Genomic DNA, 58769 nt, shown 5'->3' on the forward strand with positions numbered 1-58769 from the left:
TGTTAAAAGATAAAACTAGTTATTCTGTCCGCTTTTCTGAGTCATACGAATCTGCGCGTAGGCGTCAGACAATTTCTGCAAGCACCTTAGCACACTTCCTGAATCTATTTTAGTTTTTATTTGCATGATGTAGCTCGGAATTTTCTTAACGCCCTAAAACGACGCTACCTCAAAATATTTGCTCGTTTCAGTTCTTGGCAAGTGGCAACATTTCGTCGCCAGTTTATTTTCGCACTGACAGTCGTTTGCATCACAGTTTTCCTTTTGTTTGATGTCTGTTTCGGACAAACGAGGCGTTCCTCGGCGCAAATACACGACACGCTTGGCGCTACAAACACGGACGCTATTCCTCGGAGCCGCGCGCGCCTAGCGGACACGGGACACATTGAAAGGCACCGGAGCGCGACGTCGTCCCGGCGCGGCGGCCAGCGGCCAGCGGCACTCTGAGAGCAGCACCGGCACTTGCTTACCATCCCCGCTGAATGTTTATTCCAGTGAAAACAGCGGCACCCTGTGACACTGCACGGCTGGGGCAGCTGGTCGGGCTGCCGGACGGTGGAGGCGCTGGGGAGGAGGTGTTACATCCTACTCATCCGGTGACTTTGTGAAGTGGTGAAGCAAGATTGCTTGTTAGCGCTCGAATGATATCTATACTCGGCAGAAAATGGCTGCTTTGAGAAAGATCGTCGCTTTGAATTTCGATACATTACGGGAAAATGGCATTTGAAGTTCAGTACTTGAAGTAGAAGAATTTAACTGGTTTCAGTTTGATACCAATCTTCATAGGAAACCAATAAAAGCTGCCGATTCAATTGTGGTCGAGTTGGCACGATAAAGGGCGCCATAAAGCGACAAATGTGCGGTGCTTCCAGAGACGAGCCGAAACTCTCGAAACGAGCCCGGGACCTTTTATTTCAGTTGACCAGCCTAGACCACAGTACCAGCGCCAAATGACCTGCTCTTCGCAACAACATCTCATGAAAGCCCTTCAAATGACGCTCGAGTCTATTGGACACAACACCACACGACAACGTTCAACGTAGCCATCTGATCTCTCTGAATGTTGGCTTTTGATATCACAATCTACTACTAAACGGCCCTGTCCATGGTGATTATCGAAGTGCTCCAGCACACAGAGTGGAAGCCTGTGAGCCGTGACCGGTCAATTTACACCCGACCCCTGCCGTGTGATACAAGGGCGATAGAATGACACCATTAGCTTGGCAGGGGAACGGCGCTGGAAGCCAAGAGGCTCATTGAAATGCACATGTCTGAGAGCGCGGTGGGCAACGCTTTGAGCGGCTGTTATCTGGGGGAAGGCTGATAGGGCTGAGGTTAGGCTCTAACCATAATAATGATCGCTTTGGCCAGCGGGATGGAAACGGGAAGGCGGACGGTGGATATCGGGTTGCCACCCGGCAGAATGATCGAAGCTGTTATGCTAATTAGAAATTAAATTTTTCCCGTGGATACCAGATGTTTGTGTAAAATCAATAGAGCCCATTCGCAATATTTTACATCTAATAGCCGTCAACCTTTTGGCATCGTATGTTGCATGCAAATGTCTAGGTAGCATTGTATAAGCTATCTTGGATTGAAAAGTGTATGCTTATGCGTCAAACATCTGACAGAGCCATCCCGACAGCCTGACAGCGTTCCCGAAACCATTTTCATGCGTTTTCCACACGGGTGCCATTGCCGCTAACCCAACCCACAAGCTTCCAAAACGCGAAACACGCCAGCCCTGAGGCAAATACCATCTGACAGCGTCGGACTCGTTTTCCTCTCACTGGATATTCCTCCTGTACCCGTTCTCTGGTATACTCTGTTATCCCTCTCACACCCATCCTGTACGGCCGACAGGCCATCCGCGAGCAGCTGTCTCAACAGACCCCAATTTCCGAAAACGACACTGAAAAACAGTCCGCTCGGAGCTGGCGGAGGAAGGAAGGGCACAGTCGCGCTGCCGGCTGCCGAGCCACCCCCGTTCCGGAGAGACGGCTGAATCCGGATACATTACCAGCCAAGCGGCAGCCATCACGGTGCGTGGCAGCCATCAGCGCACTGCGGCCGCTACAGGACGTGGAACGGTGCACCATTGTCGGCATTGTCCGGCTGTCGGGCTGCGACGAGCCCGGATGTTGATGACTGGCGTTCTGCAGCCACCGTGACGTTATCACTGCCGTTAGTGGCATCACAGCTACGACCGAAATTAGTTAAGTGGTGAGCGGTTAATTGTTGGCCCTCTCAAAATTGTTTGGTATTCCTCGAGCTTGAGTTTTAGGCTAAATTCACCCGTTGGCATTCGCAAAGGAAGGTCGCAAGTCAACAGATTAGATTCACTATCATGATTCACCGTTTTCTTTTGCCAACGTCTATAGATTAGCCGGCATTCATGGTGCTCGGGCCGTCGACAGCCGTGTTGGATGAAGACGAGCTCACGCGCTTCTCGGTCCATTTGATAATGCTAATGACGGCTAAATGTGGGCGGCGGCGGCGGCGGCGGCGGTGGCGGTGATCCGTCTTGGGCGGCGGCTGGGCCGAGCCATCAGAAGTGGCCGGTCGGTCCGCCGGCCCGGCCACACCACGACCGAACCACCCACCATCGATCTGTGATGAGGTCGCCGCAGACACACGGAGTCGCTCCCCGAGTGCCGGCTACCCTCGGGACTCAGAACAGCACCCGGTGGGGCCAGGAGAGCCCTCACGAACGGATCAACAAGCGGTGGCCAATGGTCGCGTACGCACGCAGACACAGTCGTAACCGGCGGTTCTCTTGGGAACAGCGGGCACGGAGAGATCATTAGATTGACGGACCGTAAACCTGCACGATTGTTCGCCGTACGAAAGTGAATGCGAGTAACCCATCATCTGGGCAATAATTAGAGTTTTTAGTTATGACTAATAGCTCCGTGTATGTTCTCTATGTCCATGAATGTGTGAGATATCTGTGTCCATGAACAGGCTTGTCAACAAAAGATCTCCTTGAGATTAATAACATTGAAATAATAATTTTTAACAAGACAAAAAAGCAAACGTATCGAACAAAAATGAACGAAATTATTATCTCTCAACTAAGCTAGTTCATTCCTTAGTTCTCACATTGCCTTTTGTTTTTGTTCCGCAAAAATCCTTTCTCGTGCCCCAGCAATGGCGGACTTACCTCTCAATCCGTTTGGCAAGCCCCGGATGATATTGGACCTCTGTTGATCTCCCAGTTTCGTGGGATTAAATAAACCGACCAAGACGTGCCACAGCGGCTACGCGATATAGCGACACCACCGCCGGTGGAGACCAGCAATCGTGTTAATGATGATACTTGGGCGCCTCTTCCATTTTCCAGGCGTGGCTGATGTCTTGTTTTGCTCATCGCTGACTCGAGGCATTTGTGAGACTTGCGCTATGATGAGAAAACGTCGACATAGGACTTTCAGCTTGAACGCAAGGAATGAAGGGGATGTGGTCTAACGCCTCTCCTTATGTGCACTGAAAGTTCGGTTCCACTCACTGTGTTTTTGGCGGAAGTTAAGTAATCTCAGATGTTTTATGGCAACAATATGCTAAGCCAGACACTTTGTGCGTAGCCGCCCCGCTTCCACATAAACGATTGCGGTTTCAACCAGACAAACGCAAAACATATCTGCCTCCTCAGTTTAACCAATTGGCTGCCGACTGCATAGTCAACATTGTCGGAAAAATGTAACTTTGCCGAACAAACACACAATACGTAAGTAAGTTCGTCTATATTCAGAGTGCGGCCTGCTTCAACATCCAACAATCAATTTCAGGGAACACTCAGCACACTCACGCACATTGGAACGAAGCGAAAACGCAGCATTCATGTGGTACTCTGGTAGTTGAGACTTATTCTAGATAGTGACTATAGTCAGTATACTGCCGATCAGTATAATAACGTTGAAAGCGCTCTAACTGAGCTAACACAACATGCCATTCCTACATGTCATTCCAGTGTACAACTCATTGAGTCCCTCCGAGTGCTTCATATGCAACCGTGTCTCTACGATTGACGTTAGCTCGCTCATGCGTCACAATCCGCTAATGAGAGTTGACCCGCTAGATATCAATTCCAATCGTACTCGTGCCATGTCAACTGTCCCGTGAGTCATTTTGTGCCAAAAGACGCACACACGCTACGTGCACACCACTTTGCGAAGATCACCACACGAGCAGGCCCGCGACCAGGCACGTGCCGCCCCGTGCCGCTGGGCGTCGCGCGCGGGGAGTCGGGAGTCATTGCGAGTCATGAGTCAACATGTGGCCGATGGCTCTCCTGCGGGACATTAGCGCCGACAGCGGAGCAGTCATCAATAACGAGCCGGACGGCCATCAATAACGGAACTGCTCCGGCGGCCCAGGAGCAGCTTGAGCGAGTGACAACCCCTGCCGGCGGGGCACGGTTCGGCAAGAGTAGCCGCAAGCGAGCGAGAGAGACGGACGAGCTGGGAGGGAACGACACGAGCGGGAAAGAGAGGAGAGAGGATGGCGAAAGAACAGCGGGGGCGGCAAAGGGGTGACACTGGCAGTGAGGACACACTTGATGTGCTTGCCAAATTAATCGGCTCAAATTACGACACGCATCTGCAGCCAGCGGCTGCCGGAGCAGGCATTGCAGGTGCACACATTGTGGTGACTCTCTCCTCACCATCCTCTCGGGTGTGATTTAGAGAGCTGTGACACATGAAGGTAATATACACACATGCATTATGCAAAGTGATCTCGATCGGCTCTCATTTTAACTTCCTCACACCGAACTTTCTCGCCACTTAACTTTCCCACCGGCCACCACACGAGTTCACCACGACTTGGAGATCGAGCTTTTCTCGCTAGCGTAAAGTTAGCCGTCTTTTCTGCATTCGGATATCGTCACTCCCAGTCCAATTCCAGCCAACTTGCGCGTTCAGAGCTCCAGCTTTGCGTGATTTCCACTCTGCTAATCCTCACAAAGGAACAAACTACGTCGACCTCGATGGCGTTTGTTGTGTAGTTCTCTACATGGCGTGACGGCGGCTTAACCAAGGGTCGGGAGGTCACCTCCCGACCCTTGGTTTCTACCAATTGAACACTACTTCGGGTGTTTTTTTTTTCGACGAGGGCTGACCACATGTGAATGAAGTTTTTCAGTACTAGTCGCTAATTGAGTTCAGAGATAGGGCGAGCTGATAGGGTCTGCTTAGGGCCGAAAACTGGGCGGTATTTACCCTTTGTTTTAATGACGGACCCTCTCTAAGAGTTGAATTTCGACCTTCTCAGTTTTATGCCTACTGCTCGGTGTAGTTATGATCAAAAATGGTTTAAGCATGCAAGAAAATAATTTTATGGATGTACCTTGCACGTGTTAAAATTGGAAGTGATTCGGACTCTTACTTCTCGAGATATTTAAGTTTTAAATCATGACCTTACTTTTGGGACACCCTGTATGTGACCGACCTGGACAGACAATCTAAATACCTGCGTTCTTGATGACATGTACGTTAGTGTATTTGAATGTGGCTGTGAACATCTCGAACAACCATCCCACTTTATGTTACATTCAACGTGCAGCCTGCAATGTAATTGTTAGCAATTATTATTATCATTTTTCGTTATGTTGATTAAGGCTGCGGCATTTGTGTTGTGCTCACTATGTATGATGTGATGATGCCACTGTTTTTCGCTGTTACCGATCCTTTTGGAACTGTAATAGCCCCAAGTCGATTGGGGAAAGTTCCGAAACAATGTGAATACAATGTGAATAATGCATTTTTTCGACATACATTCAGGATGGACTTGGTCTTTAGCAGTTTTATATTGCTGGTTTCTGAGTGGCATGCCTTTCTGTTTTTTTTCCTTCTTAGCAAAGAATGCAGACCGGGAATCGGCCAGGTTTCGGCCCTTGTCACGCAATATTTTTTAGTGCATTGTTGTTGTCAGTAACTACGAAAGTCTTGTTCTGTTCGCTCCTTTCCGCAAGCACCACAATCTTGCCGTTTCTGTAATAGCATTTCCGATCTCTTCTCAGGCGCCTAGCAATCCGGAATTCCCAGTGCCTACATTCCATCCCACTTTTCCACCTACCTACCGCACCAGTCGGCCTCACTGAGGCTTCTCTTACTCCAAGACCTCACCGACACCCACCACTCAGTCAGTTTGTCAGTTTGTGCCCTATTTTTTCCGGCGGGGTCACACATTGCTCTCGTATATAACGATCTGCACGACGGGCGGCGGCGGCCTCAGAGCGTCCAGCTCAGCGTCGTCCCAGCCAAGGCCGTCGCGGATGCGCGCGCTGGCCATCGTTTTCCGCAGCTCCTTGAGCTCGCGCACCAGGTCTCCGTCGACCGTGACGCCGTGTCCGTGCTCGCCGAGCTTCTTCAGGTGCTCGGCCAGAGGCCCGGAGAGGCTCTGAAACGGCGGCAGGCGGGGAGGATGTTAGTGCGGGCAGTTAATGGCTCTCTGATGAATGCTATTACCAAAGTTACCGATCCAAGGCGATTTGAGGCCGACAAAAACCAAAGAGGGTAAATGAGACTGCGTATCAAGTTGGGGTCTATTTCAGGCATCATCATGCATAAAATGCCTAAGCAAAAGTGGGAAAGTACGACTGTGTACAACTACCGAGACATTACAAAGACGGTCATAAAAATAAAGTCAATGCTCAACGCCATTTGAGCACTGCCAATATCTCATCTCTAGACGTTGAAACTCGAAACACAAGTCTTGTCCGATCACAACAGCTACATCAATTGAGCATCAAACAATTTACCGCAGTGAACATCACTATGTCTGCATACGGTGTCCGTCGGGGAAGCGATACCATCAGCGTCTATTTTGGGTGGCGGGCAGGGCCCAGCTGCCGCCGATGTATATCCAAGAATGGTGCCAATCATTCATCCGACAGGAAACATGGAGAGCATGCATAAGGACATCTCTCCGCTGGGGAAATGGCAATAAGCATTGGCGCACGACGGAACCGGGGGAGCCGCAGAAAAGTCGGTTCTGAGCTGCCGATAGGAATGGGAACAGGCTGGCTATTGTGGCCAGTTCGATTTCCTGCGACAATATCCGTGGGAGGACGTGCTATTACGGACGGTCGGATTGCGCGAGATAATGCCATGCTTCTGGAAACGCGTGAGGTCTGTCGCTGCGGCTGCGACACAATGGAACGGAATTCGGTTATGCAATAGAAAAGTGGGCGTCGCTCGTGTTTACATCTGCCTCTCTCTTTCTCTTTCTCTCTCTCTCTCTCTCTCTCTCTCTCTCTCTCTCTCTCTCTCTCTCTCTCTCTCTCTCTCTCTCTCCCTCCCTCTCTCTCTCTCTCTCTTTCTCTCTTTCTCTCTTTCTCTCACCTGTATTCGGGACGTTAGCATTTTCATCTGTCTCCAAGATTGTGCGTACTGGCGGCGTACAATTTCTATGATGGTTGTAGTCAACGCTAAGCCCACCAGAATGTACAGAGTACACACCAGCATGTACTCCGAGTTCTCTGTAGCAGAAAGGTGAGGTCCCGGCTAAATGCATACACGAAAATTCAGAATTTCGAGCTGGTTGCAATCGGTAGTGGAGGAGGTTTCTGTTAGGGCCTTGCCGTTTCTGTTGCATAGTGGGAGGAACATTTAGGGTGCGATTCACTCGACCTTTACACCACTTGGTGAGGATCTTGCCGACATAGAGACACGTTTCTAAAGCCCACGTTACTGAAACGATCTTTCCATAAAAAATGACATCATGTTCCACTATGTAAAATTGTAGTGGAAGATTGTCTCACATTGCCTCTTCAGGACCCATATCATCAGAAATGCACTATTATTTACAGCCCACCATGCTCACCTGGCACAAAGTCGCCAAAGCCAATGGTCGTCATGGTAACGAAGCAGAAGTAAAACGACTCGAAGAACGGCCAGTCCTCGAGCAGCAGAAACAGGCCGCCGCCGACGGCGATGTACAGCACCAGCGACCCCAGGGCCACCAGCAGGGTGAGCGCTCTCTCCTGCCGCTCTGTCAGCTGGGCGACCGACCTCGAGTCGCCGCCCGTCGCCGTCGCCGTGGCCGTCGCCTGGGCGCGCTTCGCCAGCCGGGCGTACAGCGTCGAGACCGATGTGGCGAAGAGCGCGCCGAGATCGGCGATGACCGAGAGCGTCAGAGGGATGCCGATCAGGGCGAACAGCATGCAGAACAGGCGGCCGGGCGTAGTGCGCGGCGCCATGTTACCGTAACCTGGCGGGACGCAGGGAGTGATGGGGTCAGATGGGTGAGGGAAAATGCGGGGGTGAGTTGCATAAGTATGTACCTACGAGTGACAACGCAACCCCAGTGACGCGATGATGGTGCTGTGTCAATGACACGCAACAGTCCCTTTTAAGATTACTTTGAAGGTAGTTTGAGCTTCAGGGAAGACGTTCACTTGTGTGAAAATGATACACTTTGACATAATCTCAAAGGCATCTCGACTGACGCGCAAGATGATGTCTGGCGCGAAGTGTTATGCGACCATTATAGCCATAAGGCGAATGTCGCTCAGTAAAATCACTCAGGCTAAGACACGGACGCTGCAATTTTTATTTGACAATGTCCCTTAACCCTATTAGTGGCAGGCTCTTGGCTACCCCATATTAGTGGCAGGGGGGGGGGGCTGTTTACGACCCCCCCCCTTGATATCTCGAGATCCAACCGGCCGATTTTCAAAATTCAAACGGCATTCGATCTGGCACAACGAGATCTACATTTCTAAAAAAATATAAAATGTCAATAGGGGGGGGGGGGTAGAGGGGGGTAAAAACGGGCAAATTGCAGATACATTTTATACTGTTTATCACGGCCAGGTTTCTGAACCAATCTTAACGCAACTTTTGCCGATCGATAGAGAATGAACCAGGAATTCACATGGATCCTAAAAATATGCATTTTCAAAAATCATAGGCGGATACAGATCATTGAGATTGGGGGTACACAAAAAGTATAGTAAATAAGGTTTTTGTTGGTACTGTTTCTAAAAAGGGTGGCAATGGTCTTGTTATGTTACAATTTTCTTATGAGAGAACGACTAAAATTGTATTGGTCATGCATAGGCGGTGTCAGGGCACCTATGTTGGGAGGTAAAAAATAACCCCCCTTTTTGGACGCCTGGATCCGCCTATTATAGCAAAAACGTGTCAAAAGAGGATGCACAATAACTTTGTATATGTCATCACATGATACCTTTCATTCACTGTTCGTAAAACTGGTGCAGCATCGTGATCTTCGCCCAAATGACTCGCTTCACGAATAGGACCCCCCAATTCCCAGTGCTCTGGAGCCGCCCCTGGTAAAGTTATGAACTTGAAATTTTCAGGGAATGTGCCCAATTTAGTTTTAGGAAAAGTCAGAAACTTTCAGCATCGTAGCTTCAGCGGTTTCGGAGATATTCCCGAAAAACCTGAGGGGTGGATAAAAACAACCCCCCCCCTATAAGCTTCCATGACAAAATATCGAAACGCAAAATATCGAAGCGCAAAATATCGAACGCAAATTATCGAAAGCAAAATATCGAAGTCGCAAATTATCGAATTTGCAAAATATCGAAATCGCAAAACATCGAATTGCAAAATATCGAAATCGCAAAATATCGAAATCGCAAAATATCGAATCGCAAAATATCGAATTGCAAAATATCGAAATCGCAAAATATCGAATAGCATAATATCGAAAGCAAAATATCGAAACGCAAACTATCGAAACGCAAAATATCGAAACGCAACATATCGAAAGACAAAATATCGAAAGACAAAATATCGAAAGACAAAATATTGAAAGACAAAATATCGAAAGACAAAATATCGAAAGACAAAACATTGAAAGACAAAATATAGAAAGACAAAATATCGAAAAGGCAAAATATCGAACGCAGAATATCGAACGCAAAATATCGAACGCAAAATATCGAAAAGGCAGAATATCGAACGCAGAATATCGAAAAGGCAAAATATCGAACGCAAAATATCGAACAGACAAAATATCGAACGCAGAATATCGAAAAGGCAAAATATCGAACGCAAATATCGAAAAGGCAAAATATCGAACGCAAAATATCGGAAAGACAAAATAACGAACGCAGTGTCGAAAAGGTAAAATATCGACTTGAAATGGCCCTCTGCGGACTCCTTAGAGCTCTGTCGAACTCATCGGGCCCTCTGTTATCTGTAGGCCTCAAAGAGCAATCAGCGGGTCCATGACAGACTTGGAAAACTCTGATATTTTTTGTAGAACTCAGCAGTGGCGGCGGAATGTAATTTCGGATGGGGTGCAAAGTTTTCTCAAGGGGCCCCTCTGGAAGTTTTGCCCCCCCCCCCCGATATTTTTCAGAGTGATTATTATTGCTTTATGAAAAACGAAGATTTTGGAAAACTATCCCCAAACCACACAAGTTCTGCAAAATATTTGAAATTACAGTGTACGTACCTATCTCAAATAAAGCATAACGAAGCAAATGCAGCTAGTTTTTATCATCTTATCTTGTTTTAGTCTAGCCACCACCCTCAGCATCTCAACCCACTTTTCTGGATCCGCAGTGGACCATTAAGGGCCCTACGAGACCGTTCTTAGAAGACCGTGTTTAAAAAACCCTTGGAAACCGACCCCTTAGAGGCTCCTCCAGAGACCTACATGACTCCCCAGACCGAATGAGCCCTCCGACCAGGGTCGGTCCCTCAGAAGTTGCTGAAGGGTTTCAGAAAGCAGTATACTCGTAGGCTCGAAAGGCTTTTGATGGCTCTCAGAGACTGGCATCGGACCCAAAAAAGCCTGTATGGAGACCCTCCAAAGCTGGGATGGGCACCAGGAGCCGATGTTTAGCCGAAAGAGCCAGTATGGAGGACTGAATAGAGGAAAGGAGTCTCAGTGGGGCCTTCAGGAGCAAGCGTTTGGACCCCAAAAGTATGTGTGGGGTTGTAGTATCGGATACGGCAGTGATTTAGTGACTGCGTTATCCGCGGCCTTGGAAGAGACGATTCAGTTTGTTGTGCGCCACAGTTGTGTTGTCCTCTATAGTGGTGACTGCGTGACGGGTTTTGCGGACGTGGACAGAGGGCATAAAAGGGACTGCTTGAGAAGGTGAATACAGTCTTCGGTGAAGGGACACGAGGCTCTGGTTGGGCAGGCGGTGCGGCACGAGAAGGAGATAGCGACGTCGGTCACTACATTATGGCGGGGCGGTGCGGCACGAGAAGGAGATAGCGACGTCGGTCACTACAGGGGTCTTAGAGGCAGGTAGGCCCCTGGAGCGTATATTTCATAACACAACTGACTGGGGGGGGGGCTATTTGGAGCCCCCCCTCCTATCTCCGAAGCTACTGGACCGATTTTCAAAACTCAAACGGTGTTTGATACTTGATAGCCCCGGAAGATCTGTCGAGCGAAACCGTTAATTTTGACAGAGTTCGATAGAGCTCTAAGGAGTCCGCAGAGGGCCATTTCAAGTCGATATTTTACCTTTTCGACGCTTTGGGTTCGTTATTTTGTCATTTCGATATTTTGCGTTCGATATTTTGCCTTTTCGATATTCTGCGTTCGATATTCTGCCTTTCCGATATTTTGCGTTCGATATTTTGTCTGTTCGATATTTTGCGTTCGATATTTTGTCTTTTCGGTATTCTGCGTTCGATATTTTGTCTTTTCGATATTCTGCGTTCCATATTTTGCCTTCTCGATATTTTGTCTTTCGATATTTTGTCTGTTCGATATTTTGCGTTCGATATTTTGTCTTTTCGATATTCTGCGTACGATATTTTGCCTTTTCGATATTTTGTCTTTCGATATTTTGTCTTTCGATGTTTTGTCTTTCGATATTTTGTCTTTCAATATTTTGTCTTTCGATATTTCACGTTTCGATATTTTGCTTTCGATATTATGCTATTCGATATTTTGCGAGTTCGATATTTTGCAATTCGATATTATGCAATTCGATATTTTGCGATGTCGATATTTTGCGATGTCGATATTTTGCGGTTCGATATTTTGCGATTTCGATATTTTGCGCATTCGATATTTTGCTTTCGATATTCTGCCACTTCGATAATTTGTCTTCGATATTTTGCTATTCGATATTTTGCTTTTCGATATTTTGTCCGGAACCCGCCACTAACAGGGTTAAATACTGATGATATTTAAACGATCTTAAAAAGTGCTGATTTTTCTGCTCATGCTAACGTGTCGATGAGCATGCTCATTCATACCTGCCCCAATAAAAGCATTGTATGTACAATTTTCGGACACCGGCATGCATTTATCGATATTTCATCTATGAATAAGGTATTCTGTAAACATTATTTTCATGTCCGTCTATCCGTTTCTTCCAGTTGGTACATGCTAACAAACACATGCAACACATTTGCACTTAGCTTTCATTGGACCACAAACAGATTAGTCCTTGGAGTCAGTCTGGTCATCGCTTGTCGGGTGCTGGTCATCGCCTCCTTTGCCTGCTGAGTCCAACCCCCCCCCCCCTCCATCCCCGTCGACAGTTGAGCCATGGGCGACAGACGTGGTCGCCAATAACAACAGTGATGTCGATCATGAGGACTGTTTTAGGGATTTGTCCGCGACGGCGGTAGAGTTTCGCGGCACTTCCAACTCTAAAGTATTGTGAGTTGTTAGTCGTGACACGTCTACTCGTGAACCGTGAATGGAGATCGTGACTTACGGACAACTGACGTGAGATGTGCTTGACGTGGTTTGCAACCGACAAGAGCCCAGCGCTTCCAAATATTCGCGTAGGCATACGTGTTTTCAGTAAAACTGAATTCAATAGACATAGAATTAATAGCTCTTGTATAGGTATAGTTACTTGCTAATGCTATCTCACAAGAAAGGATGTGTAACTGAAGACATTCGTATCAATCTCTAAGCAACCGTTCACAAATATCGCAAAATTGCCTCGTATATCCTTCACAGCAGCTTCAAAGTAAAGACATGCGATTTATCATCTGTTAAAGAAGCAGTGATTTATCACTGCAATTACCACAGTTTGTGCGGCCTGTGCTGTCATTCCATAGTTCCACCAGTTCCCACATGGCCACAATATGAAACAGTCGTCCTGACCCCATAACCGGCACCATCGCAAGACGTGCGGTACGAGCCCAATCGATAGCATGTATGCAAACAACGCTATATAAACACTCACCAAATCAGATAGCATGTATCGTCTGTTATTCCGGAATGGCCAGCGTGCTGGCTCTTCCCTGCATGAAATTGGCGCGTGGCTGTCCTGTCCATCGATAGCCAAAGGCGCCCTTGTCTCGCTGTCCATGGCTGCCCATGACGGCCGCGGGCCTGTTGGGATCGATGACTTGGCGGACGGATATTAATAGGTTCATTATCACCCCGTGGCGACCGGTGGCGCAGCTACAGGCGTGTTCACCGGCACATTGTTTTGGTTGGGACGCGTCATTGACAACGGGCACTGGGGGCTAAACAAGTGACACCCTCACGCGCGCAGCGTATCAGTCATCAATTGATGGAACAGCTTCCATTGAGCGTCACGTGTGACGTATTAGGCTTATCGACATCCTCATTATTCGCTAATTTTCCACCTACTTGCATAGACTATTGTTAGCGTCATTGTGTTGATTAGTGTGTCCGTTATGCAACTACCTATGTACATATGTAGGTATATACCTACTGCGATTATTTGCCACGTTGCAACGCAAGTGCCTTGCTCGTGGTTCATGAAAACTCGATTTCTCTCTAGCATTACATAGGTATCAAGGAAGTGAGTCATTTCAGAGCACCCTTCCATGTCTCCTTAGACAATGCTGTAAAAACAACGGCGGCATTGGTGTCTGTGCATTGTCCTGTGAGACAACGACCCAACAGACGACCGCCGGTAAATATTGACGCGTCGCTTAACCACCGACGGCGCCCTGAATGCTAACTAGACTGTTTGCTTTGCGTGAAAACAGCGCTCCTTGAAAGCTAGCCGCCAGCCTTGCCCATGATTTCAGAAATGGCCGTCCTCGCTCTTATGAAGCATACCACACTCATGACTATGAAATCCAGAATAAAAGCTGCGACTTTGTACCAAAATAATTTGATTTTATTGCTGTTTTGAGCAGTACCAAGGGCAGCAGTTGTAACGTCTATGTTCAGTCTCATCACCCGACTGGCGACATTGTCAAAGTGACGCAGCCTGGGTACCACATGAAATATGTAAGTACGTTGATGTGTTGTTTGTGCGTGTGCGTCATTACAGCAACAAGTCCGCCAATCGCCTCCTCAGCCCATGCTGACTGACAGTGCGTGTCGTCACGCACGCACAGAGTATACCGCATATTCTCCTACCGTATAGGCATCCACCCCACCGTCCGGTACCGCGGTCTGCAGCGTGGGGATCGACCACATCCCGGCAGGTGCCGTCGGGGGCGACCCACAAAGCCAGTGGCCGCCAGAACCAGCAAGCAGAGCCAGTGGCCACGGGGGCCATCCCGCAGAGTCGCTGCCGCGCCGTGTTTCCAGCCCACCGCGGGAGCCATCAACACATACGGCGCCGTTGTCTAACACGTGTCATTCTCATTTACAATGACTCGACGGACACAGCCGTCGCGGGGCAGCGGGATAGAACGGCGGTCGGCGCGACCGGCCCGCCGCCTGCCAACGCCAACGCGGCCAGAGCCAGCGCGGTGCGGAGCTCCATGTGTAAAGGAAAGGGGTTGTAAGTAACCTGTCAGAGACAGGTGCCCTGAACGCCCTGTGGATAAATCATTAGATTAAATTGTTTCGAAATTAGTCGCTTCAGCCTTCGTCGATGTTTGTAATTTAGTCGCACTGAGGTGTTTTGTTGACGTGCTTTGTCTAGGAATACAAAGCAAACTGCTTTCCTTTAGTTTATTTTAACGCGTTTCAAAGCAAATAAGGTTGATGATCTGTCACGGTTAAGTGAGCTAAGATAGTGGTAGACCTGTTGCCAAATGCTCATTAGGGCAGATACCACACCCAATGGGTTCCCGACCAAACCATGGTGGAATCCATCACTAGTACCCTAATAGCTCTAGTTAGCCTCCACTAACAAAGGGCTAAAAACGCTAACCAGATTGGAGTCTGACGCGCATTAGCCGAATTGGGTGCCGGTCGTCAAAGCTGCAGCTAATGGGAATGTTTCGCGGCGCCGGCCATCAGCCAAATACCGCCGGGTACGGGCAACCTCCATCATTACACGGCGCTGACGGGGAAAGGCGGATGGAGACACGAGTGCTATAGATAAACACATTTGAACTTGATAGTGCATCGCGCGCAACTGCAACAGTAACAGCAAGCCATCATGTGGGTAAGTACCTACTGCCCCTTCAAGTGGGCTGTGGGCGGGCTGTTAGATGGCAGATTAAATTCCTGGAAATATATCTACTTATCAATATTTTTAGTTTTGAACATAAAAAATAGTAAGCTTACTGAGCTTGTATAGGTATGAGAGAGCAGCTCAGTAAGTAATGTACTAAGTAACTAGTGCTGTGATGACTAATGAGTCAAGCAAGGGCCCCGCGCAGAACACTCGGCAATGTCATAAAGTTAACCACAAGCGCGGAAAATACAGTCAATGGATGGATGTCGGATATGAGCCTTCCTGCCACCGAGTGGGTGACGTTGGCTCCTATGACGTCGGTCCGTCCCGCTCTATATCCCCTGACCGATATCCGCGCTGCGATATCAGTCCGCGGGGGTCTCGGGGGAGAGTTCGGGGAGGGTGAAGGGCACGGGCCTCCGCTGACGGATGGCCGGTCGGACGGGGCGGGCCGGCGAGACGGCCCACTGCACGCGGTCAGATCGGCAGTTACCGCAGACACCACGCTAGATCGGCCGTTACCGCGGATACCACGCTTACCGCGGCCAGGGCATTTGCTGCGGACTACCTCGGTCAGATCAGCAGTTACCGCGGACACTAGGCTACCGCGGTCAGGAGAAAAGTCCGGCCCGAAACAAAGAGAGTGGTTGATTCACAGCCATCTCAACCCGATCAAAAACGTTTTGGAAAGCTCCCTTGCACGTGCACAAAGTGGTAGCGCAAACGCAAGACAACTGGCATAGTGGATATTTTCAATTTCAAGCGCATAGCACGATACCTAAAAACATATCTCGCTTGTGTGGGACAATCATACTGGGATTAAATTACACCCAAAGCATCGATAAGATAAACTTAATCGGCGGGCTTCGTACGATCTGTGAAAGCGTTGTTTATCCTGGATGTTTTTGTCTGATAAACTTGAAGCAGGTCAGATAGATAGTTCTATCAATGCCTGAATGTTGAATGTGGATTTCTCTCTAAAACGCATTTCTTTGGACGTATGAGCAATATATAATACTGAACGAGGCCGGTGTAAATAAATTTTCAAGACCGAGGTCCTTACTGGATTTTTGAACGAGGCCGAAGGCCGAGTTCAAAAATCAGTAAGGACTGAGGTCTTGAAAATTTATCACCGGCCGAGTTTGGTATGTATTTTACTGTATGCCAACGATAAATTTATTTTCTGGACCGAAGCTCTTAGCCGACTTAGGAACGAGACCATCCCAAAATGTTGGCTTAAGTGCATTCTGGTAATGCATTTTTGACCGTGGTCAATTTGCTTACACCAGTTATTACCACACCCCTCTGGCTAATGTATTTGAATAGGCCAGGCATACAGTAAAGTGAATTACTGCATAGACCAAGGGACTTTTGATAGGCCACTCAATAGCTGCACGTTTTGAATCTCCAAATACAATGTGAAATTATTATAATAAGCATTCTTTTATTCTTTACACTGTCAGCCACTTGGCTCATCCTTTGGATGAGCACTGTTCTTCGCACAACATGGAAGCTGCATTCTAGAGTGTGTTATCCCTTCTCTAAACATAACCAATGTCTGAGAAGGTTGGCCTGCTGGATATTAGGAGAGAAAACATCACTCCTCCCATACAAACGAGTGCACCACATGCTGCAAAACTTCCTCATATGCCCCAATAACGCATGGACTCTGGCGACGACTGTCGTCTGATTGCTGAATTCAGCTTTCAGAGGTTATTTATATTTTTGGCACTTGAGTTTGAAGAATAGATATTGCATTGAATATTTTGTAAACATATGATTAGAATATCCAAGCGACTAAACTTACATAACGAACTGATAGAAGAGCACCGCTCGCTCCCTCATATCCAGCTATTCCGTGCACTTGAGCAATGTTCCGCAGGGAAGCCAGCGATGGACAAGTATCGTCCATAGTCGCCCTCCCCCGGTCTGTGTTGATCTCAGCCCTGACTGGGTTTATCAATAGCCGAGCGTCCCGGTGGGGGCGGACCGGGGGGCTCTCGACGGACTGGACGGGCGGCTCTCCACGGGACGGGTCGGAGGGGTCGCGGTGGGACGGTCCGATGGGTCCCGGTGGAGTCAGGTCTCGTCGGAGGCGGGAGGAGGCGGGATTAGGCGGGTTTCGTCGGAGGCGGGCGGAACTAGGCGAAGGCGGGTCTCGGAGGCGGACGGAGGCGGTCTCGGGCGGGCCGCCTGTCACAGTCGGATGATAGCTGACGGAGCTCAGCGCTGCACGGACAATCTCTGGCTTGGCATAGCGCCATTGCCTGTGTGACGATAGTGGTGTGGTCTTTGGTCGAATTGCTGAAACATTCGCTGAAGAGCTTCGGGCACCCGTACAGAGCGCAATATGCCGCAGCTGCACGCAGAAAGTAAAAAATAAGTGGTTTCGCAAAGGATAACAAAGTGTAACGTGCGAACTGCGAGCCCATGCGTTCAGAATCACGTAACTTTTAATTTACTGCCAGTAATAATGAGAAGGTGACATTTTCGCATGGTGAGCATTGGGCCAGTGGGCATGATCACGGGACGACTGAACAGTGAAACAAAATCTTTAGACGCTTGTTCGCCAATGCTCAATTGAATCGATCATCCTAGCTGATCACGCAGTTTTGTATGGCCCTCGGCAAATCATTGGCACAGATCTGGATATCTCCTCTGAATACCGAGTGGCTAGCCATCAAAGGAAATTGACCTGTTACGGCGAAAAAACAACACCAAAATGCTAGAGCTTCGTCGTAGACTATCAACAAGCCGGGACTATTCTTTTTCCTTATCGTCAGGCTTCTTCCTCGTCTCTTCCCTCCTCTCTCTCTCTCTCTCTCTCTCTCTCTCTCTCTCTCTCTCTCTCTCTCTCTCTCTCTCTCTCTCTCTCTCTCTCTCTCTCTCTCTCTCTCTCTCTCTCTCTCTCTCTCTCTCTCTCTCTCTCTCGCTCGGTCGCCTACCGTAACAATGCGCGTCGCCCACCGCATCCATGGACCCTCCCCGTCAGCGGCCCCGTGGGAATGAGCACCTGACCAGCTCATAACTGGACCAGTGTGTCGCACGCACCATATCGCCCCGCTAATCCGTCCACTACCACGGACACGCCTCTCCCGGCTGGCCTCTCCCCGATCGGACCTTCCGCGAGCCTCTGCGTAATGCGTGCCTACGCAGCCGGTGAGCAATAAGGGATCACAACGGTACGAATGGAGCATGGTGGTCGTTATTTTTAGCGACATTCATCCGCTACTTTCGGTAGGAAAAAACATGCCTTTTTATAGGAAACATATGCCTCGGACATAGAAGTGCGATCCCGTGTCGAGCGTGCCTGAAAAACTGTGATGAAAAAAAAACTGTGTTCTAACTCAGAGTGAAAAACTTTATAACGTACCACACTCCTTGCATTAGACACATATTGTTGCTGTTTGGTGAGCTCGAGAAACTCAGCCGGTACATTCATGCAGTCATTCGAGTGGCTCACAGTGGCTGATACCCGGGGTCTGGGGATCATTTGTAAGACACATAGATTGGAGCTCGGAGCTGAGTCATCACGAGCACGATTGCCGTCAACGATAGTCATAACGGAGGTCAGGGATCAGCTGTGATGTTCGAACTCCAGGACGCGATGGTCTGTGTCTTCTCACTCCGATGGTCTATTTAGAACTCACCGATATAGTCTGCGCTAAATTCACCGATGGTCTGTGTCAAACTCACCGATGGTCTGTGTGAAACTCAGCATTGGTCCGTGTCGAACTCACCGATGGTCCGTGTCGAACTCACCGTTGATCTGTGTCGAACTCACCGATGGTCTGCTCAAACTCACCGATGGTGGTCAGCACAGTGGAGGAGAAGAACACGGAATGTATGTAGGTCCACTTGTACTTGTGCACCGGCTGCCCGGGCGTCACGTCCACGCCCGAGCGAACCGCTCGCAGCAGCTCGGTCTCGTACTCCTGTAGCAGGCTCCTGACGGTGAGAGGAATAGGCTGTGAGAAAAGTTGCCACGGTGACAGAAATCACGGCCGGAGGCATAATTCACTGAAGTGAAAGAAGTGCGAGAGTGACGGGACGTAACAGAGACAGTGACGCCACGGAGGTCACAATAGAGCACAGTGAGACTAATATCTCATATCTGTGATGAGTCGATGACTGATGTTCTAGAAAGGGCACTACATGATAATTTTGTATGACAACTTTTCTCGCCGTATTACGGCGAATAATACTTGCTCCGTTCACCACATTGCGACGGTCCGGGTGAACGTTTTGGTGGTAATGCACATGCAGGTGCTTCCTTTATAAAATGTGGGCCGTTTGGAGCCGTTTGGACGAGTCCTCCTTGCGGTCGACTTAGTTGTCCTAAGGTGAAATAAAGTCCGCAACGCTGATGGCCGATAAAATTGACACACTTCATGATATGTTATTAGTTTTTTTACCAGGACTTTTTTTAAATATGACAAGTTTTCTAACATCTGGAAATGTGAGGCCAATCTCCTTCCAGTGGATATTATCTCCATGATAATCGCATATAACCAATGACCCCATTCTTTCACCAGCTTCTGTGACGGCCGGAGATTAAACAATAGTTGACAGATCACATTTGTCACATCGATTAGACGATGCCGGCTGATGGACGAGCTCTCTCGGCCGGTCGCCGTTCGCGACTCAGTCCACAGAAGGAGCTGCTAGTGGCACACTCATCACCGCCTCAACACTCACTATTGGCACGGCACTGCGGCACGCAATCGCTTCAGTCAACCCAGTCAGCCAATAAATCAGTCAGACGGCCAAAGACGATAAAATGGCGAATATGAATCACAATCATCTGATGAGAAAGGTAGTCACTATCGTTGCCGGTGATTAGCATATAAATGTTTCGGCTTCATGAGAACGCTGTTATAGAAGCGACCATCGTTTAAAAAAGGTTACAAATATCTAGTTGAAATCGTAAATGAAAGAGACTACCCACTCCATATTGCACAATATGAGCTATGAAACTATAAAAAGTCATGTCTGGCAGCCCTCTATATAGACTTGTTGGAGAATGGCGTACTTGTTTGACACCTAACCCGCGCCCCGTTGGGCTCTGCCGAGCAACGCGCCCCGTTGGGGGGGGGGGGGGGGCATTTTGGCCCCCCTAAGATCTCGAGAACCACGCAACCTAGCGACAAGCGGCAAACGGTGTTGGATAGCCCTATCAGGGAACTACCTTGTGACCCAATTTTATTGACCTAGGTCAAACCAATGACGTCACAGGTCAGGTCAAAGGTCCAATTTTCACCGTTTACAGGCATTTCAAGAAATGCGTTGTAAAATCGAGTAAAATGCATTTCATTGAAAATCATCGATAGGGAAATGTTCTTCAAACACATATTTTGCTATTTGAGGTCACTGATACCAGGTCAGGTCACAGAGGTCAGGTCACGGGGGGTCACAATATGAAAGTGTCGTGTGATGCATGTTTTATGGTCCATTTTACATGACGAATGCGATTATGTGGGTCAGGCAGCCTTTGGGGCCAGCTTAGGTCACGTTTTGGTCAAGGTCAGGTCAAGGTCAGGTCAAGGTCAGGTCAAGGTCAGGTCAAGGTCAGGTCAAATTAGGTCAAATTTCAAAGTTAATATTTTTGCATAAAATGGGTACCTATCGAATCGATGCAGCTCGTCACGGGGAGATCAATGGTGGTCTTTGTTTTGCCGTAAGTGGTCTAGAATCGCTAAAAATTGAGTTCAAAAATTTGACATCATCATTTTTGAACAGTTTTTTCGCTATAACTTGGCCAAAAAACGAGATATCGATCTGAAATTTGGTATGTATATAGAAGAGCGCAGGGACTATCACATATATTCCGTTTTTTTTTCGAAATTCGGAAAATTTTTGGATTTTTTTAAAGTTTTTCTAAAAAAATCATTTTTTTGATTTGTTGGGGGTCAAAAACCCAAAATTTTGAAAATCAGAGATAGCAATTTTGTAGCGCCGCTTTTTGTCTACTAGACCATATAAAGAACTTTGAAATTGCTTGATAACTGTAGATTTGGTGAGCGTTTCAAGATTGCATGTTTTTTGCTCATTTTTGCTCGAACATGACCTCAGTTTGACCTCAATAACTCCTGACCTAAGGTGACCTAAGACTTGAAATTTTGTGTGAAGGTGTCAAATTGATGCCCGGGAAGGTACTGAAAATTTGGCGGCGCTGCGCGCCGCCGTTTTCTTGCTATTCAGGAAAAACCACAGGGGGGGGGCCAAAATGCCCCCCCCCAACGGGGTGAGGGCTAATGTTGACAGCAATGCACGATAATTCTGTAAAATTCCATTTCTGGTCAACGTAATTGGGTCATAAGTCAGAACCATTACTGAATTTAGGAGATATTTTCCCGTTCTGTAGGCTGTTTGTGGCGAAAGTGTAAATAATATAATTTACATAGCGTTAGCATGCTATTTTTCCCAAAAAATATTTCTTAACAATGTTAAGCTTATTCGTAATGCACATTAATGCATTAATTAACTCTTCAATCTTAGTAACATGTGGAAATTTCCGATTGCACTTGATGCATCATGAGTTGAATCTGAGTGGATAAGCTTTCTCACTATCAGCGAACATTTTAAAACACCGATTTTCAGGCAGCAAAACACAGCCCGAAGCAACACAATCAGCGACTTTCACGCTAATGAAGCCGCTAATGATCCTCCGGGCCCATTCATTCGGCGTGTTGTCGCTGGCTGTCTCCCTCCTCTCCCCTCTCACGGCAGTGCTCCGCCGCAGTCGCCACCGCTCTGGTAGCGTTCCCCGGTCAGCCCGGAGGGAGGGTATGATGCAGACAGAAGCGAGCCACGCCCCTGTCACCGGCCGCGCGGCCGACGGCACGCAACTCTACACAGACCCCTGCCTGAAACATAGCGATACAAACAACGGAAAAACAGGGGGTGCGACAAACCCATCTGCCCGGACAGGATGGAGTTCTCAAGGGACTGGTTTTATATGGGATTGTGTTGCACGGAGTGTGGACTTATAACTGGAGTTTTATGATGCTAATTTTATGTTTTCTGGTTATGTTGAGCAAGTAATGATTATTGTACTGCTGTGCATACTACATACTGTAACCGGTTGCTGCTCACCTACACTCTTTCAGATGTTTCTCCGTGAAAAGTCCCCACAATCACCAATGGGGCACTCCATTGAAAGGCCAAGAGCCTCCGGCTCCGCTGCAGGTTTTCCTCAGCGGAAGGAGATTATGAATCATGAGTCCATTTGGACCGTCGCGAATCTCATTTGAAACCACCGGGAATCTATTGCGGGCGAATCTGCTACAAAAGAGCGCCCGTGGCCGCGGGTCGGCTGCACTCAGCGGATGGGGAGGACGGAGCTCTGTCGTTATAGAAGAGCCGCCTTACCACCGGAGCCGCCTCCGGGCGCGATTTTTCATGTCGGTAGAAAACATCCAATCATTCATGGAGCGACGGCAGCGGCGGCGGAGCGGCTCTAACGCGTCGCCCCGAGCCGCCAGCTACTGATAGCGCTCAGTTGGAAATGAGGAGCCACCGGGGCTGGATATAGTGCCGCCAATGGTGATACTCTAAATTAAACGGAACCTAAAACACTCCAGATATTTTGTTGTCATCCCAGATGATGGTGCTGAAGCTGTGAGTGAAATGCTATCGGTGACGTCCAGCAATGTATATGGGAGGAATTAGCAGGCCTAGTAAAAAAAATTACGTCAAGATGAGCAAGTGAAATTCACTTTCATTCCGTATAAATAAAAACCATTTATCGGTTGAACACAGCTGCACGCAAAAATATAAATGAATAAGTCACAGGTTTGCTTATTTCATAATTCGTCGGCATGACGTCGACCTTTTGCAAATCAGTCCATCACGAAATGCATCACTTTTCACGCCTGGATGGTTATAAATAGCCAGATTATTCGCCATGGGAATAATACCTGGGACCGTTTGTCATTCAGATGATGTCAAATATCCCGACATAACTCATTCATCTTGACAGAAATGGAAGAATCATTGAATGCTGCTCGAATTAGATTCCATGAAGCGAATGAAAAGGATGGACGAAAAAAGGCATGGAATGATGTTAGTGCATATATTAGGTACCTTTAAATTGCTTAGGCTTTTAAATTGTCAGATGTTTCCATGAGTTACATCCGTATGGTAGCATGCTTACAAATGATCTAGGATGCATAATTTCAGGGTAATAGCAATGCATGACGGCATCTACCCTGCACCGACCAGTGACGTCACTCACCCGACCAGCCGGTCCAGGTTGATGACGTCAGTGTTGTTGACGATCTTCCACACCAGATGGTGACGCCGGGCCATCACGTGGTTGTAGACCCGATCAAACTCTGCCGTCTCGCTGGGTAGTTCTATGTCCTGAAATATCTGTCAGAGAGCGACCCGCAGTCAAAACACAACTACACTCTTCAGAGACAAGAAAGCCTACGTATAGGGGTCGAAAACACGCAAAGCATAACCGACATAGACAGTGCACTAAGCCGATCGATTGTATGCGTTACGCATCTGCTTGCCCTCACACACCGCGGGCGAAGGCCGCGCGATATGAAAACAATAGGCCGGATGAGTGAGGGCGGGCGCGCGTGATGCGATCGATGAGCGGGAGAAGAATGCAAGCCGGGGCCTGAGAATGTCGGAGGGAGTCTCACGGGCTCCATGAGCCTTCATGAAGCTCATGTAGAGATAGCTGGTATGGACTGGATAATGGATAGTGATTAGTGACTTAGGTATACAGAAATTGTATCCAAATTTAAATGGAAATAACTATTCGGTGATGTGTTTGCTTTACCATGTCTACATGTGGCTCATAAAATTTAATATTTATATAAGGCATAGTTCCTAAGGAGATATCGAGGAAACAGGCAAAACTCATCTCTTGCAATGAACCTGGAGATTCTCGGTGAAATTGGAAGGGCAAATGAGAGAATCTTAGCCGATGAATGTATAAATTAAGAACCGAGACCAAGTTAAGATGCAATGTTACTTCAGGTTATATTCAATATTGAGAGTTAAAACCTTGCTTTATTTATGAAGGTCCCAGACCTTGACTAGACCCTGGCTCTGGGGAAGGCGACCAGTCTATACCACAGACGCGCGGCGGCGGGTCTGACCTTGGCTCCTCCGGCGGTGTAGACGACCAGCAGCAGAAGCAGGCCCACATGACTGCCGACGCTGCGCAGACGCTGCACGGCCCTCCTCCAGGCAGACGTCGGCTCGGTCACCACGGAGACACTGACTCGCGGCCGGCCACTGCCGCTCCGGGCTCTCATGGCGGCACCTCATGGCGGCGGCGGCCCAGAGCGCTGTGAGCGCCTGCACGGGTGTCCCGGTCACCGGGTGTCAGGGAAACGTGAGGTCAGCAGGTGAGGTCACACCGGTCACTGGGTGTCAGGGAGGTCACACAGGTCACCGGGTGTTAGGGAGTGAGACTGCATGGTGTGAGGTCACAGCGTGAGGTAACATAGGTCACTGGGTGTTAGGGAGGTAACACCGGTCACTTAGTGTTAGGGAGCGGAGACGGCAGCGTGAGGTCACACCGGTCACCGGATGTCAGGAAGGGAGACAGCAGTGTGAGGTCACAAATCGGACACCGGGAATACGTGAGGGAGACGGCGTGGACACTGGACACACACTGAGTCACCGGGGTGCTTGATGGCGTTACCGTTAGGACGTCGTATGTCAATAAGGGTAAGCAGGCGTGGGCAAACTGGGCATACATACTTATTGACCGCTGTCACTGACCGGGGACGGAGTGAGTGTAGATCACCGACTAATGACAACGGTGACCGTTACAGACAACCTATATGATGATAGCATGTAGGTACTCACTGTCGACCCTGAATGAGCCCTGTTTACTGATATGACGAAGTGAAAAATACAGCCACGAAACTGTCCGGAACAGCTGAGGCCTGAGTGCATTTGATATGGATTTCAATAGCAAAATAACGAAAGTCGAAACAATTACTGAAGCTACTGTCATTTTAAGTCTATATTATTCACGTCAGTTCGGCACTGGTCTTTATTATTTCCGACCGTCTTGTTCATAAACAAATGTCTCAATTTACGTTGCTCTGCAGGAAGCAACTGGTGTAGCTTATGATTTGTTAATGTGTTATGATTTCCCCTGTGGTATGAGTCAGATTTACGACGTTAATTTAGCCATCTTCGCGGATGCATTTACTTTTTGATGAGGCCGCATACAAGGGGTCCACTTCGCGCATGCATTAATACACACAACACGCATGTTTGCGCTTTCCCTAATTTACGGTGAACACCGTGAAAGTTATTTCAAATAAGGACATTTGCTGATTTGCATGATGGGCTCATTCACATAGCCCATCATGAAAATATACACAAGTCTGTGGCTCAGAATTTTCCACATTGAAAAGATGCCGCCAATATTTTCATCTAGGAAAAATGCAATCTATAAGTCACCACGCTGTCACATGAAAAAAAAACAACTGAAGTTGTCTCAGTGACTCTAAACAAACAAATGACCTATCCGGCGATATCCACGATTCATGACCGAAACTGGCTGGTGGGCGAATCTGTTTTTGTTCCGAGTACAAATGTTGCCGACTTTACTGTGTGGTGATAGGATGTGGCCACGATCAGTCAGCTCAGGACGCCGGATGAAGTTGGAGCTGAAATGGGTGCGGATTCTCGAGATGGGACCGAGTCGGCTCTCGATGTCCGGAGTAAATGCAGTGGCAAGAGACACGAACGGCGAAGCGGTCATAGACAGTGACATATCGCTGGGACCAAAGCGACGAGGGATACCGCCTCCTAGCGACGGTTTGTGGTTCAACTTGTGACCAGCTGACCGTAAACCGCCATCAAGCGATGTTCACCCATCACCGGACCCAGCAGCTGATGGCTGACCAGCAGCTGGAGCTTTGCCTTTGCGGCGACCGCTGACAACTGATTACTGATCAATGCCATATGACCAATGACCGTTGACCGCTGAGCGCTGACCGATCATCAGTCATCACTGACTATAGAGGCTAAGTAATGATGCTGTTGTTGTTGTTCTTCCCTCCGCTTCTAATGAAGTGTAGCCTGTCGGCTCTGGGCGCCTCTGGCGGCCGCCGCCAGGGCCGCCACCACGGCGGTCTCCCGGACCTCCTCCGGTTCCGGGTGGATGGTGTAGCACGTCCTTGATCTCGTCCCCATCAGGGCGGGGCAGCGGAGGAGGACATGATCCGGCCTGTCCGGCTCCTCCCGGCACAGGGGGCACCAGGACTCTCTGCAGTCATCTCTGTTGCACCCCTGGCATCCGCCTGGGATCGGAGACGGGGAGCGACCGATTCTGTGCAGGTAGGACCGGGCACCAGACCAGTGCCCGGCCCTCAGCTGGTGGACATCCACCGCGCTGGACCGCTCCAAGCCGGTAACTCGGGGCGGTAGGCGGTCGCCCATCACGGACCGGAACCACCCGGCTGGCCAGTTCTTGATAGTAGCCTCTCTGGCGGCTCTGGCTACTGCTCGGCAGATGGTCCTGGAGTCGACGGGGATGTCCTCCTGTGGTAGCTCCGCCGCTTCCTTTGCTATGGCGTCTGCCCGCTCGTTGCCTTCGATCCCGCAGTGGGAAGGCACCCACTGAGCGTGAATCGGGCGGTGACCCTCCCGGGACAGCCGCGAGAACGCCCGCCAGATCCTGACGCCTAGCGGTGACGTCTGCGCGGTGGGCCCCGCCCGGAGGGTAGCCAGGGAGGCCATACTGTCCGTGCAGATCACGATGGGGATGTCACGGTCTCGTGGATTGTCGAGCAGGTGCTCAAGCCCGGACGCCAGGGCGAGCATCTCTGCTCGGTAGCTGGAGCAGTATCGACCGGCCGGTGTCTTCAGGTCTTCCTCCTCTCCGTCCGACCAGATGACTACTGCTCCAGAGCCTCCGTCCTTGACGCCACCCTCCACGGAGCCGTCCGTCCACAACCAGGTTGCTCTCTGTGGTAGAGCGGCAAGATGACGGGTGGCAGCCCGTATCTTCTCTCCTTCTGTCGCACCGGTTCGTAGTGGCCCCACGTCCAGGCAGAAGGTGACGTTTCCTCCGCGCTCCCACGGCGGGATGCGAGGAGGCAGCACCGGCTCGATCGGTGCGGTGACCTCCACCTCAGCCAGCATCTGGCGGCCCAGCGTTCGCCACCCCCGCACAGAAGACAGCCGCGAGGGCGCCGAGGCCTCAGCTGTCCTGCGCAGGGGGTCGGTCGGCGGTAACGCCAGGGCACGACCCAGTAGCCGAGCGGCGAGGACTTTCTTCCGCTCCTCCATGGGGGCCAGCCTCGCCTCCGCCATCACCGCGTGTGTCGGCGTGGAGCGGGGGCATCCGGTGACGATCCGCGCGGCCGCCCTCATCTCGCGCTCAATGAGCTCGGCGTGAGATGGCGCGGTTGCGGGCAGCCATGCAGCGGCAGCGTGCTCCAGAGCCCCCCGAACATATCCGTTGGCGACTGTTCTTAGAGCCTGTTCGTCCAGCCCCCAGCTGCGGCCGGCTAGGCGTCTCAGGTGGGCGACGCGGGGGCGGACTCGTCTTTTCAGACGGCGGCAGTGTGCTCCGAACTGGAGTCGGCGGTCGAACTCGATGCCGAGGAGCACCAGTGAGTCGCCCGCCCGCACCGTCTTCCCTGACACCTTGATGGTGCACCCGACGGCGTCCTTGGCGTTCTGCGACAGTACTAGCAGCTGGGTTTTCTCTCCGGCCACCAACATCTTGTTTCGGTGTGCCCAGGCGGCTAGAGCATCAGCCGCTGTCTGGGCGCGTTGTATCGCCGTATCCAGAGTGTTGCCGGAGCTGAGCACAGCAGTATCGTCAGCGTATATGTACGGTGAGATGCCAGGTGCGCGGAGGGCCTCGGCTAGTCCTGCCGCCCATAACAAAAACAACTGGGGGGACAGGACGCTTCCCTGAGGGAGGCCCGCGCGGAAGATCCGCTCCTTGGAGAGCGCACCCTGTACCTCAACCCGCACTCGACGGTCTCGTAGCCAGCTCCACACCCAGCGAACCAGGCACAGAGGGAGGCCCAGCTCGAGGAGGCGCAGCTTCAGAAGTTTGTGGTCTACCACGTCGTACGCTCGGCTGAAGTCGTACGCGGTGAGGAGGTACTTCTGGGCTGTGCTGCCGTCCGGTCGCTCAGCACGCCTGTCATACTTGGGCCGCTGCCATCCGTCTTGGACGTTCTGGACGAGCCGGCCAATGCTATCTTCTGCAGACCGCTTGGCTCTGAAGCCCACCTGTTCGTCAGGGACAAGGCCGCGACTCTCCGCCACGAACGCAAGCCGAGCTAGTATCAGTCGCTCGGCGAGCTTGGAGACGCTGCTCGCTTGGAGACGCTGCTGAAGTAATGATGCTCGCCAAGCTTACCGCAGTGATGCATCAATTGCCAGTTCAAACCAACATTTTTTAAGTGAACTGACGTAACACCAGTGTGCGTTTCACGTAAGATCTGTGAATATGACGAGAGGTGCGTAACGAATCATTAACTTCGTTATTTCGTAATTTCATTATTCGTAACTAACCGTAATTTCGAGCACAATTCTAGCTGTTCATGCGATCAACCCACTGCTTTCAGGCAGTTAGCTGAGGCGCCAACTGCTTTTACACGTGATTAGCTTTGCATTCCGACACTCAACAGCGCTCATAGGCGCAGTGCAGTGGCAACTACGGTGACTGTGGCTGTGACTGTGACTGTGACTAAGGCTGTGACTGTGACTGTGACTGTGACTGTGACTGTGGCTGTGACTGTGGCTGTGGATGTGACTGTGACTGTGACTGCGGCTGTGACTGTGACAGTGACGGTGACGGAGCGGCAGTGACAGCGCCGGTGATGGGTGCCGTTGATGGGGCTGTGGCTGTGGCTGTGACTGTGACTGTGGCTGTGACTGTGACTGCGGCTGTGACTGTGACAGTGACGGCGACGGAGCGGCAGTGACAGCGGCGGTGATGGGTCAGGGTGCCGTTGATGGGGCTGTGGCTGTGGCTGTGACTGTGACTGTGACGGTAACCATGCCTGTGACTGTGGCTGTGACTGTGGGTGTGACTGTGACTGTGGCTGTGACGGTGACTGTGACTGTGGATGACTGTGACTGTGACTGCGGCTGTGACTGTGACAGTGACGGTGACGGAGCGGCAGTGACAGCGCCGGTGATGGGTGCCGTTGATGGGGCTGTGGCTGTGGCTGTGACTGTGACTGTGGCTGTGACTGTGACTGCGGCTGTGACTGTGACAGTGACGGTGACGGAGCGGCAGTGACAGCGGCGGTGATGGGTGCCGTTGATGGGGCTGTGGCTGTGACCATGACTGTGACTGTGGTTGTGGCTGTGACTGTGACGGTGACGGTGACGGAGCGGCAGTGACAGCGCTGGTAATACGGCCGTTGATGGGGCTGTCAGTGTGTGTCACGGGTCGCCGGTCGCTCCACGGGGCCAAAGAGCGTCTTTTGTTCGTGGTCCCGAGCTGTCTCGTGGGCACGAGCGAGTGTCGACCCAAGGTAGGAGAACAGGGCTGGCGGTGGTAGGATGGAGACGGACAGCGGGAATGTGAAGGAGGTGGGATGGGAGAGAGAGAGAGAGAGAGAGAGAGAGAGAGAGAGAGAGAGAGAGAGAGAGAGAGAGAGAGAGAGATAGAGAGAGAGAGAGAAAGAAAGAGAGAGAGAGAGAGAGAGAGAGAGAGAGAGAGAGAGAGAGAGAGAGAGAGAGAGAGAGAGAGAGAGAGAGAGAGAGAGAGAGAGAGAGAGAGAGAGAGAGAGAGAGAGAGAGAGAGAGAGAGAGAGAGAGAGAGATGATGGCGACGAAAAACGATGGTCGGAGGGGGCGGCTATTGCGTCACGAGGCAACAGCTGACCTGACCATGCCGTGTTGGCAGATACTCTCAGCCTTGCTCTAGCCAGACAGCTAAGCCATGACACCTTAGTGTTGAGCCAGCACCAGCGAACATCGATTTCGCCTCGGGCAGCGCGCGTTTTCGATACGATCCCACATAAAGCCTAAATGATGCGGCCATTATCCTGTCTGCGGGGCCGCAGCCGATTGCAGCGCTACTCCGCCAGTCGAGCAGAGACCGCAGCTGTTTGCGCAAGGTGTGCCAGAAGCGTGCTACAATATGGCTAGAATGCCGGAAATGAGGGGAGTAAAAAAGTGAAAGTACGCTGAGGAGGGAGGTCGAGGAAGGGACTAACGTAACGAATAATCTTGGCATGGCAAGGTGTTTTATTTGTTTTCTCTTTCCGCTATTCTACTCTTTTACTTTTTTTCCAATCTCAGCCCACTCACTTTGTGCCAGCCCAGTTATTTTCCAGAAAGGACACATAGAAAGAGAGTGCGCAAATTTTACCATTCTATTTTTTTTTTTTTTTTTTTTGAAAGAGACATTTATCAGCCACAGTTTTGTTTCGGTGAAATTCTACCCTCACGAACGCAATTAGAGCGTTTGACTGCTCTTTGTTTCTCTGAGACCAACAGCCATGAATGTATGCATCTGGGCCACTTATCTGAATGTTTCCGATCTGCGCATGGTGCGGTGGAGAGCGATGACACTGGCCAGCGGCTGTGGGGCCAGTCGGGGAGGGGGGGGGGACAGACACAGACCGGCTAATTGTAACATCGGCAGCGACGGATACGCAGGCTGCACCGTGTCCTCTGCGGGCCGTCAGGGACGCACACCCGCTGTCCGCTCCTAATGCGGCGTCCGCTGCATCCATCAGCCCGGTACCGAGGTATGGAGGCATGGGCGGGCAGCGCACGGAAACGGGGAGGGTACGACCAGCCTGCCTATGTCGACGTAAAACATAGATACATGATAAGTGGGTGATTACTGCCTGGTGCCTGGTAGCAACCAAATAGCCTCTATAGATGTTGTCATCCACAATTTATTTACAGTGGTCAGTTAATAAATAATTGCTTAGTAGAATTGCTTGCAACTGAAGTTTTAATAGCTGCCTACGGATATTTGAAACATGTTTTGACGTTTCGCGGAACACATGAAAACAAAATGCCTGGTAGGACATGATTTAGAGAGTTGCTGACTGGCTTACACAATAATATACGGTGGCACTTATTAGTGGCAATGGACTTTATGGGGCCGAATCAGAAAGCAGAAAGTATCCATTGAGCAATAATGCCTATCTGCTGCCTTGTGACCCAACTTCATTGACCTCGGTCTAACCGATGACGTCACAGGTTAGGTCAAATGTCGAATTTTCACCGTTTACAGGCATTTCAAGGTGATGTAAAATCGAGTAAAAAGGCATATTATTGAAAATCATCTATATGGCATTGTCCGTCAAACACATATTTTGCTATTTGAGGTCACCAATACCAGGTCAGGTCACAGAGTACAGGTCACTGAGGGTCACAACACGAAATTGTCGTGTGATACATGCTTTATGGTCCATTTTACATGACAAATGCGATTATGTGGGTCAGGCAACCTTTAGGGCCAGTTTAGGTTATGTCCTGGTGAAGGTCAAGTTAAGGTCAGGTCAAATTAAGTCAAATTTTAATCTTGATATTTTGGATAAATGGGTATCGATTCGATGCAGAGCGTCACGGCAAGTCTAATGGTGGTCTTTGCTTTGCGCTACGTGGTCTAGAATTGCTTAAGTTTCAGATTGAAATTTGACGTCATCAATTTTGAAGAGTTTTTCGTTACAATTTGGCCAACAAAGGAGGCATCTATCCAAAATTTGGTATGTGGATAGAAGAGGGTAGGGACTATAATTTATGTTCAGTTTTTTTTCGAACTACGAAAAACTTTTGGGATTTGTTAGCTATTTTATCATAAAAAAATATTTTGGGGATCGAGCTCACAAAATTTTGAAAATCCGAGGTAACATTTTGTAGTGCCTTCTTTTTTCTACACGACCATCTAAGGAACTTTGAAATTGCTTGGTACTGTAGCTTTTGTGAGCGTTTTAAGATTTCATGATAATAGCTCATTTTGCTCGAGCATGACCTCAGTTTGACCTCAATAACTCCTGACCTAAATTGACCTATGACTTGAACGTGTGTGTGAAGGTGTCCAATTCATGTCTCGGAAGGTACTAAAAATTTAGCCGCCGCCGCCGTTTTTTACGCTATTCAAGAAAAACCACGGGGGCCCCCATCAGGGCGTGGGTTAACCCTTAACCCCCATTCAGCCGGTTTCGCTTGTTTTAACTTCTAATGTTTTCAATGTAACGTCTACCATTTTGAGTAAGAAGTGGAAACATCCCATCAGTGAAAGAGCTAAAAATAAAAATGATAAATATAAAGTAGAAACAGCATACATGCAGCACATGGGTGCACGCGTTTCGTCAGACTTTTTCAACACGCGTCCATCCATGTCTACTCAATATATATATATATATATATATATATATATATATATATATATATATATATATATATATATATATATATATATATATATATATATATATATATATATATATATATATATATATATATATATATATATATATATATATATATATATATATATATATATATATATATATATATATATATATATATATATATATATATATATGAATACTTTGGTTTGGGAGCAGGTTTTCCTTGATACATATTTCATTGAAGACGACAGCATGTTTTGTGTTGTTTAACTTTTTTGTTTCGTTTTCCAATCGCCGAATGACATTACGCTGTTCTATATATATATATTGTCTATACATTACTCAACATAAAAATGACAAAGTAAAATGCCTGCACCACCCACTCATCGTCAGGCGCGACAAACGTGTGGTTGCCGTTCAGCTTTGGAAGCTCGGTGGCAACGGTATCATTTAGTCGCCGCGACTCATCAGCGGCAGTAAAAACTGACGCCCGTGGTCATCAGTGGCAGAACATGGTGCTTAGCCTGGTGGCTTATCTCTAGTTGGTGGCTGAGTGGCTCACGGATGGCCCGCAAATGACTCATGGCGGTCATGCAGACCAGTCAGGCGCTTTTGAGAGGATGGCTACGCTAGGGGATTCTATTTGTCGTCCGATAATAAATATTTGAAAAATAGTAAGCGATATGTGTTATGAATGTACCTACGTGTAAATTAAGTTTTAGTGCTTAAATAAATGAGTTAACTACCCTACCCAGTGATGTATTTTACTTCACATAAGTTTGTAACACACGATTTATTTTTGCATCTTGGCATCTTTGGATTTGAATCTGGCTTTGAACAAATGCGGATTGAAATCCTTGTACCAAACAAAAAATATTTTATCTAGTTTAGCCAGGTTGCCTCTGCAAACATCACTCCGGCAAGCTACAGGTATTTGGAGCGTGGGGGAATACCTATGATTTTGCGGCAAGGTCGTCGGTCAGTATAGATGGCATTTGATTTGTATATAAAAAATGGAGAAGCGATCATCTTATTTAAAGCTATCGCATTAGACTGGTTTATTTTAGACTGAGTAATATTTGATGTAAGTTCTGAGTACTTCTCCAACTGAAGAGAGTGCAATTGCAAAAGTAAAAAACCGTTGTGGGTCTTTTCCATCGATTTCGCAATTATCGTTAAACCTACCAAGTCCAACATTAATGTGACCTAGCACTACACGCCACAAAGCACACCTGAGCAATGAGTAAGAAGCATACGCAATCAACCCAGGACAAGAACGTCTTTCCCGGATTATTCTCACCTGAATCCTGTCATTGTCCTCACACCAACAGCTGTGCTCAGTTCCGTTGCCGATGTTCAGAGACGGAAGGCCAACAGTCAATCTATTGGTTTCTCATCTCCGTCTGGACGATCAGCAGTCTCCGAATGTCTCCGCGCGTCTCTGCGCCGTCTCTGTGACGTCTCTGCGCCGTCTCTGTGACGTCTGCGTCGTGTCCGTGACGTCTCTGCAATCTGCACCGTCTCCAACCCACACTCGACCACCTTCAGTTCTGCTTACACAGCTTACCTTCCCCTCTCGCTACCACCGACGTCCACAGCCGACACATTCGGCACCGTGTAATCCGAGCGCCGGCGAACAGACCGGGAGACCGTCAGTGACCTCTCACCCCGTCGGCGTGGGTTCCGAGCCGCGGCGCCACGCGCTGTCTGTGCCCCGGCCGGCAGCCACCCTGGAGCGGCGCGGACTGGGCCGGACTGTACCGCCCTCGACCGACCGACTGCTCACGAGAGGCGCGCGCCGTCCCCGGACCGGTGACGAGCCGCACCATCAGACACACTGACAGCCGTGGTTATATCGCTTTTTTATTTTTTTGTTTAACCCGCGCACCGACGGGGGTCTGCGCCAACTTAGTACCGACGGGGGGGGGGGCGGATGACCGCCCCCCCCTGAGATCTCGAGAACGAAGCAAGATAGCGACAAGCGGTAAACGGCATCGGATACGCACGGTCAAGATCTACAATTTTTACTAAGGTCATTTTCAGGTCAGGTCAAAGATGACGTCACAGGGGTCGAAAAAGTCAAAATGGCGGCGCTAAATATGGAGAGTTTTTCTCGAATAACTTTCGAATTAGTCAAGATAGGAACAAAGTAAGGGCAGCATCGTGATCCTCTCGTCCATCCGCATCGAATGATATATATGTTGACCTCGAAAGGTCAAGGTCAAAGGTTGACCTCAGGTCACGTGACCTCGAGGTCATCATGTATATCATTCGATGCGTCTTGACGAGCTGAACACAATGAGACCATCCACGCGTCTGTATCTTGTTCCTGTACGGAGTTATTGGCCAAAAACCTTTGGTGACCTTTGATGACGTCACATGACCTCACAGCTGCCCAACAGCAAAACAGACCTCAAGGTAGTGAAGGTTGATCGTGTATGAAGTCATGTATGGTATATGGGGCCATTCCGACCCGTTTTAGTGGTAAAAACAGGGAGTTGATTTTTCCCCCATTGACTTATAATGGGGAGGTCGCGAAATTGACCTGACCTTAGGTCACCGATATCAAAATTCCGAGATATACAAATTGTAGCTACTAATGACCTAATAACATCCTGCGACTTTCAAAGGCCTCCGACATCTACTGTAGCTCTGGCACGGTGACAAAGTTGCAAAAAAGTGACTTGAGGTTGGGTCATTCAAAGTGACCTGGTGACCTGACCTTGAAAGGTAGGAGGTTCAAACTTGCACACCATGTGTAAAATTGATAAGGGAATAGTCATACCAAATTTCGCGGCGCTACGCGCCGCGGTTTTCCCGCTATTCGCGAAAAACCTCAGGGGGGGCGGATATCCGCCCCCCCCCGTCGGTGCGCGGGTTAAGCACAGACTCAGTATTCATCGCTTTATCGCCTTTTTGTTTATTTTTTTTTTCTTAAGCGCACAGCAACCATAAGCGGCTTGGAAATGTCTTATCCTCATATTCAATCATGTCATCGAAGTAAACGCACATTGTTGTCACTCCTGATTAAATCCCACTAATAATCCCATTAAAGGGACCCTCCCACCTTAACATTAGTTTTGAGTTGAGATAGCCAAGTTTGCGGCCAGGCTCAGAAACCACCGTTTATCCTGGTCGCAACCCCCGCAGCTTTATGGTGTTAAAGAAATTTCTTCTCTTTACTTGCAGGGTGGGACCAGCGTGGTCCCTATCTCTTAACCATTACGGGAATCTGATGACGTCATCAGGCTTTCGAACGTCCGTTAAACGTTTGACTAAAACGTTTTGTAGCACGCGGTGGTATATGCTGCTTTGCGCGCAACAAATGCCGCACTTTCAAATAAAGTCGCTAGGAACAGCGGAGATCCCAAAAAGGAAACAAAAGTAAAAGTCGAATATCTTGAAAACCGGTGAATATTTTTCGATGAAATTTGGTAGATATTCGTTTTTGCTCTTTCTGAACCGAGCGACATCACTTTCATGCCAATTCATTAACTTTTTTGAAGGTGGGAGGGTCCCTTTAATGCACTCCTGATGAATTATGCACTTAGAGTAGAAACCTAGCACACATTTAAGATCAACAGACCAGTCTTAGCATTGCCCTTCACATTTATTGACAAACGCATTATTGACAACGGTTTGATCTAGTTCGATTGACCGATTTCCCGAAAATTAAACTCAGCAATCACACCCAAATTCACCATTAACTTCATTAGTACCTAACTATCATAAAAGAACATGCCTCTTAACGTGTTCCAACTTTTCCGTTCCCCACCCACCATTACCATTTCTTTTAAATATAAATTTAGTTCGAATCTGTTTGAATGGACGGATGACAGAGCTGGAGCCTACGCTAAGCAGAGCTTGTTGCGTAGACCCCGACCCTACCGTCCGATCACGCAATTCCGGGTAACGGGAGAATTTTAGATGCCAAAGTTTAACGTGCCCTTCAAAGCCGGACACGGCCTGTCCCACTCAACTGATTTCAACAGGCTGCGGCTGCTCCCACCAACCGCAGACCATCTCTGTCAGGAGTCTCAAAAATCGAGCGCCGGAGCGACTCGAACCCGCGCGGGCTCTCACCAACGGGAGTCCGGCGCTCCACCAACTGAGCTACGGGACAGGCAAATTTACAATTTTTTATTTATTTCATAAAAATGGTAGCAAATTTATTTATTATATCTACCATTACCATTAGCGATCAAGCAGATGTTGATAACTGAAACTCTCCGTGTTGCCGTCGTAGCTATCGAACCGTATGAGCGGCTGCTGATGCGGCAGCGGCCTTAGCTGCGGCTGCGGCAGCGGCTGCAGCTGCACCAGCTCCGGCCGGATCGGCTCATAGACGTTCTGGCTGTAGACGGTGGCGCGTCCCGACCCCTGCTGATTCTGGCCGCCGACCTCCGCGCCCTCCCCGCCGCCCTGACGGAGCACCCGGTTGGCGAGCACCATCAGCGCCGCCTCGACGGCCGACGACGACGACGACTGGACGATGTCGGGAGGGGGCTTTGCTGCTGCCTCGCGGCGGCGGCGGCGTCTGCGGTGCACCAGGACGGCCACCAGCGCCACGCCCAGCACGGCGGTCAGCGAGAGCACCACGCCCAGCGCCAGGAACAGCATCAGCCGGCTCTGGTGCCGCGCCGCCGACATGCTCAGATCCGCAGCCCCGGCGTCGCTGGAGGACGTCGAGCTCCCGCCCGCTGAACTGGCAGTTTTATTCGGACCCGTGTCCTCAACTTTTTGTTTTGCGTTGCCACCAACGTCAATTCTTTCATCCCCCATCTCTCTCTTCAAGTCCCCGTCCTCTTTCGTTTTGCCCTCGATGTCAATTTCTTTTTCCATTTTCTCCTGAATGTGCGTTTCTCCTTCCATCTTCAGCTGAGCTGAATAAGCGACGACGGGCCCTCCGTCTTGACGCTTATCTCTCTCGGAGTGAGGCGCAGCTTCCCCTTCACCAGATACTTGTGTCGGAGCGTCGTCAGGTGTCAGCTGTACTCTAGATGCCCGGGCGGCGCCTTTCTCTTCTGCTGCTGTGCCCTCTGTCTTGCCAGCCGGAGTCTCTGCTCTCTCCATTTTGTTGACCTCTGTCGCAGGATATCGGCTTCCATTTCCATCATTGTGCTGTTGATTTTTTGCATCATGTCCACCTGCGTCCGCAGTAGATGGGTGGGATGGACCGCTGCCCGATGGTTTGATTACGTCGGCTCGGATCAAGGCTCGGATTGGCAGGTTGTGCTCTCCGAAGGCCCGAGCGGCCTCCAGGTCCGTCGTCTCACCGGCCAGTTGGCTGCGGAGGCGTTCTGGGTCACACCGGTGTCTGCCAGCTACCTCTGGGAAAGGCAAATGGGCGTCCTGGTCACACAGACTCTGCTCGTACAGCTGCCAGAAGACCGCCTCCTGTGTCGGACTGAGCGGCCCGCTGTCGGGACCGGCGCACAGTGCGCGTGTCAGGTTCTCCGTGGGGCAGAGACCTGTCGACATCGAGCGCACTCTCAGGTCTGTGACGGCCACGTCGGCACACTCAGAGAACGTCAGCGAGCCCGGCTCGGCCTCGGTGATATCCATCTGGTGGATGTTGACCGGCGGAAGGAAGCCTGAAGGCGTAGGTTTGATGAGCATGCTGTTCAGCGCATTCTTTCCGAGTCTTTCAATTCGAACCTTTTCCAGGTGGATCGAGTCGTTTGCCATAACTGAAAATCCACTCGGATTCAGTATCTGAACAAACAAATCAGTGACTTTGAGCTCTCCCACTGTCAGATTTACGCCTTTCTCGTGCAATGTCAAGATTTCGCTGCTACTGATACTGAGCTTTTGTAGCTTTCCAGAAAACGCCCCAGGATGAAGAACTTCTATGCGACTGGACTGAATAGAGAATGCCTTCATGGTGTCGGCTCCAGTAAAGCATTCGGGCTTGGCATCGGTGATATTCACGTTGTTGAAAATGGTGTTAGAAACTTCACCGCCAAAACTTTGACCAGGGCACACCTCCATGAGAACATTATTCAGCGACATTTCGGCGACCGGCCCCGAAAATGCTCTCGAACCTAAGGCTAGCTTATTGATGTCCTGCAGCATCAATCTGGGCCCCAGAGTTTCGGAGTCGAGTCGGAAGGCGTCATTCTTGACGTGAAGTTTGGCAATTCTAACCAACTCAACATTGACACCTTCTCCCCAAAATCCACTTACGGCCTGACTGTCAATCTGAACGCTTTCGATGTCTTCCATGCGAAACAGCGTCAGCGCCGAGTGATTCTGCAAGGCCATCCCTCCATTTTCTATGACTACGCTGTGAGTATTGCGGATGCTGAAGTTCGCGAGCTGTGTCAAGCTGCTGAAGGCGTTTCCCTGGATAATGACAGCCTTGGCTTTTACAACGAGCAATTCTTGCAAAGATGCCGGTCCATCACCGCGAAAAATTATCTGAAACAATTACAAGTCTAACGTTAGAATTCGCCTACTTTTGCAAAATGGTCAGAGAACTCAGATTTGTTTTTCAATAGAAAAACACAATTCTAGCAAATAGTGTTTTAACTATTGACAACAAACCTTCGGCTACTCAGTACCTGTACTATATCAAACGTTCCCAGGTTTATTGTTGTTATATCAAACTTTCATCTATGCCTATTGTTCAGCGTTCCGCCATTTTCTATCCTCATGGCAGTCAAATCCTTCTCTTCCACGCTGACGCCTCAACCTCCAGATCCGTACTGGACGGTCACCTCCATCAAATGTGACGTGGGTAGCTCCGTCAGGAGCAGGCCCCTCGTGTGTTGGGGTGGCCATTAGCCTGACTGATTGGACTGCCATGTGACGGCGTCAGCCCCGACGGCGCACCGAGGTGACCGCCCTAACCAATGACTCCCCCTAATTCCCGTCATCTTTCCGATTCTGAAAATGTGTTGGTAGACCGAAAGGACCTAAATCTAAAAAAGTTCATTGTTTTCTGCACTTCATTTCAGCTTAATCAGCACTTATAAACCGTTTTATTTTACGTGTGAAGTAAACTGTGCATACCAATACCGCATTGAGTAAAATCACTAATACATATCCCAGTACTCACGGTGTCCATATCGCAGTCGCAGGTAACTCGGCTGGCCTCGGCACAGCTGGGCTCCGCGGTGCAGCAGGGCACGGCGCAGATCCCCTCCGGCCCGTCAGCCCCCAGGCAAGAGACAAAGGCCAGTGACGTCACCAGCCACCAGAGCAGCCGTCGGCAGCCCTCCATGACCGGGCGGGGCCTGGGAGGGGCTGACACCGACCCTGGACCGTTGCGAAACGCACCCGTATGCAGCACTTTGCAAGTGCAGATTGGCCGTCTGCGGCTACAATCGCACGACAGTGCTCCGAGCTGATGATAGCTGTATCAAGTTCAAACGTCAGTAATCACATGACGACGACGCCAACGATGTCACTCGTGTAGATAGCAAACAAGGACCGTTTACCGATTTTCTTTGTCCAAAGCACGGATGACTTAAGACGCCATTCACGTTTAGTTTTTACAAGCTTTACCTATCCAAATGATCTGACGATAAAAACAGTGCAATTTTCTCGAAGAAAACAGCACCATGCTTCAAGCAATTCTGTCGCTTGCTTACAGGAGGCGCTCGAATTCTGCCCTTCTTTCTCTGCGATGCAGAGCTCGGCCATGACTTTCGCTACGTGCGCCTCCTTGCATGAAAACAGCTTCTGGGGATTCGTCGGCGACCAGAGACTGTATCATTCCCGTGGAGGCTTGCTGTATAGTAGCTCACACCACTTCTCACCACTCCAGAATCAGATCACCCGTTCGAAGTTCGAGCCATTCTTTCGCTTGACTGACGAAGTGTGCACGTTTCCAGTCTTGACACCATGTTGTCAGTGGAGAGGACGGACTTAGTATCGGACGGTATGGTTTTCAGTTCAGTTTCTTGCGGATACTCGTCCATACATTCCAAAAGGACAATCCCAGGCCCTCTGAAGCCTTGCAAACGTGGATATTGGGCTGATTTGTTTAGGAATAAGAGGTGGACTCTGTCCACCTCCTAAAGGAAAAGGGCCACCTTTAACATGGGGAATGAAACTGAGATAGCCATCTTGTAGCCCGTGTCCGAAAACCTATCTGTCTACCTCCTTACGGCCGATTTCGGCCTCCATTCGTAGTTATCGGCAATTTTAAAAGAAAATACGCCAGGAATGCGTTCTTATCCGACAATACAGCCACCCGCGGCGAGGCTTTGGTTTTTTACCAATCAGCTCCAACCAGCTCAGCTTTAACCAATCAGCTTATCTGACACAATCCGACGAGTCTGTCTTCTGAACGCTGATTGGCTTGAGTGTGACGTCATCGCTATGCCATCATACAGTAGGTGCCGTAGAGAGTATCAACATAGTACCAATATGTTAAATAGTTTTAAATACTTTTTCGCGAATTGTGCACTTCTGGCACCAGTTTTAAAAAGAAAATGAAAAATAATAATGTCAAAATGAAAAACAACGATATCTTCATATTTCACGAAGGTGGCCCTTTTCCTTTAAAGGAAAGGAAAGGAAAAGGAAAAGGGCCACCTTCGTGAAATATGAAGATATCGTTGTTTTTCATTTTGACATTATTATTTTTCATTTTCTTTTTAAAACTGGTGCCAGAAGTGCACAATTCGCGAAAAAGTATTTAAAACTATTTAACATATTGATACTATGTTGATACTCTCTACGGCACCTACTGTATGATGGCATAGCGATGACGTCACACTCAAGCCAATCAGCGTTCAGAAGACAGACTCGTCGGATTGTGTCAGATAAGCTGATTGGTTAAAGCTGAGCTGGTTGGAGCTGATTGGTAAAAAACCAAAGCCTCGCCGCGGGTGGCTGTATTGTCGGATAAGAACGCATTCCTGGGATAAGGACGCATTCCTGGCGTATTTTCTTTTAAAATTGCCGATAACTACGAATGGAGGCCGAAATCGGCCGTAAGGAGGTAGACATTTAGGTTTTCGGACACGGGCTACAAGATGGCTATCTCAGTTTCAATCCCCATGTTAAAGGTGGCCCTTTTCCTTTAACCCTCGCCGGACCTATTGGTTTTCTACATACGCGCCGGCCGAGGGGGGGGGGGGGCGGGTACGACCCCCCCCTCGCCGTTTCGCCCCTGGTGGAGCTAGCGCGTCGCGGAAAAAACGAGCGTGTGCGCCGTTACGAGACGCAGAGATTGGTACCCGATTTTAAGGTCCTAGGTCAACCGGTGACCTCTGAGGTCAGGTCAAGTGCCCCAAGGTACGGTTCAGTTTTTGGTGAATAACTTCGCAAAAAACGGCCGCAGAGCGCCGATTTTGGCAGCATCGTGTTCGTCTCGCTCAGGCGCGTCGAATGATATGCTTTTTGTCCGGGTCAGGTCAACTTGGAGTGTTGACCTCAGGTCAAGGTCAGGTCAGCACCCCCAGGTCACGAAGTTGGTCGAAAGGGGTCATGTCGCATATCATTCGATTTGGCAGGTCTTCCTGAGTCCATTGGTGGCTTTCCCGACTCGCTAGCTCAATTTGATCAAGAGTTATTGACGAAAAACTAATATGACCTTGATGACGTCATAAATGACGTCACGCAAGGTCAACATTGCAAAAGTGACGCATCTAACCTTGCAAGGAGTGCATCAAATCACGATTCTGTGTGCTTGAGATAGTTGGAGATCGTTCCCGGCGCCAGAATAGCAGTTTGAATTTTTCCCCATTGACTTATAATGGTGAGGTCACGAAAATGACCTGACCTCATATGACCTTTAGGAAAAATCCGAGATATACAAGTTGTGGGACTCATAATGGATACTAGATCCTGCAAGTTTCATTTCCCTGTGACATCTCCTCTGGCAGTGAGGGCGTTGCGAAGTTGCGACATCTGAAGACCGTGCAGAGGTTCACTTATGACGTCATAGGTCAGTGACCTGACCTGACCCAAAAATGCGGTTGGTGTCAAAAGATGCGGCTTGGATCAAAGGTCAGGTATGCCAAGTTTCAGCTCTCTATCGCCAGCGTGTTCGGAGCTATCGCGAAAAAAACCCTATGGGGGGGGGGGGCGGCACCCGCCCCCCCCCCCCCTCGGCCGGCGAGGGTTAAGGACTCGGGGTTGAAACGCGCCAGTCCCTGACAACTGCACAGGGGCAGATTGGTCGCAGCATGCAGTGTGCAGGCTGCTTGAGTCGTGTCACCGATAGCAGGGTTAGGGCTTAGGGCAGCTATTAGTAAATACACTCGACGATATAAGATAGAGACATCACCCAGGTACTTAACCTGAGGCCTTTGTGCAGAATATGGCGCCGATAACACCCTCACGAGCGCCTATGTACATACGTTGACTAGCACTCAGTGACATTTGGAAGAACATCGACATTTTTTTTTACATTGGGGACTGCAAAAGTGGCATTTAATCCGCGCCCTGCTGGGGAGGGAGGGCGCTGATGTTTGCTCACGTCCTCTTGACCGTTTTTTGGAGCTGTCCTGGGCCCAAGGTCTTGCGTCCCAGCGATCGCTGGGAGGTCTGGTCTGGCCAAGTTCCTGCTGCACAATTCCCAAGAGCAATTCGATTGGATTTAGATCAGGGTTGTTCTCTAGCCTTGTGCCCTTCGCCCAGCAATTGGAAATATGCTCCTTGCACTACGTGTGCGATCTGGTAGACCAATGAGCACGATCATTGTCTTCCGTGACAATGCTGTCCGACCTGTGTGGCACCATGCGCCGCTGAAGAAAGGAGCCCATGGTCGCCGTCTTGTTGATAGCAGGAAGACAGGCTTTCTTCAGGATATTCTCTGTATATGCATAGTCTGGCAAACCTAAGAAAGAATGGATTTAAAGTGCTGCGGCTGTTCATGCATGTGCATTTATATTGTGAGGGCATATTTTCTGTCACACCTTTTCACACAAATTTCTTCGAACCATGTATTCAAGGTGATCAAAACACGTGCAAAACTGCGCAAAGTGATTTAGGCGCTTTAACTCCGTTCTTTCTTAGGTTTGCCAGACACTAGTAGCCGAAAAACGTACCTACCAGTGGCGGCGGAAGGTATTCTAGGATAGGGGTGCAAACGATATTGAAGCGCCCCTTCCCGCTGGGCGCCCCTTACCATGCCGATGGCCGTCCCTGCACTGGAAAATCAGTTTCGCCCCTATACAGGCGCCCATAGAAGTTTGCAGAGTGCTGTTCCTGGTCATAATCATCTCCCCAGTAAAAAAAAAAAACGCAAAATACGCCCTAGCACTAGGGGTGTAACCGCCCATACGGACAGTGCAATTTTACAGGCCCCAATCTCGGACCTCCCTTAACATTCATATGTTGTAAACGGCAAACCGCCCCCGATAAATGTTACACCAACTAATTTCCTCTCGCATATCGGCCATCAAGCGCCCCTTTTTGTCGCATGGAGCCTGCAACGCTATAAGCCCTCATATGTTCGTGTTGGCGTTCGGAGGCTATCGCCTTCAAAGACGTCTCCATAAATGTTTCTTTTTCGTCCCACACACAGGCGCCCCTCTTTCGCATGCAGGCGCCCATAGGCGTCGCCAGACATTTTCGGTTGGGGGGGCAAAATCAAGTTTTGTGTTAAATCTTGCCTTTCCCCAGCCGTTACTCACTCGTTTTACATATCATTCGACGCGCAATGGTGCGAGGAATCCGATGGTGACAAAGTTTTCCTTCTAGCTATAGCATGTATTTTTTTACAAAAAAAAAATCAAAATTTTGAAATTTCTGGAGAAAAACGACCGTTAGAATTACAGTGGCTGCGATTGCCGACGCACTGCAGACGGCCCCTGTGCAGACTCTCGTCGCTCATGATCATTACCCAGAAGAAGGTGAAAAACGCTCCATTTGAATCGGATCACCTCGCTAAAACCTCTATTCACGCATGCATGCCGAGGTTTTACGTGAAATGCATAGGGCTTATCCCAGTAAGGCGACACATGGATGAAGCTAATGCTACTTTTTCATTTTGTTTCGGTAGGCCCGTTTGTTCAGAGCGTAGCCGTCCTGTCGGTCTGCGCCTGTTACAGCTGTGACTGATTCGGTGGTCAGCTTTACAGCCCTTTCGGTGGATTGGGTATGGCAGGGGACCCCCTTTTTAAGGGGAGTCTGTAGAAAGTCGCGCAACTCATCCTCGCTCATGTGTCGTACACAAGGGGGCTCAATGTCTCGGCCCTCGTCAACCGCTCGCTGCACGTTAACCAGTTCCATATAGTTGTTCGCTTGAACGTTAATTTCCGGCAGCCGGAAGTGCCGAATGGGCTGCTGCTGTGGCGGTGGGGGTGGCAGCTTTGGCGGCGGTCGTGGCGGCGGTGCCGGCGGTGGTGGTGGTGGTGATGGCCGCCGCCGTTTCAGACGCCGCTGCTGCTGCTGTGGCGGCGGCGCCGGCGGCGCCGGCGGCGGCGGCGGCGGTGGCGGTGGTGGTGGTGGCGATGGCCGCCGCCTCTGTCGCCGCTGCTCCTGCTGTGGCGGGGGCGGGAACGGCGGCTGCTCCTGTCGCTGCCTTTTTTGACGAATGCTCTGGATTATGCGGACTGCATCTGCCCTAATGCCATGCCCCCGCCACAGCAGAAGCAGCGGCGACAGAGGCGGCGGCCACCGCCACCACCACCACCGCCACCGCCGCAACCGCCACAACAGCAGCAGCGGCGTCTGAAACGGCGGCGGCCATCACCACCACCACCACCACCACCACCACCACCACCGCCGGCACCGCCGCCACGACCGCCGCCAAAGCTGCCACCCCCACCGCCACAGCAGCAACCCATTCGGCACTTCCGGCTGCCGGAAATTAACGTTCAAGCGAACAACTATATGGAACTGGTTAACGTGCAGCGAGCGGTTGACGAGGGCCGAGACATTGAGCCCCCTTGTGTACGGCACATGAGCGAGAATGAGTTGCGCGACTTTCTACAGACTCCCCTTAAAACGGGGGTCCCTGCCATACCCAATCCACCGGAAGGGCTGTAAAGCTGACCACCGAATCAGTCACAGCTGTAACAGGCGCAGACCGACAGGACGGCTACGCTATGAACAAACGGGCCTACCGAAACAAAATGAAAAAGTAGCATTAGCTTCATCCATGTGTCGCCTGTCGTACACAAGGTATGTTAGTCACTTTGTTCTCATGTCACCCGACTACATAGTGTGAATAAACTTCATATCAACCGTGAACGCAGTGTCATATGTTACTCAGATCAATCCACCTACGTTCCTCGCTATTGTAAATGGCTCCCGAGCGCACTCCACTATTTCGCCAATTCACGATAGTCATTTATCCAATTCAACATTAGGTCTAAAATGTGTCTGAAGTAACATAAAAATGAAGTGAACATTTCTGTCGTGCTTTGATAGACGTAGCATAACGACCACGACGGTCGCAAGTGACTGCCGGGGCTGTGAACGGCACGGCAACGACCGGCCGGCGGGCGGCTACGCCAGCGCCATCTATGGAGAGAATCGGGTAACTAACGCAAACCTTCCGAGCCTTATGCTTTCCTGCGAGGCCGGTGAAGCAGGCGGCGTGCCGATTTCGACGCCGCTGTATGCCGAATCGACTGGTACATGCATTTAGCGATACATTGTTAATAAATTTTCATTACATTCATCATATTATTCAAAAACATGCACAAATTGAGAAAACCGGAAATATTCAAAGAGCCGGGGCGGTCAAAAAAAAATCGAATTTTATATTTTTCCGCCGGATTCTTGATCAGCACCCCCAAATACGTTAGATTAGACCTGGAGAGCAAAACTTTTCGAAACTTTTTGCAAAACCGGTCACCCTATTATCCCAGCCGCCGATTGTAGCTAAGAATTGGGCATTCGGCGGAGACTGAGAGAGAATGTCGGAAGTGTGAATCGGAAGTACATCATTCATCCTTGCTGCAGTGAGAAGAAGTGTTTTGTTCACTCGTGTGTGAACAAAAAGTTTCTGGTTTTTCGAGTGAAGAGAAGCGCTGCAAACGCGACCAAAAATATTTAACGGAACCAAAAGTTACGCACGGCATAGCGGCAAGGGATCCCTTAGAGATAGGATTGCGACTTCCAGGCCATTTCAGGCCACTGAGGGTCAGTGTGGACTCTCAGAAGCCTGCTTAGGATCCCGGAGATCGGCGTGGGTCACCCCAAATATTTACGTGTATGTGGTGCTTTAGGGCTTTCCGAGCCTAAGGTGGGCCCGGAAAGCCCTTTAGGGCACACGAGCTTTCAGAAGCCAGTGTGGGCGGCGGGCGCTAAGAGACTAGGCCCAGGGTGAGCCTGGAGCCCTCGAATAACAGTGTGAACCGTCGGGGTCTGTGTCGAATCCTTAAAGGTAGTGTGCCAGCTTTCCTGGACCGTATTGAGTTAATGGTCCAGATAAGGAGAACCGGATTTTTAGAACTTATCCATACCTTCAAAACTCATGGAAACGTCTTAAATTCTTCAAATTTTGAGTACCCCAGTGCGAAATTCGCCCCGACGGGTTGTCGGTCGTACCCCAACCACATTTCACACCACTATGAACAATAAATGCACACACTGAAATCGCTATTACCGATATGCTCATCCAATCAAGTTTCGATAAACCCGTTCATCATCATCTCCTGCGGTTTCGAACACGCCTGTTAGGTGGTGCGGTAGACCGCGCCCAAAGCCAGGGCCACGGTAACGTGAGGTAGCCGAGTCGGGGCAGCGTGCGCTGACCCAAGCCGGGGCCGCGCGTCCTCCCGGTGTCATGTGATAGCCCGGGGCTGCCCGCGGGGATGCGGTAGACCGCGCCCAAAGCTGCGGCCCCGGCTTGGGTCAGCGCACGCTGCCCCGACTCGGCTACCTCACGTTACCGGGGCCCTGGCTTTGGGCGCGGCTTCTGCTCATACTTTGTGGTGCGGTGGTGGTGCGTCGGGCCGCGCGCTCTGACTTCGGCCAAGAAAAATGCGTCAGCTGATCATTGTCATTTCTGCCACTTGCGTGTGGTGAAATGGGGTCATAACTTAAGAGACGGCCTTTGATATCAATTATTTTACATAAAATCATATTTCAAACCATAAATAATGTTCGACAGCCAAATAAAAGAAACAATACCAATACAGGCTTACAGTTTAAGGCTTGACATTGTGTTGTCTACGATTAGACAGCTGATAACTCATTCCCGTACGTCGTAACTCTATAATGACCTTTGCTTATTGTCACATGTGCGATTATTGCCGACGCCTGTTTGCACGTCAGCCCACTACAGTTGTTATATATATATTATCGGTTTTTCGATATATATATCGAAAAACCGATAAACTTTTAGGCGAAAAAGGCACTATTCCAGGCCCATTTTTGATTTTTTTTTGCGATATTAGGTAAAAACAGAAGCTTCTTATCCTAGGAAAAATAAAATGGGAAATCTTTCAAAGGTGGCACACTACCTTTAAGGACCCTACGTTGTTAGGGACATAAGAAACATGTGTTGCGGCCCTCAGAGGGACACGTGAGTTGTGACCCCTCAGATACTGGGTTGGGGTTTAGTAAAGTCTGTCGCCTCAAAAGTTCGGCTGAACTATCATAGGCCAGTTGAGGTTTTCAGAAATTTTGGAAGGCATCCTCAAAGATTCGTGTGGCCCTTCAGAGGTCTACGTATGTATAATGTCCTCAAAGATCCCTGTATGGGCCTTCTAGAGAACATGGACACCAGTGGGACTCTCAGAGGCCGGTTTGGGCCATCCGAAAGCTTCTTAGAGCTCAGTGGAGCTCCTTAGGAGCCTGTGTGAAAAGCAGGCTCATGAGCCCTGCGGCACTTGAACGGTACTTGTGCCTGTCGCAGACATTTGACGAGAGTTGAGAAAGGCCCCGAAGATTTCGTGTCACGCTTTGAACGAAAATTATGTGTCAGCACTCCAAAATTTATGAAAATCAGCTACAAAATGTAATACAGAACCAACTAGGAACATGGCATAAATCATGGCATTGACATTTCCGAGTCTGGAGTCGGAGTCTTGAAGATTTTGGCGACTGCGACTCTGACTTTGGTTTGAACTGCATGCGCTCCAACAGAGTCTGACCTCACAGGCATTCTCAGAAAGGTACCCCCATTTTTCCCCGACTCCAAAATCTCATAGGATCTGTATCGATCTTAGGGGGTGCCCGGTCCGAGGTTGGGGGGGCAAGCTGCCCCGCTTGCCCCCCCCCCGTGGCGACGCTAATGCAGGCGCCCCTCTTCCGCATGGCGCGCTTCTCGAGTAGCTGCGCCCTCCTAGCCTTTATCGCCTGGCAAGATTATATTCGACAGGGTCGGCAGCATCTGCCTTTGTTTCAGATAAGGATGCCCTCCACTCTTCAGCATATCCAAAGATACTTTTCCCACGTCATTGCCACCCTCTTCGTGTCACAAGTGCCTTTATCAGTTGCGGTGTCGCCTCGCACTGCTCAGCTTTATGGCTGCCGCACCTCTTAACTTCCTGCCTCCTCTACAGATTTTCGAGGCGCCCCTTTCCATAGCTTTAGGGTGCAGCTGCCCCCCTTGCCCCCTGCTTCCGCCGCCACTGGTACCTACCTTGAATTATAGTAGTCAGCATTGACCACCAATTTCAGCGGAATCACGTCCAGCTAGCCCAGGCCCTGATAGGACATCCTGCGCTATGCGATCAGATGAAGACAGCATTTCACGCTGGACTTAAGAGTCTTGCGGGACCATTGCCATGTTTTTAATCCATACTCGCTTTTTCTGGTGGTTTGGTTGCCAAAACAGGTAAAATGCTCGTCGTTAAGCATGACCCGTGTCTACTCAATTCCACTCTTCAACCATCCTGTTCTTGCCTTTCTTGCAAAATTCAATGATCTTGAATCACTGATGGCCTGGTGGCCGGGAGGCCCACCGCCTGCCGAGTTAAGCGGTGGCTTTAAAGGATCTTTACCACATGCCGAGATATCCCTTTAACATTAGCACGTGCATTTGGGAAATGGCTTCGGCCCGCCTCGGCTAATGTTGAAGGTACCTATTTGGGAAACGATTCGGCCCTAGGGCTTTTTGATTTTCCCAGACAAAATTTTACTGAATATTCTGAGCGGAAGAACCAATTCCAAAGAAGATATTTACGGATTGTGTGTTTACTAACAGCAACAGCAGAAGGAAGTGAGCAAAATTAAGTGACTGCGTTTTCACTTACTTTTGCTGTCAACGTAATTCAACTAAACAAGGGTATAGGTATCGTTCAAATGCCAATGTATTTATTGCTGCAGAACATGGTCAGCGAACTGATTATTACACTTATTACAACATAATGCACGCAAAAAACGAACACTTTAAATGCGCGAAGCATCTTAACAAGCCACAATGAAACATTTGATATTGTTCCAGCTGGGATCCAAGACGCGTTTGATTAATCGGTTCACCCAATTTTCAGTTTTCCTCACGGTTTCCTCACTCCTGCTGGAAGTGGACTCCATATCTTTATTCTAACTTCTGACGCTTCACAATCTTCATCCTCAGCCTTTTCAAACCCTAAATAAGGGGGAAGTAGGAAATTTCATCTTTCATACTCAACGCAGCCCAATACCTAATGAAAAACACAAAAAGATAATCACGGTGACTATAAATATGATCATAGTACTAATATAATATTAACACAATATTAAGAATATAATAATATATATCAAATGAATATGATATTAACTGTTGCGCCGGTACGGCATGTGGTAAATCTCTTCCCAACCTTGGACTGTGAAAATGCAATTTTATTCACCTCGGTTTTTGGCTACGGACCTCGTGCCTACCGGCACTCGGTCCTCCGCACAAAAACCTCGGTGAATAAAACGCATTTTCCCAGCCCCGGTCGGGAATCTATATTCCCATACCTGCTACATTGCATGATTAAATCGAGACATCCAGGCATTTTAATGGCACGTGCACTGTACCACACTTTTCAAAGTTTAATGCAGTGCTTTAATATTGCCAGCCGAGTGGTTCAAGGGGTGTGGTTAAACGCGTTGAACCACACGGTTGCTGACGTCACTATCAATTATAGTTGTGAGCTTTTTGGCAGGTATGGGAAACACCTTCCAGCCCTAAGGCCGGGAATTCAATAAATGTCACCTCGCTTTTTAGCGAAAAGCACCTCGGGCCTAACGGCCCTCGGAGTTTTCGCTAAAAAACCTCGGTGACATTTATTGAACATGTTAATTTCATTTCATTCGGAAAGAAGTGTTTTGTAACATTTTCGATACTGCCTACGTGTAGAGCAGAACGCATACAAAATTCACACTTTACATGAGCATTGAGCAGGCCACGGTCCGCTCAAATCCTGGACCTGCTGTTGAGAGTCGGACACGCGCACGCTCCGGGACAGCACAGGGAAGAGGACCGCGAGCGTGTCATGCGCAGCTCCTCTCGACAGCCGTCCGCAGGGATCAGTGGTGGTGGGTGGTCCGGTGGGTCAGCCACTGAGTCCAGCGGCGGCCCCGCAGCAGACTTGTCATCCGGTGCCTCGATTGACGGAGTGCTCATGCTCGGGGTCAGCCTGGACGATGGCGTCGGTGACGGTCCCGGTCTGTTGGCCGCTGCTGGTTTAGCTGTGGCCAGCACGGAGGCAGCGTTGCCCCTTGCCACAGCGATTGAAACCCTTTGTGCCAGCCAGACTGTTTCTCGTTTGTCCCCGGTGCGGCACGTCAGCCGACGGCCAAGCTCCTTCATGAGACCTGTGGCCGCCGGACCCAGGACACCAGAAGTCTCAACCGCAAAAGGAATGAACACATATCTCTCACGGAGAGCGGCATAGCGGGCGCGCTTGCGTTCTTCTGCACAGCGGGCGCACAGTGGGCCAGGCGCTTCAAAAAAGCGGAATTAAATCAAGGAGCACAGCTGCGGTGCCAAAAATGATTCGTTACAGGGTAAAATATCATGCTAAAGCCGAATCCGATATCCATTTTCAAATTTGATTGGTTACGCTAGGTCACTGACCTATGACGTCATTATTTAATTTCTGCGCTGCACATATGCCTGGGACAGGCGGGCACTATGCCGCATTGGCCGCGCGTTTGCAGTCTTTTCGTGGTTTCAAGCGTTCAAACATGTGATATGATGTTGGTCCCATGCATTAGGGTGGGTGTAAAGGTCACCTGAAGGTCAGGTCAGGTCATTGACCTTCGATGACCTCGGTTCACTTTTTCGAGTTTTACATGTTTCTGGGCTAGTTTTTTGGAGCTGAATTCGAATTTAGGAACCATTTGAACATTTACGAAGTAATTTTGGTGCTTTCGTAACATGTTACGAAGCTGTCAGAGGCGGGTTGACACCTACTACGAATACCCGGCAGGACCCATACTGGTTGACCTGACCTGAGCTGACCCGACCTGGCCTAAATGCATGAAGACATCATCTGTGATCAAAACTAACATGATATTCGTGATCAGCATCCCGAAAAAACCCTTAGCAGCCACACTATACGACGTTCTAACAGTTCCCGATTTTCGGCCATTGACCTGACCTCAGAGGTCACCATTTGACCTATGACCTTAAAACCGGGTACCGTTGGCTTCGTCTGGTGACGACCTACACGATGGTTTTTTTCGCGAGGCTCTAGCTCAATTAGGGGCCAAACGCGAGGAGGGTCGCATCCCCCTGTGCCGTCGAGGGATGCAAAACGGCCTAACGGCCGAACGGCCGACGCGCGAGACATACCCGTCGAGGCCCGCCTCCACCACACCCTGCCGCCGTGGGCCGACAATTCTACCGTCCACTTCCATGTGGACCTCGGCCCGCGGGCCAGACGTGCGGCCCCGGAAGACGTTCGGCGTGCCGCAGCTGAAGAGCGTATCCGGGAGTTACCTGAGGAAGCCGTCTGGATATGGTCGGACGGATCGGCGGAGGACGGCGTCGCCAATGGCGGGGGCGGCGCCCTGATCCGCACCCCAACCGAAGATGACTGGGAGCTGAGGGTCCCTGCTGGCCGCCTGTGCTCCAGCACGCGCGCGGAGCTCGCCGCGCTGCTGGCAGCGCTGGAGGCAGTCGCTGAGCTGCCGAGAAGCGCGGGTCTGCCGGTGGTCGCCTGCCTGGACTCCAGGGCGGCCCTGCTAACGCTGGCTGCAGGCGCCTCGGCCCAGACCACAACACTGGGTGCCAGTGTGTGGACCCAACTGCTGCGCCTACAAGCAAGCAACAGCTCAATTCACCTCCAATGGGTTCCGGCTCACTGCGGGCTCCCGGGTAATGAGAGGGCGGACGCATTAGCGAAGGAGGCGGCCGGGATGTCCCAGCGGACGACGCCGGTCGACGCCCGCACCCTCACGCGGGCTGTTGCGCGGGCCGCCGGCAGGGAGTGGCGAGCGAGCCGGCCTGCGGGCTGGTACCGAGACGTCATGGCGGACCGCGCCCCCGACCCGGTCCGAGCCGCTACCAGGGAGGAGGCCATCGACGTACACCAACTCCGATCGGGACACTGGGGACGGTCGGAACAATATCTCCACCGCATTGGGCGCAGACCGACACCCGAGTGCGCTCAGTGCAACGACACCACATGCCCGGCGGGCCGATGTCTCGTCTGTGGCGAGGCCGCGGACACCCCGGCGCACGTACTACTGGAGTGCCCGTGCCTGTTCGGCCCCCGCCTCCAAGCGCTGGGTAACATCACAGGCACGGCCCGAGACGTACAGCGCGACGACGTGGTGGCGGCCTTGGCCGCCGGCTACGCGGCCCACAAGAGCCGCGTGGCTCCGTCACCGCCTCGGCGGTGACCGGGAGGAACAACAACAACAACAACAACAACAGGCCGGTGGGCTCCAAAACACTCTCGAGCCCTGTACTGCTGAGTGCCCGCCGCAGCACGTCATTGAGGTTAGCGTGACGCGCGTGGCGGCCAGCACTCTTGGTACAGGAGAGACCGTGGTGGCCCAGTTGGTCAACGGGGCGATGGCAGAGCTGACAGTTATGCGGTTCACATACCGACGCCCCGAGTCGCAGCGCCACTGCTACCCGCACAGTTTCATCATCCAGATGGAGCCCCACACTGGTGACGGGGAGTGCTTGCACCCAAGCGGCAGTGTGGGGCTCTGCAGCAGCCAGAAGACGCGCCCGGGCCACCTGGTTTGCCCCAACCAGCAGACGCTTCTGAGACATCTTACAGAACGTCTCATCCCAAGCACGCTGTTTGCACTCTTCTGACTGGGGCACCTGACGAGCGGCTTCACCGAGCTTGGCGACAATATCGGCCCTGGCACGCTGGAGTGCTTGGGTCGGCTGGCGAGGCTCGGTGGCATGGAGAATCTCTTGCGTCAGTGGCAGACAAGCGTGGAGGGATGCCATGTGACACGGCAGGGCCAATGCCATCACCGACCGGACTCCAAGTCCTCCAAAACGCAGTGGTAGGGAAGCCTGCTCCCACGCTTCATCATTGATGGTGACGTTGGTGACGGTGGCGAGGGTATCCCGCATTTATAGGGTTTATTGAATCATCCCGGCCCCGGGCAGGAATATATTATCCCACCTTCTAAAATGTTGTTAAAACCAGTTAAATTGTGCCCGACTTTTTAGATTGGATGACCAGGAACACGGTTCTGGCATTTATTTTTCATAAAACATCTTAGGCTTCCCATATTCCAAACACAAACTTTCAAACATGTGACGTCACAGCCCAAAATTACCTCCTTCCCCAGGCCACATTACTGTCATAAAGGTAATTCTTTTTACTCTGTAGGCACCACAACAAAGTTCAGACCAAGTTTTAAGCGATTTTTCAACGAACAAACCCATTTAAATCAGAATGACTAAACGAGGTGACGTCACACTAACGGTCGCTCCATGTTGAAGATAGGGCCTTGTACAAGGCCCATTTTCAAATGAAGGGAACGAATTTCTTCAACACCAAGAGGCCGCGGGGGTTGCAACCTAGATAGATAGTGGTTTCTGAACCTCGCCGCAAACTTGGCTATCTCAACTCAAACCCCATGTTAAAGGTGGGATAGTCCCTTTAACCGGATTCAGTTATTTTCATTTAAAAGGCTGTATTGCAGCTGCACATTCCGTTCCCCTGCAATACAAGCGTATAGGCTCTAGCATTCCTCATTGCCTTACTTATTCCAATGAGAGTGACCAGGCTCCGCCATCGGTGGGGTCGCGGGGTCCGGTACCCAATAATTTGACTTTCGTAATGCAGCCTAATTCATAAAAGCGTGCGTTTCAGGATGGACGCGTGTATATCACACCACGGTGAATGTTAAGTGGTTGTGCATCAGGCTTCAGGCCTTCGGCCTGAAGCCAGATACACAACCACTTAACCTAAAAATATTTGACTTACCATTGCCTGTAATCTCTCCTAAGGCATTGCCTTCGGCACTGCACCGCTTCGCCACGAGCATTCAGACGTCGCTTTCCATATTGTATTGGTGCTTTTAAACTTGTCGGTCGGCAGCAAACCCACCGCCACCAAGGAAAAGCGAAAATGCGGGAAAAAGCGCCCGCACCGACGGGACTCGAACCCGCAACATTCGTATCATGGTGCAAGCACCTTCACCACTAGGCCAGGCGGTCAGCTGATTTCGAGAGAGAGGACGCCCGGAATCCCGCCGGAATATTCGTAGTGCTTAGTCTGATCTGACCAATGGGCGAGCAGAGTCACTGCTCTGACCAATGGACGTTCAGCGTTGCTATGACGTCACATCGTGGTGAGATATACACACAGCTGCCCTCTCTGTGTATTCCTCACCCGGGTGTGATTTACACTACGTAGTAGATTTTGTGTATATCACACCGGGGTGGGTGTGATTTACACAAATGGCCGGTATTGTGTAAATCTCACCGTGGTGTGATATACACGGTCCCTTTCAGGATTGGACATCCCCCAAACCTGCGACCGTAGAAATGCCCATGAAAGTGAGCAGCACACACGGCACAGCTGTAACACCAATTAAGTCAGCATATCCATCCACGATCACTGCCCGTCATGCCTGCTGTGCCAACGTGGAACTGCCGAGCGTGTCTGCTTTGCCAGGAACATTTCTTTGAAGTATATGTTGATTGCGCTCTTTATAGCTCTGGCCCCTGAACTTCTGTTTTTAAAACTCCAACTGCTGCAGACCGCTGCTCCAGAACGGTTCTTTGGGAGCGGGTCGGATGCCACATTTCTAGTGGGGAGACGTCACTGCGGACTTCGAAACTTCCAAGTGGCTTTATTAAGCGGAGTGCGTGGATTTATTAAGCGGATTTATTAACTATCGGTACCTATCGAGAAAATCGAGCAAACAGCTCAAGCGGCCACAATAAGCGGCTGAATTTATTATCCGAGAATTTATCAAGCGGATTCCACTGTACATCAACATCAAAGCACAACCAGGCACCACTAATAACAGCTATGCCGAAAGCACACAATTTTTTATCGTTATGTTAACCTACAGGATGTTTGAAATTTACCTACTGCCCCGAGATCTAGAATTATATTGACCAGAGCATAACGCCTTTTGGGGCGACTCACGGCGCGAGCGAGAGGGTGAGCCTTGCACGTGCGAAATTGCGAGGGGGTACCTCCAACTGAGTTGTGCATGACACCCTACTAACCGGTCTCTAGCGATGTGCCAAATTTGAGCACAATCGGCCCAGCCGTTCTCGAGATCTGGAAGCGGCACCCTGCACCTGCGCACGTGCAGAATGGGTCCCAACTGACTTGTGCACGGCACCCTACTAACTGGTCCCTAACCGTGTACCAAATATGAGCGCCATCGGTCCAGCCGTTCTCGAGATCTGGAAACGACCCCTGCACGTGCGCACGTGCAGCAGCACCCCAACTGTGGCACATGGATATGCATTGCCTAGTGGGTGCCTAGTGAGATATAAGCGTCGCAAAATCGTGACCCTGACCACGGCCGGCCGGCCGGCCGGCCGCTCATACTCAGAAATTTCCGTTATTCTACGTAAGACTCCGCTCGCTTCGCTCGATCCGTAAACATTCAGAAAAAGCTAAATTTAATTTTCTGAACTGTTCTGCGTCGTGAATTTTGCCATACATGGCTTGAATTATTGATCAGGTTCAGCACTTCGTAATTCAAATTATTATACCTTTCAAATTATTATACCTAACGACCTTTTGTTCGTTTCAAAAATAAAATAAAAATAAAATTGCTTGAAAAATGTTACGTCGAAAAAAAAGCACACAAATAGCCATAAACGCTTGCGTATAATTATAGAAACTTACGCGCAATGTCTGTAGCGCATTGATTCACCACAACTTGAAGCGACTTGTGGTTCGCTACATTCCCACAAGGTGGCTTTGTGTCGTATGACGTCACTACCATAAATTACGTCATCATTTTAAATATAGTTTTTCATCATTTTCATCAAAATTCGGCCAATTAATGACATGTAGCCACCCATTCAGGCATCATCGACTACTTTATAGTGTTTTTGAATCATCCACTCCACTCTTTCCAGGTGAACATATCCCTTGAAAAGGCCCGTAATCGGTAAAAATGCGAACTTTGACCGGACCTGTGACGTCATCGGTTGCACCTAGGCCAAGGAATCTTTGTTACAAGGGTTACAAGGTGGTTCCCTGGTGACGCTATCGAATGCCGTTTGAATTTTCAAAATCGGTCTGAGGGGGAAGAAACCCCCCCCCCCCCCAACGGGTGGTAGGGTCCGCCAATAGCCCAACCTGAGTGGCTGGTTACCAAGGTGGATTTATAAAACGGACTCTACTGCACTCTTAAAATGTGACATTGTCAGACCAAATGATGAGCAAATCCCCGTTTGATGCACAGAACGCGAGAATCGTAGCAATATTTCTAAAAAATTGATGTCTTAAAGGGACCCTCCCACCTTCAAAAAAGTTAATGAATTGGCACGAAAGTGATGTCGCTCGGTTCAGAAAGAGCGAAAACGAATATCTACCAAATTTCATCGAAAAATATTCACCGGTTTTCAAGATATTAGACTTTTACTTTTGTTTACTTTTTGGGATCTCCGCTGTTCCTAGCGACTTTATTTGAAAGTGCGGCATTTGTTGCGCGCAAAGCAGCATATACCACCGCGTGCTACCAAACGTTTTAGTAAAAGATTTAAAAATCGTTAGATCTCCGCTGACGTCACAAATTCTAAGGGGGCATACCAATGCACTAGCCCCTTAGAATCCGAAAACTGCAAGTTTGAAATTCCATATCTCCGAATTAAAGCATTTGTCGATGTTGTGAGTGCCCAAACCGGTATTTGCAGGCCATGGCCACCAATTTGGCTATCTCAACTCAAAACTAATGTTAAGGTGGGAGTGTCCCTTTAACCCGGCGGCCGCTGGGCTTCCGCGTCACCCGCCGCGCCGGCCGCTGGGGGGGGGGGGGCATATACCTAGTTGCTCCCCTTTACTTCTGCGACGATATCGTCGCAACGCGAAGAGATAGAGAAACGAAACTTTACACACAGCTTCCTGAATAGCTAGCCAACGTTGTGTCCAAATTTGGTGTCGATCCCATTTGAACTGACGTCACAGTGACGTCAGAAGTCAAATTATAGATTTGCGCCTCTCAGTTTCCTCACGATATATCCGATATATGAGACAGAATATAAAGGACCGATTATTGGTCAGGAACTAGGTGGAAGTGTACTTAGCTGTTTTAGGATGACAAGAGGTGCTGTCTAGTTCATTTACAGTTGAGTTTCATGCTCAGCGCTGAGCCTCAGCGACAACAGAAACGGTCCATATCAGTAGGCGGAACTATGGTCATGAGTACCCAAATATAGGAACGTTCCCATTTTTGGGAACGGAGTTCCCAAATATGGGAACGGGCGTTCCCATTTATGAGAACGGAAGGCAATTTTTCGGCCGTTCGCCCACTAAAACTCAAAAGTGCATCACGTCTCAAAAAAGTGCACGCTGATTTAAGTATCTACTAAATTTCCATAAAGTTATCTTTAATCTGACCGTGGAACAAGGAAATTGACCGTGGAATGATATTTTTAATGATTTTTTAAAAATGACAGAATGGTGGAAATATGGGTTATACGACATTTAACATGCAATTTTAAGGAAAATGAAGCATTTTTTACATTTTGAGGTCAAGTATAATAATTTTCGCCTGGTTATGAAGTTTCATTCTAGCGACACCAGATGCTGACATATGCAAGCGAACACGCGGACAGTCCCGAGGTAATATTGTTGACTTTTGGTGTCGGGGCGATCGACCGCGTGGAACGTCAGTGATTTTACCGA

The 58769-nt window shown here is 49.7% G+C and overlaps 3 protein-coding genes across 4 annotated transcripts; all 3 read right to left on the bottom strand.

Annotated features, from left to right (window-relative positions):
- Positions 1–3724: 3724 nt before the first annotated feature.
- On the bottom strand, positions 3725–34385 carry LOC122366611 (TWiK family of potassium channels protein 7-like). Of its 2 annotated transcripts, XR_006253918.1 has the most exons (8): positions 33938–34380; positions 24418–24619; positions 23538–23674; positions 19107–19249; positions 7825–8211; positions 7344–7480; positions 6076–6399; positions 3725–5009 (listed from the first exon to the last, which is right to left on the bottom strand). XR_006253918.1 is itself a non-coding variant. In XM_043339060.1 (7 exons), exons 2-7 carry the CDS (start codon positions 24574–24576, stop codon positions 6181–6183), a joined length of 1182 nt encoding a protein of 393 aa, XP_043194995.1. In that variant the 5' UTR covers positions 24577–24619; positions 33938–34385; the 3' UTR covers positions 3725–6180. The 2 variants fall into 2 exon arrangements, 1 of the variants encoding a protein (XP_043194995.1); XM_043339060.1 differs by having other exon boundaries at positions 3725–6399; positions 33938–34385.
- Positions 24586–28015, bottom strand: LOC122366604. The gene is made up of 2 exons (XM_043339035.1): positions 26907–28015; positions 24586–24619 (listed from the first exon to the last, which is right to left on the bottom strand). The coding sequence occupies exons 1-2, from the start codon at positions 28013–28015 to the stop codon at positions 24586–24588; spliced, it is 1143 nt and encodes a 380-aa protein (XP_043194970.1).
- A 1130-nt stretch (positions 34386–35515) lies between the features above and the next one.
- On the bottom strand, positions 35516–39993 carry LOC122366612. The gene is made up of 3 exons (XM_043339061.1): positions 39698–39993; positions 36162–39057; positions 35516–35690 (listed from the first exon to the last, which is right to left on the bottom strand). Exons 1-2 carry the CDS (start codon positions 39860–39862, stop codon positions 36832–36834), a joined length of 2391 nt encoding a protein of 796 aa, XP_043194996.1. The 5' UTR covers positions 39863–39993; the 3' UTR covers positions 35516–35690; positions 36162–36831.
- Between the last annotated feature and the right edge of the window lie 18776 nt (positions 39994–58769).

The sequence above is a fragment of the Amphibalanus amphitrite genome, unplaced genomic scaffold (assembly GCF_019059575.1).
Source record: "Amphibalanus amphitrite isolate SeventyFive unplaced genomic scaffold, NRLGWU_Aamphi_draft 000819F_arrow, whole genome shotgun sequence".
Taxonomy (NCBI): Eukaryota; Metazoa; Arthropoda; class Thecostraca; order Balanomorpha; family Balanidae; genus Amphibalanus; species Amphibalanus amphitrite.

Coding starts and splice junctions, on each gene's coding strand:
- LOC122366612 (XM_043339061.1), bottom strand. CDS start 39,862: ATGGAGGGCTGCCGACGGCTGCTCTGGTGGCTGGTGACGTCACTGGCC. Junction 39,058..39,697: donor GCGACTGCGATATGGACACC/GTGAGTACTGGG, acceptor TAATTGTTTCAG/ATAATTTTTCGCGGTGATGG.
- LOC122366611 (XM_043339060.1), bottom strand. CDS start 24,576: ATGAGAGCCCGGAGCGGCAGTGGCCGGCCGCGAGTCAGTGTCTCCGTG. Junction 23,675..24,417: donor ACACCGCCGGAGGAGCCAAG/GTCAGACCCGCC, acceptor GCTCTCTGACAG/ATATTTCAGGACATAGAACT. Junction 7,481..7,824: donor CTTTGGCGACTTTGTGCCAG/GTGAGCATGGTG, acceptor TTTCTGCTACAG/AGAACTCGGAGTACATGCTG.
- LOC122366604 (XM_043339035.1), bottom strand. CDS start 28,015: ATGTTGGTGGCCGGAGAGAAAACCCAGCTGCTAGTACTGTCGCAGAAC. Junction 24,620..26,906: donor CACCGCCCGATTCACGCTCA/GTGGGTGCCTTC, acceptor ACACCCGTGCAG/GCGCTCACAGCGCTCTGGGC.